Source organism: Brassica napus, chromosome C8 (genome assembly GCF_020379485.1).
Source record: "Brassica napus cultivar Da-Ae chromosome C8, Da-Ae, whole genome shotgun sequence".
Classification (NCBI taxonomy): domain Eukaryota; kingdom Viridiplantae; phylum Streptophyta; class Magnoliopsida; order Brassicales; family Brassicaceae; genus Brassica; species Brassica napus.
In genome coordinates this window covers 6,927,327-6,999,415 of record NC_063451.1, presented here as the reverse complement: position 1 = coordinate 6,999,415, position 72,089 = coordinate 6,927,327, and the positions used below count along the sequence as shown (strand labels likewise).

At 36.4% G+C, this 72,089-nt stretch overlaps 2 protein-coding genes and 1 long non-coding RNA gene across 3 annotated transcripts; 1 reads left to right on the top strand and 2 right to left on the bottom strand.

The window, feature by feature from the left end:
* Nucleotides 1-1,413: 1,413 nt before the first annotated feature.
* LOC125591813 lies at nt 1,414-2,028 on the bottom strand. The gene has a single exon (XM_048766676.1). The coding sequence runs from the start codon at nt 2,026-2,028 to the stop codon at nt 1,414-1,416; it is 615 nt and encodes a 204-aa protein (XP_048622633.1).
* A 15,449-nt stretch (nt 2,029-17,477) lies between these two features.
* On the top strand, nt 17,478-20,886 carry LOC125591779. The gene is made up of 2 exons (XR_007327887.1): nt 17,478-18,575; nt 18,897-20,886. It is a non-coding gene; the product is annotated as an uncharacterized LOC125591779 (long non-coding RNA).
* Nucleotides 20,887-39,930: 19,044 nt separating this feature from the next.
* Nucleotides 39,931-42,461, bottom strand: LOC106405852 (cysteine proteinase RD21A). The gene is made up of 5 exons (XM_013846404.3): nt 41,800-42,461; nt 41,163-41,398; nt 40,939-41,079; nt 40,372-40,821; nt 39,931-40,284 (listed from the first exon to the last, which is right to left on the bottom strand). Exons 1-5 carry the CDS (start codon nt 42,263-42,265, stop codon nt 40,198-40,200), a joined length of 1,380 nt encoding a protein of 459 aa, XP_013701858.1. The 5' UTR covers nt 42,266-42,461; the 3' UTR covers nt 39,931-40,197.
* Nucleotides 42,462-72,089: the final 29,628 nt, after the last annotated feature.

Genomic DNA, 72,089 nt, shown 5'->3' with positions numbered 1-72,089 from the left:
GCACCTTTCGTTTGTTTCCGAGTATTCTAATTTTTTGGAACTTATTGGTATATCTTGTATAGACTCTGTAGCAACTTGATTGTGTCTCTCTTGGACATCATTTTCGTTGGTGCTTTACAAGCTGGTTTATATATGACTTAGTCATTTTTTCGGGTCAGCAAATGTGTCTAGCATTTGATTAGCTAGCTTTGTAAATGTATAATCTTTGGACGTCTATTTCACATTCTTTAGTCCGAGGATCTTGCCAAGACAATGATGGTCGATGCCATTCTGTTTCTTTTACCAGGTTATTATTTTCTCCCCCAAATGTTGGATAGTCGGATTCATTAAACTTGCAATCCGTGTTCTTGGCCACTGAATAGATCACCCATATTTGGCTCAAGGTACTTCATTATCATGGGAGATTCATATCCAACATATATCCCCATCCTCCTTTTGAGGTCTCATCATAGTTTTCTGTGGTGGAGCAATTGGCACATCTAAATGTCTTTAATGATGGAATATGTCTGGCTCTTGACCCGTTATCTAATCGAGATGGGAAATATCTATGATCACTAAATGGCCTGATGCTTTTAACTTAGATGCATGTAAAATTTGTATGTCCCCAAGCTTTAGATTTGGAGTTTTGACCTTATAAGTAATGGCCTATGTGGTTTATAAAAGGATTCGGCCAAGCCGTTTATAGTATGGACATGTGCCACGGATTTGTCCACACTGCCCCCTCATGGACATACTATAATTATGGCCTAATGAGTTTCTCTTGTGAGATTCTATGGGATAACTCTTTCTTTCTTTCAATGTGTGCCCATTTTGCATCATGTTTGAACCAAGATGGCTAATCCGGTTATGCTATAGAGTGAACATTTTCCTCTATCATACTGATCTTTGCATAGTATAGACCAGTAGAGAATGCATGTATAGTCTCGGCCATTTTTTCTATGATCTTGAGTGAATTCTAAAAGGAAATCTTTATTTCCTTTGCCCATTGTTTCAATATGGAAACCATTCTTATGTGTTTTAAACTCAATGGGCTTCTATGGGTGAGTATAAATCATTAGATCTCTTTAGTCTGGCCGTAGCCTTTCATGGGAATGGCTATACCCGTAACTATATTTATTATCTCTTTGGGCGATGTAAAGGAATTCTTTGTTCCCTATGCCCATGGTTTCAATTTTGAAACCATTTATCCATTATTTAAGAATGAAGAAATTTTAGGTGATTTATTATGATAGATTTTATTATACTTATTTCAGATTTTCAGAGATAGGATTTTTAAAATAAAAACTTTCATTCATATAATAAATTCAAATAAGTCGTAAAGACAAAGAAATCATAAAATCAAAACAAGACATTGAAATCAATTTATTCTTTTAGACAATTAGAAGTCTCATATTCCATAAGATCGTGTGGGCTTCAGAATTCTTCCCTTTCAAAATTCTCTTGGTACACATCAACTAGATGCTTGGGAGTCCTACAATTCTTAGCCAAATGATTACTTATTTCACACCTATGACACACTGATCTGGTCGAGTGTTGTGGTTTAGAAACACCACAGATTCTGCCTCGACCACGGCCTGAATGAAATTGATATCCACAGCCTCTTCCATAGCTATTCCCGCGGCCATGTAAGTTGTATTGGCCGCGGCCACGTCCTCTCCATCCACCACGGAAATGGCCGTGTGGTTTATCATGATGGGCATGGTTAGATTCATTCATAGCTTCTTCGGCTGCATTTTCTTCAGGTAATGGTGTGGATCCTGGAGGTCTCATCTCACTGTTTCTCATCAGTAACTCATTGTTTTTCTCAGCACGTAACAAACAAGGAATCAGATCTTCATAACTCTTGAAGCCTTTTTCACGGTACTGGTGTCCTAACACCATATTATTTGTGTGGAAGGTGGACAATGTCTTTTCCAACATATCCTCATCCGTGATCTCCTTACCACACAGCTTCAATGTAGAAACAATTTTGAACATTTCTGAGTTATATTCATCCACGGACTTGAAGTCCTGGATCCTAAGACTCATCCAATCATATCTAGCCTTTGGCAATAACACCAACCTTTGGTGATCATATCTTTGTTTTAACTTGTTCTAAAGGTCTAGAGGATTCTCAATAGTTATGTACTGATCTTTGATACTCTCTATAAGATGATGGCGAATAATTAATATTTCCTTGTATCGATCTTTCTTACTTGCATTATTGTCCTTGGCAATACATTCACCGAGGCCCTTGGATTTCAATATAAACTTAGTATCAAGCACCCATTGCAAGTAATTATCTCCTGCGAGATTTAGGGCAACAAAATCCAAGTTGTTGATTTTCGACATCTGGAAACAATTATTAATACTTTTAGAAAACTTTTTATAGCTTTATAATAATAGTTTATGTCACATGGACCAGAAAAAAAAAATTTCTAAGAAGTATCATATGCAAACAAAATGATCAGGTTATAATGCATTATTGGTCTCACGACCAAACGAGATGATTTACTTATCCTAGTAATATTGATGTAAGCCACACGGATACATGATGATTATAAGCAATAAAATCAATCCTAACAATTTTCTAAGTGATCATCATGGATGCAAGACAAGTCACACAGCTAATGGTATGAACAATCCTAATCGGTTTCTATATGATCATAATGCAACTAGTTTTAAACACCTTAGCAATCAGGTTTCTAAGTGATTATGAAAGCATGAAATCTCAAACAATTAATTTAATTCAAACAATCAAATTTCAGTATGAGATCCTAGTAATCGGTTTCTAGGTGATTCATATTAAGAAACAATTCAATCACAAACAATCAGATTCGGGTTTAATTATTTAAGCAATCATGATCAGGTTCGGATTTTAAAACAATAAGCAATTAATCAATTCTAGCAACAATCCTAAACAGATCAGTTTCAATCTCAATAAACAATCAATCAAATTCGGATTATATCAAGCAAGCAATCAATCAATAGTTTTCGAATTAGGGTTTTAGGATTTTCGAAAATTTGATCTTAGATCAAAGGAATTTTGATTTGAGATTCAAAACCATTAAGGCTTTGATTTTAATTGATCAATGGATCAATCTCGTTTTAGGTTTGGGGATCGAACTTATAGAGCTTCGATTTACTCATTAGGGATTGATCTATTATCCTATGGCTTTAGTTTATAGAGATTAGATTTTAGGTTTCATTCTTTACAATCAACCAAATTCGATTTTCATGTTCTTAGAATTCGAAAAACCTTAGGTTAGTAGATTGTTGAAACCGGACCACCAAGAGAATGAACCTCGAGCTGGGCAGGAACGCGAGCTGGACACGATCTGGCCTGGACGCGAACGGATTGAGGTTGGAGATGCGAGCAGCTGATCATCGAACGGAAGCTGTTGCAGTCGGGATCGCGAGCGGCTCTGATGCGAACGGGAAGCTTTGCTGTCTGGAACGCGAGCTGTCCTGGATCAAGATGGAGCTGAGTTCGTCTAGGATCAGGAACGCCTTGGGGCTGGAGCTGATCAGGTGGATACGAGCTGGAACAGATGCGGGGACGGATTAAGGTTCGTCGGGTTCGGATTAGGGTTCCAAAGCAAATCGGTGCGCACTGTATCTGTGTGTGAGGGCGCGTCGGTGGTCAGATCGACAAGCGGTTTGTACTGACTGATTTGTCTCGGCAAGGGCTTCGATTTGATATCTTTATCGTTTTCTGGGTCCTCACGGTTTGGGAGAACGGTCTCTTTGAAGTTCCGAGGCAGATTCCTCTTCGTTTAGGGTTTTAGGGTTTTAGTGATTTGGTTTTAGGCTCAGGGTGTTAGAGGTTGTCGTGCTGATAACGTGTTGTGAAACTTAGGATTTAGAACTGTAAGTTTTTGTGTATTATTAATCAAAAGTGTGTTCCTTTATATAAGGATTACAAGATATAGAAATATTGAAATTATCCAAAACCTAAACCAACTACGATTAGGAACTACTAATATATAATATGAAACGAGTACAAATACAAGGAAAAAAGAAGTATGGTTTCCTTTTCTCCAAGCTACATGGCCGCCTCTCTCCCTCTCTCTCCAAGTCGTGGCCGCCTTTCTCTCTCTAGGGTTGGGCCGTCTCTCTCTCTAAGTGTGTGAGCCGGTTTTGGACCGGGCCGGTTATGGACATCAATTGATTTATAACAACGGACTAATTTACATTTGTTAATAAAACAGACAAATTATTTTGGATTCCTGTTTAATACTTGAACTAATTTTTGTTGCCTATTAAATACATAATTTTTTGAAATTTATAGATTTTACGCATTGCTTTAGACGATGTGAACTCTATTTAACGGAAATAATGACGACGTTAGTGTTTAACTAAACACGTGGTTAAAATGGAAAAAGAAAATTCATTAAAAATACACGAACTAATTTTCATTTGCTCTTAAAATAAACTAACTATTTTGGATCCAATACACGAACTAATTTTCGTATCCTATTAAATACACAAACTTTTAAAATTTGCAGATTTTACAAATTGATTTAAAGGACTCAACTATGTTTAACAGAAGTGAAGATGACATTAGTGTCTAATTAAACACATATTTAAAATATGAAAATCACGCTCACCCTTAGCCAAAAAATATAAAATATGAAAGGCACGCTCACTCTTAACCAAAAAATCTCAAATCAAATGAGCTCTAATTCATTTTCATTTTAATCTCTAATTCAAATTAGTTTCAATGTGAGTTAGGAACCCTAATCTGTTCTAACTTCTCTTATTCTCCAAGTGTTCTTTTTCTTCTTCTTCGTTTTGATTTCCATTTATATCACTTTGAATTAGAGTCGGTTTCCATGTCGTGAAAAAATGAAAAACGATGTAATTTCCAAACAAGTTTATGATTTTAAAATAGTTTAGTGTTATGTGTTTCTTATACTTACTCTTTACTTTGATTGCAGTGATACTCAGTCAATCGAGGTTAATTTATACTATGGAAGCATAACGGAGAAGAAAGCTAACAATAAAATTTTAAAAGTTTGTGTATTTAATGGGATATGAAAATCAATTCGTGTATTAAACAGGGATCCAAAATAGTTTGTGTATTTTATGAGCAAATAAAAGTTAGTTCGTGTATTTAAAGAAATTTTCCTTTCACGGTTTAACCACCTGGTTAGCTAAACACTAACGTCGTCATCACTTTTGTTAAACAGAACTGACGTCATTTAAATCGATGTGTAAATTTACGAATGTCAAAAGTTTGTGTATTTAATAGGCAACAAAAATTATTTTGTGTATTAAACGGGGATCCAAAATAGTTTGTGTATTTTATTAGCAAATGGAAATCAGTCCGTGTATTTTTAAGAAATTTTCCCTTAGTAAAATGGATTTGTTTCCTTTTCATGTCCTTAACCCGAATTCTGATACGATAAACCTTTTAAAACCAGTCCCAACCTATCAATCAATAACAGAAAAAAGTGTGGGTTTTTTTTTAGCAAAAAGTGTGGTTTAAGGTAATACTAGATTTTCAGAGCAGGATTATTTATTTTTTTATTTATAATTTATGTTTTTTAAATAAAATTTTATGATTTGAGGATATTTTATAAATTTTGGTTCGTGTCCAGATTATATTTTTTGATTTCCGATTTGGTCCCCGTTCGGTTGTGGGTTTAGGTCTTTGCTTCAAAAGATTATAGTAAAAATTCAGTTATTTATGAATTTGGATTTAATTTGGGTTTTGTTATTTTAGTTTTTGATTTGGTTCAAATAAAAATGTTAGGAACCCGGTAAAATTTTGAGTTTAATTCGAATGTGTGGGTTTAAATATAGATATACATTTTTTATGTTAATTCTGATTTAGGTAAATATATTTTTGATTACATTTTCTGGTTTTATTTTTTTGTTATTGAATGATTTAAAATTTTAAATATGTTTAAAACATCGGTAATCTCAAGGTTATATACCAAATCCCAAAATATCTGCTAACTTTCGCACATCTATGTGATAAAAAATAAACTATATACTATATTTAACAATTTTGAATTTAATATACCAATCTATATTATTAAAAGAGAAGTACCCATTTGAAAATGTTCTTACTTCATTAATTAAACTCGCTATTTTTTTCTTTGTGTTTTTCAGTTGCATTTACGAAATATCCTAAAATGAATAAAACTGCCTAATTTATTACTTGTCTTTTCAGTTACATTAATGAAATATGCTTAAATGAATTTAAACTTCATATTTTATTTTTTGTCTTTTTCAGTTACCTTAATGAAATATCCTTAAATAAATTTGGACATAATGTCATTTAATCAACAAAAAAAACTCATGAGTTATCCTTACGTGCATAATTTTAATAATGAAGATTTTAAAAAACGTGCATCATTAAAATGTTACCTAAAACATACAGCACTAATATATAACATGCATCAATAAAACTAGAATTTGACTCACACAATTGTACGGATATTATTTTCAGTTGATTAAATTAAAAAAATATTTATTTATTCGAAAAATATTTAAGAATGGCTATGTTTTTAAAAATTATATGGTATTATTTGCTCATAACTCATTTTCAATTTGCTAAATTGTTAGAAATAAAATTTTAGCATAATATAACTAAGTTGTCATTTGCTAAATTTATAGTTTTTATTTATATTTTTTATTATTTAATTATAATATTTTCATTTTATATTTGAAAGAGAAATTAATTTTCTTTCAAACAATATTTTTGTAAATGTAAATTTTAAAAAATAATCAATTTAAATTGTTATTATCATTGAATATAATTATTTTTGACATAATTTGAGTTTTCGTTTACATCAAAACTTATCATATTTTAGGATAATTTTAATTTAAAATGTAATTTCATATTTTTCAAACAAATTCTAAAAAATTTTTTTAAATATTTTGTTATAATTTTTTAAAAAATATTGAGTTGCATTTCAAATAAAAAGGTAAAGATATTAAAAATATTCTAATTAGAATATGTAAAATTTAATATAGTCTTAAGGAAATGGTCAAAATAAAAAAACAATATACATAAAAAAAATCATGATTTTTGTTAACTTGGCGAATCATTATTTATATGATATCGCAAACGAAAGAAAATTTATGTTTTTACAATTATCTAATTAACTATGTATACTTATTTTTTTATATGATATCACACATTCGTAAAAAAATAGATAGTTTAAGATGCAAAAAGAAAAAAAATTTACTTAATGAATATAATATGAATGAATTTTACAAATACATCATTTAATAAAATAAATAATTAAAAACTGAAAATTCATATCCGCGCTGGCGCGCGGGTCAGGATCTAGTATCATTTTAAAATAGTAAATATTTTTAATCCAAATTGGAATTAGGTAGGTTTTTTATTAATATGTCTCTATATTTTGGTGGTTGTAAACAAAAAATCCCCTATGTATTAATTGAGGAACATTAACCACAATTTTGTAATAATTTAAAAATACTCTTTGTTTATGTGTCAATCAATTAGGTAGTTAATTAATCCTACGTGTCAGGCTCACTTTAAAATTGAAAAATATGTTGGTCCAATTCGATTTTTATATCTCACTAGAAACATTTAATACCAACTATATGATATCATATGATATTAATTAAAGCAATGTGGCTATTTATTATATATTATTTCCTTAAATAATACCTACGAAATTACCTAATGTGATTATGATATATATAGTAATTAATGATTTTTAAAAAATGAAGATTTGCTAATTATCTGTATGATTTCTATCATTTTTGTTTAACTCTTTACTATTAAAATAAATTAAACAATTACATTAATCATATCTTAAAATTTTAGATTTTTTTTGTATATGTTGTATTTTAGATTTTTTGTATATGTTGTATTTTAATTTTTTTTCTATAATAAGATACAATGATAATAAAATCATATAAATAAATAATTTTATTATGTTAATATATATATATACTTCATATCGTTTAAATTTAATTATATATCATATACGATAGATACGATTGATTGTTTTGATTTATTTATTCTAAAATGGTTGCGAATAAACAAGAGTGGTCATTTGATTTATATGTGTAAGCCAATTTATTACATAATAGTAACTGATTTCTTAGTTATTTAATATATAATTATTATTTTATTATTTTATATTATGCAGAAAAATATAAAATAAGTATTTATTCTGCACAAGGCGCAGATCTTAACCTAAGTATGTATCTCTTTAATAATTTTGAATCTTAAACATTTTCTAAATTTCAAGCCAAAATAAAAGAAAGAAATGAGAATAAACTCAAAAATCAATATTTATATCGAGCAATAACCAAAATGACACAAAAAAAGAGAAAAATATCTAAGATAGATAGAATTGGCACGTGAACATAAATTTCTCATAACCATGATTAACTTTTAAATTGCTAAATCATGATATAAAACCGAGCTGACATAGTTTCATTGTAACCAAATAGTATGCATGAGATTCTTCTACCTAAACGTTAGGTTTTTATGCGATAAATAATTTTTTGACCTAAAATATTTTTAAAAATGAGATCAGTTCATTAGTAAACAAATTATGTAATTAACAAAAAGGTTTTTAAGAAATTGTTTAAGGGCCAAATATACTAATTTGATCAATAATATAAATTTTTTTCTTACGATATTTCTTAAATAATTTTCATATAAATTTACCATGCGCAAGGCACATGTCTTATTTTAGTCTAAACTATTAAAACTAAAGTATTGAACATAAATGCAATTGCAATAGTATAAAATGTAACTTCTTCTTAATGCTGATATGGCATTCTTTAGAAAGACTTTACAAAAACTTTAGCCTAAAATTTATTTCCCTAGAACATTTCATTAACGTTACATTAAAACAGTATTATTGCATTTGTCGGACCAAACACATTCAGTCATGTGTACATACAAATCACGTGGAGCAAATATTAATTTTAACAAGAATAAGGTTCAAGCAAATAAAGATTAAAACCACTATCGAACGTACATACGTATATCACATCTTTTTTTTTTGTAAAAATATATCACATCTTTTTGATATATATATATTTTTTTAAATGTATTATATTGATTTTAAAATAATTTGTTAACTCAAAAAATACGTTTGTATTTATAAATCCAAAATAAGTATGTATTAAACAAAAAAATTATATTTGATAATATATTATATTAATTACTAAACCCATGGAGATGATAGTAGATATGTCATATGTAATCAAAATTGTTAAATATACTAGACATATAAACTGTGGCCACGATTATATACATATTGTATTTATCAAAACTAAATACTGAAACACTCTTACACAGATTTATAATATATCATATATCATAATTATAATTGTATAAGATATTAGTTTTTATATATTAGATACAACTATATGCTTGAAATAAATATATTCATATAATGGGGTTATCGATTGTCACATAATGTATTATATATATTTTTTGTACATATATCTTATATATTAAAACAGAAGTCACGACATTGATTCATGTGTGATTTTTTTTTAAATGGACCTAATGGACATATTCTTAAAAAGTCATGTTACATTTAATATCTAATCTTATCATTTAAATTTTGGACCTACCAAAATTTTTTATTGGGCTATCAATAATTGGATTTAAACAATAGATGATCCATTGGATTTATAGATAGTATAAATTAAATAGATATAATTTAATGTTGTAATACTATATCTATATTTGTTAAATATTTAAATATTTGTCGATGTTAACTTTTAAAATTATAAAAAAAAAATTTTAAATAACAAAAATCATATTATCTAACAATGATTAATTTTTACTGCCTTAAACCAATGAAAACAAATTTTAAACTATATAGTTTATTTTAAAAATTAAACAAAAACTAAATGTTTAGTTATTTACTCGATAATATAAATCTATGAAGCGAAAAGTTTAATCATTTAAAAACTTTATAAATTTATGAAATGATACAATATCTTTGAATATGACAATAAAACAATATTTTACTAATCTTTATATATATAGTTACGATTTTAATAATAAAATAATAATCTGAAAATATATATATAGAAGAAGATACAAATACATGTGAAAGTTTCAAACAATCTATTCAATGAAAAAAATATACATTAAACTTATTATATTTAAAAAATTGATAGACATATATATATTATAATATATATCAATTTAGAATTGAAAACAAAATATTTATATAAAAATAAATGAAAACAAAAATATGCGCGGTTGCGCGGATCGAGATCTAGTCTTTATTATTATAAATGATGACTAATGTAGCTGTGGTTATTTTTTTTTATTTGAGAACTGATTTTTCACGTATCCTCTATATTGACTATAACATTGAAAAATGCTTAGGTACTAATTATAAAGAATAATAGTTAGCTAGGATTCAAAACTAATAATTATATATTACATATAACAAAATACTCCCTACGTTATTTAATATATGATGTTTTAGACAAATGTACAACTATTAAAATAGGTACTTTTTATTTTAAATATATTATTAAATATTAATTAAAAACTATCCAACCAATTATAAAACAAAAAAACAAAATACTATTGGCTACACAGTTTTCAATAAAGTCAAAAGTTACATAGGAAAATAAAAACATTTTACATATTGAAACATCGAAAACTCTCTAAAACATAAGACATTAGAAACGAATAGAGTATGAAATAAGTAATGAATATATTACTTTATGGACAAACAATATATAATAAAACTTTATTGTGTGTTTCATCAATATTGTAAAAAGATACTGCAGTATTCATTATTAGGTTCTCTACAGTATATATGTTTTCTATAATACAAAATCATTAAAAATAATACCAAATGTGGCGTTTTAATTTACCAAATTTGGCGTTCTGAATGGGAATTGTGATCTGAAATTTACCAAATGTGGTTCTTATTGATTTGCCACAGAAACTTAATCCCGTTTCAGCAAAATGCTAAAATTTTCTACATTAGAAAATTATATCATTACAAACACTTAATTCTAAGTCCATTGTTATTGCATGTCTTCCATTTAGGTGTGTCCAATCTAGATATTGGTTTGATTTTGGATTAGTTTTTTTTTCGTTTATATAAAATAGCTACCATATTAAAACGATATCTAATTTAGTTTGGTTTAGTTTATATACCGTTGGTTTTTGGTTTATTCTGTTTTATACCAAAAACCATAGATATATTTATATTTTATAACATGTGTGAATCTACTTTACATAATTAGATATCAGCTTTAATATAACATGAAGATATTTCAATTTTCAAATAGACCATATTTATTCATGATATTATTAAATAACTAATTTTGAGCACACATTTGTCACCAAAAAATAAAAATTATGTTTTGTTTAATTTGATAAAAATGAAAATTAAATTTTTACTTAAAATAAAATATCAAGTTACCAAATCAACATTTAAAGTATGAGATCATATCAATAAAATAAATTATGTGTATATGATTAATTGTATTATATAGTTTACATATAATTATACTATTATATTTTAATTTATCGGTTTATTTGGTTTGATCGGTTTATATACCAAACCATATCCATATACCGCGGTTTCTTAAAATAAAATTCATTCGGTATATTTGGTATTACCAAATCTAAACCACTTTTTCTATTTCAGTTCGGTTTTGTTTTAATTGGTTGGTTTTACTGGATTGATCACTCCTACTTCTATTTGTCCAAACAATTATTTACAGCAATTGATATTTCAATTTTATAATGTAACAATAAATTCTCCGCTTGATTCTATGATATTAAATAAAATATTTTATAAAACCTTTACGGAAGTCCAAATCCACAATTCATCACTAAGGCTTGGAATTACAAGAAAAGCTTTAAAGAGGAAGAAGTTATGGATTTTACAAACTGGAGGTTTCCCAGACCATCCAGTTGCGAGTATCAGTTCTTAGAAATGGATTTGAGCTCAACCCCGAAGCGGCCCGAGCCAAACTCAATTATGGACTTCAAGAGGGATGGTTTTTGGATCCAACAAGCCAAGAATATGGAGGAAAGGCCCAGTGAAGTTGAAAATATAACCATTTTTCCAAAACCGGTTATAAGGAGAAAGTTATGGAAAGATTGGGAAATCGATTCGGCCAACAATCTCCAAACCAAGAATACTCAACCAAGGCAGCTTCCACACGATCAAAGACATCAAGAGGACACATCCAACGATTCAGAAGAGCCTTACATCATTTTACCATACACCAACAAGCATTGAAACAAGAGAATCTTCATTTCGGGTAATTTGCCTTTCTCGGATTCAATCTTGCTTGGAGGATTTAAGGACCAACGGCTCTTTCCCTTCCAACCAGAAGATACCAATATCAATGTGAGTTTATTCAACAATCAGACACTCCTATTTCGTGGATACAAAACCAAGATATCAAGGTACAAGATAAAATCTTCCAGATGGCTACAAATCAGCCTAATGGCTAGTTTATTGAGGACAAAGACTATTACCATTATTTTTGTGTATTTTATTCCCTTTGTGGAGTATTAGAACGTTGTAATTGAGTCAAGGTCGAGCCTATATAAGCTCAAGACCATTCATCATTGTAATTACCCTTGATTATTGAAAGTAATAGAAAACAGTTTTTCTTGTAACAAAGTTGTGTATTTTTTGTTGTTATTTCTCTAGTTCTTTGTGTGTGATTCACTAAGTCCTAAAGAAGCCATGTCCAGAGAGTCTTGTGAGATTCAAGGCAACCTGTTCGTCCATTGATTGAGCGAGTCAATCTGTATCCATCGATCCATCTCATCCACCGGCCAAAGCTTGAGTGTGTTATACAACCAGCAAGCTTAGCTCCATTACATCCATCAATCTGGCCATTTCTTCTCAACTTATCACCTTCATTATTCTATGTTTATTATTAGTTTCATTCATACTCATCTCATTTGCATTTTTTTCAGGTTCATTTGGTTCAAACAGCCTTAAATCGGCTTCCATCGGCTCTTGTCGATTACTTGACTATTGAACAATCAGCAGCCTGGTTCCTTCTTCAACCAATTCATGGGTTATCCCCCCTGTGCCTACAACATTTTGGTATCAGAGATGAAGTTCCTGAATCAGGTGATATCTATCCTTGCATCATATTTCATTTGCTTGCATTTTATAAATACACAAAAAAACTCCATAAAAACTGTTTTTGCATTTTTTTTTGTGTTCTTGTTGCATTCATAAAATCAGAAAATATAAAAAGGGAAGACAAGTTTATTTTCGTGTAGATCATCTAGGATTCAAATTTTATTCATTAGCTTGTTTGCATTCATTCCCCCCAGCTCCACTTGCCATTTTTAGATTTGTGCATTCATTTCAAAAAAAAAAAATATATATATATATATATATAAATATGCATTTAGGTTGTTCCCTTTTATTTTGCATTGCATACCAAATCAATAAAAAAATCATACTAGTTATAGTACATTCCATATTCTTTCATTTCGAAATTGCATTTAGAAAACCCAAAAAAAATAAAACATATCCGTTTGCATTTACTTGCATAGCTCCACTTTCCTTTTTCGGTTTATGTGCATCAAGCATAAAATCTGTTTTAAATTCTTATTTTGATTCTTTTAAATTGAAAACCAAAATAAATATTTATTTCCTTTGTTTTATTTTATAGATTTCGTGATTTCATTATTAAAAAATTAGTTAATTTTCCACATGTGTTTCTTATTTTTCAAAAAAAATATAAATAACCAAGTTTCCAATTTTGCGTATTCTTCTTTCTTTATTTTGTTAAGGCACGCATTGATTCTCCTTGTTTCTCTTTGTGCAAGGTACCAATAAAAAAAGAAGAGACGCCATGGGAGATTACTCAGAAGATGAAAACTCCTATGATCTAACCCAAGGCTCAGATCTTGATGAAACCGACCAAGCATGGTCCAATGAAGAGGATGGCTGTGATGGGTCATGTTCTGATGATTACTACTCTATTTCAGAGTATGGAGACGACCCTGGTGAAGCATATCCTGAGCCAGAACCACATGACTACTCACATGAAGATACCAGCCTCCAAGGAGAGTATGAGGGAGAAACTGAATCAAATATCAGTCTCAATGCAGGAGATGAATGCCATGGAGAAGAGATAGAACTTGACGATCCTGAAGCTGACCAGAAATACTCATGGCAAGAGGAAGCTGATTCTGAAATCAGTTTAGAAGAAGCGAATGAGCATGGAGAAGATTTCTCTAAAACTGAAGATGTATATGAAGATGTTGATGGAGGAGAAACATGTTCTCAATCTTGTGAAACAGAAAATGAAAAAGAGTCTTATGCTGAAGAGAGAGCATGGTGTGACTACTCTGATCAAGAAGATGATCACCAAGGCGAAATTGGTTCCCAAATAAGTGTAGAAGACTATGGAGACAGACCAGATCCTCAACAAGACATTGCTGAAGAAGAAGAGCCCTTAAATGAAGCCGGAAGATATGATGGTCAGCATGGATACATCCACTTTGCAGGCCATCATAAAGGATCAGAAGCGTACTTGTGCTGGGAGAAAGATATCGGACATTGGTTTGATTCTAATCAAGTCCATGACGAGGAGAAGACAGCCATTGCTGAAGACATCCTCACTGAAGATGCCTTTAGGCAGTGGGAGTAAGATGCTTATTGGCGACTTGACCATGATGAACCAGAAGCTACCTGGGAAGAAATGAAGGAGCTTTTCTATGAAGAATATGTAAAAGGAGCTGGAAATGAGCTCTGGAATCAGATACGGGTCTACACTAATCCTCAACCAAGGCGGCTAATATTGGCAACAAAGCCAAATCGGGAGACTAAACTCAAGAAGGATCACGGCCCAAAGTCAAAACAGGAATGTCAGCTCATTTTCAAGGGAAAAACCGAGGCTACACCACCAGACAGGGTGAAGGACGTTCAAGTAGATCCAACTCTACAAACCAAAGCTCAAGAGCTGAGCACTGAGCCATTGCCTAAGTCCCACAAGAAAAAGAAGCCAAGTTTCAGTGAGAACCAGGAGAACGTGGGTGCAAGGTTAAAACAAGAAGGAATCATCCTTGAACCAGAACCACAAGGAGAACTTAGAAAGGAACCTTTGGAGCAAGAGAAGATGATCTTAAAGATAGATAACATGCCACAATCAAAGGCGCATTCCTTGCCTAAAAACTTATCCGAAGAAGATGGAGTAACGACCAGCAACATCTTACTTCAGGAAGAACCACCAGACCAGTCATCAATAAAGCAGGCCGTGCAAAGGAACAAGCCAATCAACTGCCAATTTTTAGGTAAGTTCAACTATTCCTAGCTTAATAATTAACGATTTGGATATTGCGCAAACTGAATTATTATGTCTTGATATGTCTGGAGAGAAACTAGGATTTTTAGATAAATATGGGTATCATATTTCTTGCATTAGATCAAAATTACAGGATAAACAAGAAATTTCTCCATCTACTGAAACTGGAATGCATCGAACCGTTATATGCTGATTATTCCATGACTGCCATAACACACTGTGGGAACCGAAATTCGCACTGTTGATCTCCGTTTAAATAAGAAAAGTTAGAAAAACCCTAATTTCCTAGAGGTCCCGGATATCTGCTAAACCACACGCCAAGCAATCAGAACACGAAATAAAGACTGAGAAAAATAAGAAATCGAAAAGAGAGAAAAATAGATCTTATTCCGAATCCGCGTTTGAGCGTTACAACAAGGTAGAGCCAGGGCTATGAGAGCTGTCGACGAGATTCTTAGTTCTAAAACCCTAAGACTGCAAGACCTAATTGAGTCGCAGCTCGAATAACAAAAACGGAAAGTTGCCTAAATTTGCTCTAAGTGCTAAGTTTGCTCTGAAAAAGTTCTCCTTTTGTGCCTCTCGCCTATGACTCCATATATACTCCTCCAAGTTTGGTTTTAGCTTTTCCCTTCCTGCCCTTAAGCCGTCTTAAGTGAAAAATGGAGATATTCCATTTTTTCCGATCTTCATGTTTATCCGCGGAAACTTAACATTTTTTCAGACGAGAATGCACGGATTTGGGTCATACCCATTGATCGATGTCTGAGACAGTTCGGTCGCTACATAGCGACCTGGTCCGCGCTGGATCGGTCGCTACATAGCGACCTGGTCCGCGCTGGATCGGTCGCTACGTAGCGACTGAACGAAAGGTTTGGTCGGTCGCTACGTAGCGACTGACTCGTTCGCGGGTCGGTCGCTACGTAGCGACCGACCGAGTGGCTTGGTTGGTCGCTACGTAGCGACCGGCTCGTTCGCGGACCGGTCGCTACGTGGCGACCTTGTTTGGATCCTTTTCTGACGTTTTATGAACGTTTTTTGGACTATGGGTGTTTAGTTTCGATGAATCAACCGAGATTAGTGCAAGATTTCACCGCAAAGTTCTTCGTAAAGATTTCTTTGCGAAGATTACTTTTCGTAAAAGCGTTCATGCTGGCTTTTACGGATATTTGGATGTTAACTTCGTCCTGTCCATTTTTGACCCCAACAGTTAGCCCCCCAACCCGTTAGAATCGTGGATTACGATGAGATTCTAGCGCGCAGTTTGGCGAATTAGGCAAGATAGACGTATTGGACGAAGTTTATACCCAAGAATCCACAGACAAATAGTAACTTTTAATGCCTATAAGAAGGAAGGTAACTTTCCTCATAATTTTCACTCACTTATTTTCATAAGAAGTTTCTTGAGAAAAAAATTTCCTTCCCTCTTCTTCTCTTTTTTTTTTGAAGTTTAAAAGATGTCTAGCAGAGAAAAGGCTTCCAAAAGAGGTACCTCCCACGATTCTTCGTCCGAAGGTGTTCACGATGATGACATTCTTGTCCCGAAGGCCGAGTTCGTGCCTCACTCGATAGATCCTACCGATGGCGAGGCGTACTGGATAGCGAGATATGGTTTGATTACTCCCCCTAGCGAAAAGTCATTTCCTGTCATGAACCAGCGTTCGGTTGAAAAAGGCGCGCCGAGCAGAAGCACTGGTGAATTCCTTAAGATCGTTCGGGCGTTCTGCCGGATTTCAGACGCGGTAGAGTTTCGAATTCTTTGTCGAGGGGAAAGTGCGGATAATCCCCCGGAGGGTTACTTTACCTGCTACGAGTCATTCTTGGTGCGCTGTCGTCTGTGGTTTCCGATCCCTGAAATCATAGTCCGTGTGTTGGACCATTTTGAGGTATCGATAAGCCAGCTGAATCCCACCAGTTTTCAGCATCTCATTGACATCGTGATCCTGAGCTATGAGCATGGGCTCTCCCTTACCAGTGACAACTTTGAAGCGATCTTTAGGCTGCAACTTGTTTCGAAACCGCACCTCTACCGATTGGTCCCTCGGAAATATATGACGGTGATTAAGGGTCTTATTTCACTACAAAAAATATGGGTATTGGTAGCAGTTCGTGGTAGCACGAATTCACGAACTGCTACAAAAAATACCAAAATCGGATCACAACTCAATCGTAGCCTTAAATTCGCGCCATGAAAATTTTTATTAAGTTAAAACAAAAAAAAATCAGTTTTGTAGCTGAAATGTTATTTTGGAGGGAAAAACACTTAACGAAATTTCACATTCCCACCAAAAATTTATGTTTTCGTAGAAATTGTTATTTTTTTGCCCAAGTCATTTTCATTTTACAAAGAAAAAAAAAACAAATTCATTTTCTCTATCATCGTCTTCATTGTTTATTTGAATCAATCTATCCATTCCGATTGAAGAAACACATATGGATTGGTCTTGTTCAAAGTCGAACTCAGGAACCCTAATCTGTCAAGCCGCTGGACTCTTCTTCTTCGTCATACCCAAACTCCTCCATACACGGCGAATTGGCTCCTTCACCTTCCTCCGCTGCTTTTCACCACCATCACATTTGCCGCTTCTTCTTCATATTCCCTTTGTTTTATCAATCTCAATTGCACAGAAGTCAAAACTCTAGAGGTCATCGACCTATATCCTTGGACAAGGTATGGCTCAGCGTGAAGACGTTTATGACCTAGATAGCCACTAGATTCCAGGTTTTCTTCTACTCCAAAGCTCTAGTTTCAATTGGGTCTATAAAAATCTCCCTTTTTTGTTGTTTAGTCACACTTGTTCAGTTTTCACGAGTTTCTTTTGTTCGATTTCGCTGACAAAACCCCCTTGCTTTTGTTCAATCGATTTCGGCATTACTGTTTATGTTCATTTCTATTAAAAATCTCTCGTTTCTGTTGTTTCCTCTTGACAAAACTCCACCTTGATTTTGTTCACTTACTTTTGTATTTGTTTACGGTATGACCAGAACTGGATTGTTTATGTTGGATTAGCAGAAAAAGGTTTGTCTTTTTGGTGTGTGATTCTGATTGTTTCTCTTTTATTGATTTATGCAACTAGGAACTGAGTTCTTATATGAATTTTCTGTGAAAAGTTTTACTATTTTAATGATGCCTCAAGGAGTTGTACCAGTTCAGGGATGGACCCCTACACCGTAAGTTGTGTCATAAGGGTCGGCTCGGCTCAGTTTCTCCTTCAGGTACCGGAACTGATCACAACAACTACAGAAACTTGCAGCAAAACGAGTCAGGCTAATCTGTCCTCTTGGCGGGATCTATGCATTGTTCTTCCTTGAAGGTTTGAAAGTAGGTTGAAGTTTGTTTGTTATGAATATATAAGTTTAAAGTTTGAGTCTTGGTTGCTTATTAATCCCTCTAAGTAGTCTCCAAACTCATAACTCGTGTACATATTCTAGTTTATGTGACATTATCAGCTGAGAGTTGAGACTTAGCTGTAAAAATGCTATTACATAACTCGTGTACATATTCTATTTTGTCTCAGATTATGATGAATTAGACATTGCTCTGTTTCTCTCTGTGAGGTTCTGAGAACTATTGTTTAGTGAAACAGTCTTATTCAAAGACGCCTTGTTACAGGTATCGTTTACCCTTTTTGCAGGTCATCACACGAGAAGATGAGAACGGAAACGTCAAACTTGAGTGTCCCGACATTAGTAAACAACAGTTTGCAGCTGGGAGATTTCACATTGACTCACGGATGACAGCTACTAAAGATGCTGATCGCATTGCTAGGCTTGATGTTATTCGTATTATCTATCAATGAGCCTACTGCTACTTCTGTGGTTTATGCTTTTGAAAGGAAAAGCAATTAAATAATTCTTGTCTTTGATCTTGGTGGTGGTACCTTTGATGTCTCTGGTACTCAATTGCAATGTATCTCAAATGGTGACAAAAACAAAAAGAAAAAATATCTAATTTGGGGTATATGATTAAAGAGCTAATTTGCTGAATATACCAAAAAGGGTGAGATACCATAGAATAGGGGGAAAATAGTAATGATTGGGGGAAAAAAAAATTGGAGGGATATAGTGTATGGAGTGCAAATAGGGGATCTTCTCTATGTATAAATGATAATTAAACTTTTAGATTAAATTTAATATTTGAAATTAAATAACGAACAATAGAGTTTTAAGATTTTTAGTTAGCTTTGGGTATGATTAATTTGGGGTTTAAACCCTTACCCTAAACATAAACATTAAAATTTCAATATTTTCATAATATAATTTCAATCTTAAATTTAAATTTAAAATTTAATAATTTTAAAAATAGAATCCCAAATTTAAATTCTAAACCTCAAACATTAAATCTTAAATCTATACCCTAAATATAATACCCTAAATCCCAAACTTAAATCTTACATACAAAGTCGTAAATCTATTTTTTAATTTATAATATAAACTTTAAACTTATATTCCAAATATATTCTAAAACTCAAATCATACACTTAATTATAAATCTTAACCCTAAACCCTAAACCACATACTTCATATTAACCTACATCATAAATCCTAATTTAAAATTTTCAAAAATTTAAATTGTACTCTAATTTCTAACATATACACTATAACTGTGAACTCTAAATACAAAATCTAAATTTTAAATTTAATCAAACACATACACTATAAATGCCAAACACCAAACCCTACATCAAACCCTATTCTTCAAATTTATACTCAAACTCTTAATCATTTTATAATAATTCTTAATTCTTTTTAAAGAAAATCATAATTATATATCATAATTGATATTTCTGCAATTACTACTTGTAATTACTGAAATTAAACATCACTTAATCTTCAAACATTAGTCTTTGTAAACATATAAAATGATATGTCAAACTTAATAAGATTAAATAAAATAAAATAAAAAAGAAAGAATTGTGTGGTATAATCTCTATCTCACCTCCTTTTACGTTATTCTTCTTTTTTTAATAGCAATCCTAGTGATTCTTTTCTATTGGCTAATACAAGAAAGTGGGGATAACTTCTATTTTAACTTTAACCGTTGATGAATTTAATCTAAGGGACATAAATATTTGCTTCTTTTTTTAATGATTTTCTCTCCTTCTCGATCTCTGCTTTTTTTTTTGATCAACAATCTCTGCTCCTCTCCTCTTCTACCGTCGTAAACCTGAAAAAAAATGAAAGCTCCATCTTTTCTTCTTCTCTGGAATAAACCCTAAGAAAACCCAGAAAAATTCTCCATCTTTTACGAAGGACTCCACTTCTCACCTCGTTGGCAGCTCAAACGAAATCTCTCCTTTATTTCCGAATTTGTGTAAGTTGTTTCCGTTTGGACTCTCCTTAGATTTGTTGATAAGATTCATTTTCTATTTGTCTACATACTGATTTGGAATGTGGAGGAGACATGAGATTTTACGGTGGAGACAGAAGATTTGGCAGAGGAGAAGGAGGCGCCACCACCTCCATCTGTTGATTCTATCCTTAGATCTGTTGATGAAATTCATTTTGTATGTGTTTACATACTGCTTTGTTTATTTAGAATGTGGAGGACATGAGATTTTATGGAGGAGACAGAATATTTGGCAGAGGAAAAGGAGGCGCGACAAGCAGATTGAACGGTGGCTCCAACACACTACAAGAAAACACACCGAATTCCGACGGAGGTTCCGACGGACACCAAGGTCGTCGGACATTTGTGACGGAATACTGACAAATTTCTGACCAAATCCAAAAAAATTAAGTCGTCGGAATTCCGTCGGCCATTTCCGACGGAATTCCGACGAAATATGGTTCGTCGGAACTTTCCGACGACTTTTCGACGACATTCCGATAAAAAATGTAACTGTTGTAGTCGTCGGAAGTTCATCGGTATATTCCGACGAATTTCCGACGACATTCTGATTAACAGCAAAGTCGTCGGAAGTTCGTCGGAAAATACCGATGAAATTCCGACGAATCATGTGACCGTTGCCGACAAATATATATGACCGTTGTATAGCCGTTTGAGATTGGACAATACCGACGGAATTCCGACGGACTGCTTTACATCCGTCGGAATTCCGTCGGAAAGTCGTCGGAGGTCCGTAAGCAATTTCCTATAAATACAACCCCTCCTCATTCAACTCATTCACACTTCATTCTCTATTCATTCTCTTTAGTCATAACAATTCCGTGAAAATCATGTCTTCAGAAGTTTATTATCGTTCGTGGATGGATAAACCTCATTTGGATCCGAACACCAATTTGCTTACGGAAGAATACGTTCAAGGGATTGGAGAATTCATGAGGCTTGTTCAACAGCAACCGGATGCAAAAAGTGGTATGTTAAGATGTCCCTGCTCTTCTTGCAATAATAATAAGGTTATAAAAGAATTTGATGTTTGGACTCATTTGTATATGAAAGGGTTTTCACGTAATTATAAAGTTTGGTACCTTCATGGGGAAACTGGTTATGAATATGGTAGTACTAGCGAACCTCAGCCTGTTAGTGAACCTCAGCCTGATATTAGGTTAGAAGAATCTAGAACGGATATAGATTATGGTGTAGGCACTGACCAGATGGTATATGATCATTATAGAGGGGAAGAACCAAACCCCGAATCTAGGAGATTTTTTGACATGTTGGATGCAGGAAAACAACCTTTGTATCAAAATTGTAGAGATGGTCATTCAGTCTTATCATCTGCAACTAGATTAATGGGTATTAAGACAGACTATAATTTGGCTGAAGAATGTATGGATGCGATTACTGATTTTGTCAAAGGTATTCTACCTGAGGATAACCTTGCACCGGGTTCATACTACGAGGTTCAGAAACTTGTTGCAGGTCTTCAACTACCGTATGAAGTGATAGATGTATGTATTGACAACTGCATGATCTACTGGAGAGCGGATGAGACACGGAATGTATGCAAATTTTGTGGGAAACCTCGTTATCAGGAGACGAGGGGAAGAGTTCCGATCCCATTCAAAAGAATGTGGTATTTGCCTTTGACGGAAAGATTGAAGAGGTTGTATCAGTGTGAGCGCACAGCAAAAGCAATGAGATGGCATGCAGAGCATTCCACAAATGGTGAGATTAGACATCCTTCAGATGCAAAGGCTTGGAAACATTTCCAGTCAACATATCCAGAATTCGCGGAAGAGAGAAGAAATGTTTATCTTGGATTATCTACTGATGGTTTCAGCCCATTTGGAAAGCATGGAATGCAGTATTCTCTATGGCCAGTTATTGTGACACCGTACAACTTACGGCCGAGCTTGTGCATGCGACGAGAGTTTTTGTTTCTCTCAATTCTCGTCCCCGGGCCAGATCATTCTAAAAGATCACTAGATGTGTTTCTTCAACCACTAATATACGAGTTGCAACAACTATGGGCGCATGGTTTTGAGAAATACGATGTTTCGCACAAAGAAAACTTTCAGATGCGGGCAGTACTTATGTGGACAATAAGTGACTTTCCAGCATATGGTATGTTATCTGGATGGACAACACATGGGAAGCTATCATGTCCATATTGTCAAGATGACACAGATGCTTTCCAACTAAAGAACGGAAGGAAAACGTGTTGGTTTGACTGTCACAGACGATTTCTACCACCTGATCATCCATACCGCAGGAGTAAGACTTCGTTTACGAAGAACAAGCAGGTGTTTGATGGTCCACCTGAGGAAGTTAGTGGGAAAGATTTGTTGAAGCAGTTTAGGTATTTTGATGCAGAAAGGACGCCAGATGTAGGTGGACATGAAAACATTCGAGTCAATGCGGTTGGAGAGCTACATAACTGGCACAAAAAGAGTATTTTCTGGGATCTGCCATATTGGGAGAGTCATCTATTGCGGCATAATTTAGATGTCATGCATATTGAGAAGAACTTCTTCGATAATCTGATGAACACAGTCCTTAACATCCAAGGTAAAACGAAGGATAATTTGAAGTCAAGGTTGGATTTAGTCGATATTTGTGTACGGCCCCTTTTCCCATTTATCGGCTGGATGGTGCTAGAAAAGAAGAGTTCTTTGATTGGATTACAGATAAAGTGAAATTTCCTGACGGATATGCATCAAATTTGGGGAACTGCGTTGATAGAAGCGAAGGAAAGTTTACTGCCTTGAAGAGTCATGATTGTCATGTAATTATGCAGCGCCTCCTTCCGTTTGCTTTTTCAGCATTATTGCCACGTAATGTTCATGAAGCAATTGCAGGTATATTATATTTTTAAAATTTAATTTATTTTTATATTTAACAATTATGCTTATAAAAACTTAATACTTACGAAAATTATGTCTTTTATCTATGTAGGGATTAGTGTTTTCTTCCGCGACTTATGCAGCAGAGTAGTGACTGAAGAGGGTGACGTACAGAGACGATCCATGGGTTACTGTAACGCAAATCAACCCAAGAGGACGAGTGGATGGAACTTCTGATGATGATGAACCATTGTAACCAGAGTCTACCAGCAACGCCCAGGCAGTTGAAGATTTGGAAAATGTTCAACTCGTTGAGAATTTGACTGTGTTTGGACATGATGCTGTCGTACATTCAGAGCCGGAAGCCGGGGTTGGGGAGTTTGATGAAGATTCAGAAGATTATGATTAGTTTTTTTTTTTTTTTTTTTTTAATGGTCCGTCGGAAATCCGTCGCAATATACTGACGACGTAGCGACGACAATGGGTTTCATTGAAAATTGGAAAGGTCGTCGGTATTTCGTCGGAAAATACCGACGACATTCCGACGAACTGGACAAGTTCGTCGGAATGTCGTCGGTATTTTCCGACGAAATACCGACGACATATGTTTCTATAAAGTTTCAATCATAAAAATCTATAAATTTAGATGCCAAAACTATGAAAATAACACATAATAAGTGTTTAGTATAGTATTAGATCGCAACCGTTCTAATATAACAACTCATTAAAATATTTATGTATGCATATCATTGTTTTCATAACATCTCATCTTAACATTATATACTTATACAATCATATTTATATAAGCTTACACTACAAAAAATGTTATTGTGTAAAATCGTGTTATAAAACATTTTTATTGTTAAATCTTTATGCAAATACTATATATATTATCAAAGATTTGGATTTTGCATTTAGAAACTTGAAATCAACACCCTAAACACTAAGTCGTCGGAATTCCGTCGGAATATACCGACGGAATGTGTCCGTCGGAATATACTGACGGACACATTCCGTCGGAATTTAAATTTGCCCGGGAGAACCAAACCGCTTGAAAATTTTCGCGATGGCATTTGGTATATTTTAATTATACCGACGGAATACCGACGAACCCGTGTCCGTCGGAATCGTCTGATATAATAACCCTCCTCCTTCTTTCTTCGTTATCTCCGCATCTCTCTCTCTCTAAATTCCTCTCTCCACCGGCGATTCACCGGCGATTCCTCCCCCAAAACCGGCGATTCATCCCTCTACACCGGCGATTCCTCCCCCAAACCCTAAATCATGTAAGAATCATCCCAAACCTTCTTTAATCTCAATTGTTTAGGGTTTTGGATGTTAGATCTCGGATTTTAGGTTGTTTGATTGATAGTTTAGGATATATAAGTTTGGATTGTTGTTTTATTTTTTTTTGGAACATTTTTTGATTTTTAAAAACGTTTTTTGATTTTTAAAAACGTTTTTTGATTTTTTAAAACGTTTTTTTTTATTTTTAAAAACGTTTTTCAAGTTTCCAGTAATGAAAAATATATAATAAAACGTTTTTAAATTTTTTTAAAAATATTTAGCAACATTTTTCTATATTTATAATTTTTTTATAATTTTGTATACATATATATATATGTAAATCATGTATAATAAAAATTTTAAATTTTTTATAATTTTTTATAAGTTTCCACTAATAAACTATGTATAATAAAAAGTTTTTTTAAAAAAATATAAATATTTAATAACATTTTTCTTCATTTATAAATTTTTAACAACATTTTTCTATATTTATAAATTTTTTATAATTTTGTATACATATATATATATGTAAATCATGTATAATAAAAAATTAAAATTTTTTATAATTTTTTATAAGTTTCCACTAATAAACTATGTATAATAAAATGTTTTTTTTTTTTAAATATAAATATTTAACAACATTTTTCTTCATTTATAAATTTTTAACAACATTTTTTATATTTATAAATTTTTAATAATTTTGTATACATATATATATATAAGGTTTAATAGTTTTTTTTTAAAACGTTTATAAAACCTTTTGTAAATATATAAATGAAAACATTAAAAATAGAAATGATTTGAGAATATGTTTGATGTATTAATTTTTTTTTTTAGGGCCGAGGATGAAGCCCACCCCGCAGCCCGTCTTCGACGTAGTTCGGTGAGCAGTTCCCGTGCATCGGGATCGTCTCATGACTCGGTTCCCGCATATATTCCCGCTCCAGCTCCCTCTGCCCCTCACGCTGCCCCTCACGCTGCTGCTCAACAGGATCCGGGGGTCATGCCGGTTCAACAACCAGGTCGAGAGCATCTCCCGTTTCTACAACCCAACCCACGACGAGGCCATAGCACTTGGTTAGTATTTTTTTTATTTGTACCGTTATATTTTTTCCTTTAATTAACTTGCTAACTTGTATTTTTTTTTAACAGGTTCACCAAGTCGAAAAATGGCATTAGCCGGAGCATCAACCAGATGATGTACTCCATGCTCCGTTTTGGATATCCAAAGTGGAGTGTGATCCCTAACGACGAACGAGAGTTGTGGTTTCGTCAGTTTGCGGTATAGTAACTCTTCATTTTTTTAAAGTTTTTACATTTTTTTAAATATATTTACTTATTAAATTGTGTTTGTTTTGTAGCAAGAGTTCAACTGGCACTCCGATCTTACGGAAACAGTCCGTAAGAAATTCAACGAGAAGGCCATGGACTCTTACACAAAGCAGATAAACGCGTGGAAGATAGTTTGGCAGAATAACAAGAAGCCACGGTTCATCAACGAGACGGTGTGGGAGCAGTTGATAGGTCATTGGGAGAAGGAAGAAACTGCAGAGACGTCTTCTAGGAACTCCAGGAACCGGAAGAGCGATCGTGGCGGGAAAGGTATGTATGTGCACAACCTCGGCGCTTGCTCTATGTCTACTAAGGAGGATGAACTTGTAAGTTTTTTATTACTATTTATCTTTATATTTTTTAAATAAATATTTTATATATTTCTTGGCTAATAATGGCGGTTTTTTTAGATCGAAGCAAATGACGGTAATCCCGTTGATCGTCTCCAACTCATTAAGGTGGCTCACACTAACAAGACGACGGGTCAAATTCAGGACCCCGTGATCAAAGGTGTAGTTTATTTGGTGGAAGCTGAAATAGTTGCCCAATCTCAGCCTCTCTCTGATGACGGCGAATCCACGGGAGCTTCAACCAACCTGTCTCTATTGCAAATAAATGAGATGGTTGAAAAGGTAATTTTTTTTATTAATATATTTTTTTTATAATGTCGATTACTTACTTGTCCCTATTTACTTACTTTAAATATTTTTGTAGGCGATTTCTAAAAGGAAAGGAGGCCGTTTAGTTGGGTTGGCCCGTCGTGCTTCTTCGTATCCGGCATCTTCTTCGCAAGCTCCGTATGCCGATCCCATGATTCTCGAGGAGCTACATGACAAAGATGAACGGATTGGGGCATTGGAGGAGCAGAACACCACTATCCTTTCGGAGAATGCCACTATCCGTTCGGAGAATGCCACTATCCTTGCTGAGTTGGCATCCCAGAAGAAGTTCAACACCAAGATTATGCAGAAGCTAGATCGTTTGATGTCTTCGAGTTCATCTTAGTTTATTTCGGCTTTTTAAAACTTTCGGAATGTTTTTTTTTCTATTTCGGTTTGTATGAATTTTAAACTTTATGAATGTTTTTTTCCTATTTTGGTTTTTATGAATTTAAATTTTATAATATTATTAGTTTTAAATTTCTGATTTTTTAAATTTATTAATATCGAAAAATATATAAAATTGCAAAATTAATTTTTTTAAAAAAATGGGTATATACCGACGGACAGTGGTCGTCGGAATATACCGACGGACATATATCCGTCGGAATTTACCGACGAACCCCATTTCCGTCAGAATATACCGACGAACGACGTTCGTCGGTATATTCCGACGACCGTTGTCCGTCGGTAAATTCCGACGCCTAAAGTTCGTCGGAATACACCGAGGAACACTCTACGTCGGAATTGTCCGAGAAACGTTCTCCGTCGGTACGTAGTTTTTCCGATGAACTCTGGTCTCGTGTATCCACATCGTAATATCGTCGGAAGTTCGTCAGAATGACGTTTCTCGGACGGGTTCGTCGGAAATTCGTCGGAATCGGTCTATTCCGACGAATTTCCGACGATTTCCGCCATCAGAATCCCCCTGTTTTCTTGTAGTGACACCATATTGAATCCTTTCTTCAGCCATAGCATCCAGAGCCGGTTGAGGCGTCGGTGTAGAAGAAGTGGTATGTGACTGAATGATGGTGACGTTAAAGCGCTGTGGCGACGGAGACTAAGGCGCAGCTGATATGTGGGGCTTAGGTTTAGGTTTTGTTAGTTAGGTTTTGGTTAATTAGGTTTGGTTTAATGTGTTTTAATTAGTTTTAGTTTAATGTGTTCTGGTGTATTTAATTTTTTTATTCTGGCTTAGTGTTACATTTTTTTGTAATTTAATTTTAATTAATAAATAAAATTTTATTTTTAATTAAGAATTAATTTTTGCATTTAATTTTAAATTATTTTTTTAAAGTAATCAAATTTAATTAATTAATCAGTATTAATTAATTAAATTTAAGTATTTTATTTTAAATTATAGCATTATATTTATGTCATTATAAAATATTTTACAACACTAAAAAAAAGCCATAGAAAACTACATAATATCACAAATCAAATGCTATAAATGACTATCGTATAACTCATGATTAACGCTATAACATCTCTATTTAAGATAGCACACGAAAAAACGCTATGATAGGAAGGGGGTCTATTATAGCTGCGGCTGTCACGGCGTTCTTCGAAACGCTACGAAAACGATATAGTAGCACATTTTCGACGCTACTAGTGCCGATATTTCTTGTAGTGTTTCCAACTCTAACTTGTGGACGAAGTTCTTCTTCTTTGTCCGTAAAAACGCTGCATCCATTGAAGAGAATTGCATCCCATTGTTCCGGAGCAAGCCGAATGACAGTCCCTTCATCAACCCGCTTTTCCCATTCCCCGAAGACGTGATCGAAATGGGGGATCTTCTTAGGAATGGTCCGTTTTTCTGGACCTTCTTTACGCCGAGGAGAGTCCGCAAGGCGTTGAGACTTGTGCATCCCGATCTTGGAGTGGGCGTAGAAGCGGATAGTGATTCTGAGTCCGATGATCCTGCTCCTTGCGACGTTCCCGCGAAGGAGATGAACGTGAGATCCTCTAAGTGTAAAGGCATTGATCTTGGTGATATAGAGTTTTCCGTAGATGACTCTATTCTTCCAGGATGGGACCCGGACCTTGGTTATGGTGACGGTAGTGGTTCGAGCGAGGTACCTATTACGGATTTTGACGAGTTCTTTGCTGGTTTACCCTCGAGTTTCGATCCTCTTTCGTCTGCGGACGAATTGGGAAGGTCCAAGGTAGTCGCGGAAGGATCTCGCATAATCAACAGGGTTAGTTTCTATCTTCTTTAGGAACTTTGTGGGTAGAATCATGCGCTTTTTTTTTAAACACGTTAGTCATTTTTGCAGGGTCTGAACATGCTTGGCTCAGCCCTTGAAGCGAGCCACAGGGAGGCCATGGTTTATCGCTTCAAGGTAGAGAAAGCGGAAAAGGACCTTGCACGTATGCAAAACGAAATTTTAGAGCGAGATTCGAAGCTTGCCAAGGATCATGACAAGGCCGTCCGTCGAGCGGAAAGCAGAAGTAGGAGAGAGATTGTCGAGGTGATGAGAAACCGTGCTTCTCAGATCAAGACCGAGTATGGAAACCTTAAGGAGGCTTATTCCTTGGTGGGCGATTTTCGCGAGTGTCGTGGTTCAGTTGGTACCCTCTAGAAGACGCAGATGGACGACTTTTTTTTCAAGGATGAGATGGAAACCATGGAAGGTGGCATGAATGATCATGCCCATGCTGAAGCGCTTATCTCCCCGATCGACGGGAGGATTCAGGGATTCTGGGATCCCATCCCGGTTTCTCCCGATACGGAGGAGGTCACGACCGAGGTTGCTGGTGATGATGAGGAAGTGGATTGTCCCGAGGATGCATTCGGAGCTTCCATGTCCGGGGATTTTAACTTTAATCTGTGAGAATCGAAGTTCGTATTTGACGGGAAGAGGTTTCCCCTCTCTTGTGTTTATGGCCAAATGTGGCCTTTATTATCTGCCGAGTGTGGCCTTTATGTTGAGACTTTGTGTGGGCCTGTTTGGCCGCTTTGTTTTTATCGGGACTGGCCGTTGGTGGCTTTGAATCCCTACCATTCTGCGGTTTTGTATATGATGAATATTTATCGAACTACATTGTTCTGAATATGTCTGAAATAAATATGCGTTGTCGTCTCATATTTAGTTCTAACGAGACGTTCAATCTGTTGGTTTGCTCGAGATGTGAATTTTCGTAAAAATTATTTATTTATTTTTACGAAGTTTCATGAACGTTAAGATATGGACGGAGAGACATGTTTTAAGATCTCGTATCATTTTTTTAGATATCATGTCTTGAGATGGTAGAGACCAGTGTGCTGGGTTTAGGGCAAGACCTAGGTTTACTTTCGGTTTTAAGGTTTATGCGGTGACTAGCCGGCTATCGATTTTCCTGTTGCGATTTCAACCTGATTCGTACCGATTTAAAATCCGCGATAGGTTCTCGGCTTATACGACTTGTATGGTATGAATCGAGCATCTCTCCAGAGACAATTTTTAAGCCAACTGGAAGTGCTTGACCAAAATTTCAGATTTTTTTTTATATAGCGCGCTTTTATCTTTGTGTCGGATGTTCGAGAATCATTTCTTTTTTTTTAGAACGATGATCAGGGTGCGTTCGTTTAAGACGGCTGATGTGTTCGTCGGGGCCAATCGACAAGCAGGATGTAAATATTCGTTGAAAATTTATGGTCGCGTTTGGACAGTTGTTCGTATAGTCTTGATTCTAACTTTCGCGACGTCTCGCTATTATTTCGAAGACTATACATATGTTTTAAGTTCTGAAAGGTTTGCGAATGTTTAGCGAATTGGACCATATACGGCCGTTGACAAGAATTTAATGTTTGTAGAGATTTTTTTTGAGCATGTCCTGAGACTTTTTGCGTGGCTGAAGCGTAAGAGCTCATAAAATGCGTATTGTAGTAAAAGTTTTAAAAAGCTGGAGTACAATAATGCATGTTTTAAAACGTGGGAGTATACGACCATACGTACCCACTCCCCCTCCCCCCCCCCTTTTCAGAGAGGGGGATAGCTGAACTCGTCTTTTGACGAGCTGCCTACGTACCCCTTTCAAGGATCAAGCCATCTCGTAGTTCTAATTTATGCCGCGAGTGTTTTTACTCGGCGGTTGGTTCTGTGTTGACCGCCTTAATCGTGGTGACTGTGGCAGGGTCGATGTCTTTGTCCGGGTTTTTCTTTTCCGGTTGAGTGACAGCGTTGACTCCGGAATCAGGCTGAGTTTCGATGTCCGAGGCGTTTGCTTCAGCAGACGATGTCGAGTCGTCTTTCTTTGAAGTGTTTTTGGCTGAAGGTTGAGGTAACTTCGGGCATTTGCGATTTACCATCGTGGTAGTTGTAATTTGTCTTAACTTATGCTCTACGAGAAAGCAAACTCGCGACTGTTTCTGACAACCCCAGATGACTGCGACACCGCTCCGGGTCGAGAATTTGATGCCCAGGTGATATGTAGACGGAACTGCTTTCATGACGTTCAGCCATGGGGTTCCCATGATCACATTATAGGTGGCGGGATGATCGACCACCGCGAAGTCGACGATCTTTGTGACTTCCATGGCCATGACTGGTAGCCGGATTGATCCGAGAGTCATTGATGTTTCGCCTGAAAACCCCGTCAATGGTTCGATGTTCATCCTTTTGAGAGTGTCACGGAAGATAACATTAACCGTGCTCCCTGTGTCAATGAGGGCTCTTGCGACCTCCAGATCTCGTATGATGAGATCTATGACGAGCGGATCGCAGTGAGGTTGATCGATTCCACCGGCTTCGTCCTCTGTGAAAGTTATCGAGTTGCTTTGACCATCTCGGGGAGGAGACCATGTAGGCCAATTTTTTTTTCTTGTGTTTCAGGTACATCTATATGAGTACCAGAAGCAATAAGGGGATAGGGCTATTACTAGTAGAGCCACTGGATTTGAAACGCGTGATCCATAAGTCAAAGGAGAATTAAAGCTGACTTTATCTATCTTGGTGCAGGTTATAAAGTTTCGAGGTCTTTAAGAGGGTCTCCCACAAGTGTTTGGAAGTCTCACAGTAGCTGTAAGCTTCAAGTAGAGGGACATCAAGAGATCCTTGCAGCACGGAGAGCACCATCAAGTCTTCTTGCACCCACTTCTTTGCTTCAGCTTTGGTGAGAGTCTTTTCCTCTTCACTTTCTTCAGTTTCTTTGGCCACTGGCTCCGGACCATCATCAGTGATGTGGCTCCACAGCCCTAGCCTTCCAATAGCAGTCTTCACCAATCGAGACCACAAGAGGTAGTTTGAACCACCTTTCAACGCAACCGGGCCAGTAACTAGCTTGCTGAGGTTGTTTCCCTCCATCTTCTCTTGCTTGAACCAAAAATGACCAGAAAGCTTCAAACTTGCAACTCAGCTAAAGAACACACAGTACCAGACTTCAAGAACACACGAACTCACGAACGATCCAAGACGCCCTTCACAAGGCAACAGACTACATCATAATCGAATAAGAAACAAAAGTTTTGTTGCAAAAACATAAGCCGACAAAGACGTCCTCGAAAGATGCAGACCAAAAGACTAAAACGAAAAACTCTTGTAACGACAAGTACGTCCATCACGAGGGGGAAGAACTCCAAGGGGCGCACAACTACGCAATCAATTCGGAACAGGGCAGAACCTCGGGCAATACATGGACTCGCAATCCAGGATACAACGAAAACACCTTCTGCGAGTTCCACCAGACTCGAGGACACTCGACGACTAACTGCAAAGTCTTGGGAGCGAGACTGGCCGCAAAGTTACTAGCTGGAGAGCTCTCCAAAGTAACCAGCGTTAAAGATCTCATCCTTGAGACCGATCGTCCTCCATAGACTGAAAAAAATCCACCCGCAGAAAATTCTCCTCACAGAAATCAAGCAGGGGATAAACACGGAAGGAGATCGGACGACAAAGGAAACGATAACAATCATCGCAGAGTAAACATGATCATCGGAGGATCACAGTACTGCAACGACACGGTCTCGGCCATCAAAGCCTACCAGCAAAAGGCCGAGGTCTTGAGCTGAAGAGAGCCATTAACTCCATGAAGCAAGATGGAGGAGAGCTCACCAAACACATGAGAAAGTTTGGATCATTATGGTCTGAACTTGAAAGTCTAAGACCTAACACCACGGATCAAGCAGCTCTTATGGAAAGAAGAGAACAAGATCAAGTGTTTGGGTTGTTGATGACATTGGATCCTTGCTACAAGGATGTCATCAAACACATCTTGAGATCGCCTAACCTACCATCCATGGAGGAAGTATGCGCGCAACTTCAGAAGGAGGAGAGATCTCTTGGCCTGTTTGGAGGCAAGGGTGAGCTCACTATGGCTCATCAAGCTGAAGGAATGCAAGCAAACAAGGCTGCATACAGAGGCTCAGGAAGGAAGTATGAAAAGTATGAGGGAAGCTGTGAGCATTGCAAGAGGACCGGTCACAAGAAGAGTGAGTGTTGGATCTTACATCCTCACCTCAGGCCACGCGGGTTCAACAGGGATAGGGAAGCAAAGGCTCATCTTTCTGCTGAAGCAAATGGTGCTGGTTCATCCGGAGCTAGCTCAGGCGCTAAGGTGGGTGAAAGTGAAGGTAGAGCCTTGGCGTCTCATCAACTGATTGGAAAGGGTATAGATCAGGAGGTGTTCAAGAAAGATGACCTTGAAGCCTTCTTCAAAGATCTTAAGGAGTCTGGTAACACTCTCGGAAACACCCTTGGATACTCATATGCTGCTCATACACTGCCTAGTACTACTGATAAGTTACTAGACATTTTTAAAAGCTCTTACACAGCTGCTAGTAATCCTAGTACTACTGATAATTTACTAGACATTTTTAAAAGCTCTTACACTGCTACTAGTGAGACGAGTATAACTAGTAAGATGTTAGGATTACTAGGAAACCTGATAAAACAAAACGAACCATTGAGGACTGAGATTACTAGAAACATGCATAAACCTTTGATCATTGATTCTGGTGCATCTCATCATATGATTAGTGATAATAACCTGATTAAAGACATAGAACCGGCTCATGGACATGTTACGATTGCTAATGAAGATAGAATTCCTATTAGAGGAATTGGTAAACTGAAACTGTTTAATAAGGACTCTAAAGCATTTTTCATGCATGAGTTTACTTCTAATCTTTTATCTGTCAAAAGATGCACCACTGATCTTCAATGCAATGTTATCTTTAATCCTGATGATGTTAAGTTTCAGCATATTAAGAGCAGTAAGTTGATTGGGCAAGGAGCAACCAAAGGAGACCTTTATATGCTTGAAGATCTTAGTCTCCTCTCTAGTTCTTGTTTCTCATTTAGTTATGTTTCTTCCTTAAGTAAAGATGCATTGTGGCATGCTAGACTTGGACATCCACATGTTAGGGCTTTAAGCATTATGTTACCAGGTGTCATGTTTAAAATAATGATTGTGAAGCATGTATTTTGGGCAAACATTGTAGGACTGTGTTTCAAAGATCATCCACTATTTATGAGAATTGCTTTGATTTGATTCTCTGATGTTTGGACTGCACCTTGTTTATCTAGGGATGATTATAAGTATTATGTTACATTCATTGATGAAAAATCCAAATACACCTGGTTAACACTCATTAAAACAAAAGATAGGGTTCTTGATGCATTTAAAAAATTTCAAAGCTATGTTACTAACTATTATCATGCCAAAATTAAGATTTTCAGTTCAGATAATGGTGGGGAATACATAGGCCACGCATTCAAAGATCACCTAGCTCAACATGAGATTCTACATCAGACTAGCTGTCCTTACACTCCACAACATAATGGAGTTGCTGAAAGGAAGAACAGACACCTCATGGAAGTGGCCCGTTCAATGATGTTCCACAAGAGTGTCCCTAAGAGATTTTGGAGTGATGCTGTGATGACTGCTTGCTATCTGATCAACAGGATACCAACCAGAATCCTAGAGGATCAGTCTCCATTTGAGGTACTCAACAAGAGTCGACCAGTTCTGAATCACTTAAGGACATTTGGGTGTGTGTGCTATGTACTGGTGCCAGGTGAGATGAGAAACAAACTTGAAGCAAAGAGCACCAAGGCTATGCGTATTGGCTATTCCGCATCTCAAAAGGGATACAAATGCTTTGATCCCACTGCTAGAAGAGTCTTGGTGTCTAGGGATATGAAATTCATGGAAGATAAAAGGTATTATGAAGAGAACAATTGGGAGGAGCTTGAAGGACTTTCTCAACCATCAGATAGAGCTGCTAGTTTAAGAAACATACTAGAAGAACTCAGTATTGGCATGTCCCAGGATCAGAGCAGGCGTGAAGAGCCTACTCAAGTGGCCGCTGAAGAACCATCCCACTTTGAACATGAGGGGGGAAGTGCATCTGTAGCTGAAGGGTTAAAAGATCAAGGCTCAGAAGAAGCTGGAGGTCTAGAAGATCAAGGCTCAGATTCTCCTGTCCAAAGTGGAGATGAATCAGTAAGAGAAGTTCAGAATGAAGGTCAGGAAGCTGGAGAAGAAGTTCAGAATGAAGGTCAGGAAGCTGGAGAAGAAATCCAGATACAAGAAGAAGCTGTTGAGGAACAAGTAGAATTTCCTTTGAGAAGAAGCACACGGGTAAAGAGGGATGTTTCCAACTGGGCAAACACGATAAACTGGGTAAACACGAGAGTGTACTACAATGCCCAGGCTGTGGAGCATCCTTCCCAAGTTGTGTGATCCTTTGCTGAGTTTCCGGAAGAGCACTACTCCTTTATGGTAAGCTTATATGAAAGCTATGTGCCAAGAAGCTATGAAGAAGCAATGCTGATTCAAGAGTGGAGGGATTCAGTCAATGAAGAGGCTGATGCCATGATTAGAAATGATACATGGTATGAGAGTGAGTTGCCTAAGGGGAAGAGAGCTGTGTCATGCAAGTGGATCTTCACCATCAAGTATTTACCTAATGGGAAGATTGATAGGCGTAAGACAAGGCTGGTAGCAAGAGGTTTCACACAAACCTATGGAGAGGATTACATTGATACTTTTGCACCTGTTGCAAAGCTCCATACCATTAGGATTGTACTATCAGTTGCAACCAACCTTGGGTGGGATCTTTGGCAAATGGATGTGAAGAATCCTTTCCTCCAAGGAAAGCTAGAAGATGAAGTCTATATGCGACCACCTCCGGGTCTTGAAGGAATGGTGAAGCCAGGAAATGTTCTTAGACTGAAGAAAGCCATCTATAGATTGAAACAATCATCTAGAGCATGGTACAATAAGCTAAGCACAACATTGAATGGTAGAGGCTTTAGGAAGTCCGAGCTTGATCACACTCTCTTTACCCTCAATACTCCCTCAGGCATCATTGTTTTGCTTGTGTATGTGGATGACATCATCATAACAGGCAGTGATAAGGAAGGAATCCGAGCCACCAAGGAGTTTCTGAAATCAGTATTTGATATAAAGGATTTGGGAGAGATGAAGTACTTTCTTGGGATTGAGCTGTGCAGATCCAAGGAAGGGTTATTCATCTCTCAAATGAAGTATGCATTGGATCTCTTGAAGGATGCTGGTGCGTATGGAGGAAGAACAGCCAAGATGCCCATGGAGGATGGGTACAAGGTTCCACGTGAGGGGGAGATTGAAGACAGCAAGTTGTTCTATGATCCAAAGCTGTATAGGAAGCTTGTGGAGAAGCTGATATACTTGACTATCACCAGGCCAGACATATGTTTTGCTGTTAACCAAATAAGCCAGCATATGCAAGCTCCACGAGAGCATCACTGGCGCATGGTGGAGAGAGTTCTCATGTACCTGAATGGAACTCAGGGGCTTGGTATATGGATGGGAGTCAATAAGAGCACTGAAGTTGTGGGTTATTGTGATGCTGATTGGGCTGGAGATAGAGCAGATAGAAGGTCTACAACAGGCTATTGCACTTTCATTGGTGGAAACATGATTACTTGGAAGAGTAAGAAGCAGAAGGTTGTATCATGCTCTAGTGTTGAAGCTGAGTATAGAGCTATGCTCAAGCTTACCAACGAGTTGGAATGGATCAAAGGGATTCTTAGGCACTTGGAGATTGAGCAAGCAACACCAATGACTATGCATTGGGACAATCAGGCGGCTATTCACATTGCTACAAACTCAGTGTTTCATGAGAGGACAAAGCACATTGAAGTAGACTGCCACAAGGTGAGGCAAATGATAGTCTTGGGAGTGATCTTGCCATGTTATACAAGAAGTGAAGATCGATTGGCAGATATGTTCACCAAGGCAGCAAGACAAAAGACTATGGAGTCCATTCACATCAGATTGGGACTCATAGATCTCGGGAAGAGAAGGAGCTGATCCCCTAAGTCATGAGGTCTTTACTCTTTTTCCCTCATCAAGGTTTTGTCCCAATGGGTTTTCCTTGGTGAGGTTTTTAATGAGGAATATCTCATGGCTATCCAAGCTTGGACTTTCACAAAGCTAAGCTTGAGGGGGAGTGTTGAGATGAGATCAATATATGGGAAGAGAAATACATGAGGAGTTGAGTATGATGAAGAGGTCGTACATGGCGTAGTAATACTAGTTACCCGAGTAACTTGCAAAGGTTAAACCAAAGTTACCCTAGTTATACTAGTATACCAGTTATACTAGTTACCCGAGTAACTTTGGATGAAGAAGAGAAGCCCTATTCCCTTAGCTAAGGCATCAGACCATTGCAAGGGAAGAGGAGGCGCGTGTGACAGGCTGGAGAAGAGCTGGATAAAGCAAAAGGAGCTTTATGCACAAGGAAGAAGCTCATTGGATGGTTTGAATTAAAGCAAACTTTATCTCTTGTAATAGTGTCTCTTTATGAAACCCTCCTCCTAGTGTTGTCTCCTCATATATATTGTAAACTCTGATCAGATTAATAATTAAGTAGTTTGGGATTATCTCTCTAGACTCTTTCTCTTGTTCATAATGATTCTTAAATACTCTTAAACAAGTTTACTACCTAATCTCTCTACAAATCTCCCATTAACCTTCTCTAATCTACCTCTAATCTCTTAATACCTACTATATTCTCTAAAATTATATGTTATACAACCAGCAAGCTTAGCTCCATTACATCCATCAATCCGACCATTTCTTCTCACCTTATCACCTTCATTATTCTCTGTTTATTATTAGTTTCATTCATACTCATCTCATTTGCATTTGTTTCAGGTTCATTTGGTTCAAACAGCCTTAAATCGGCTTCTATCGGCTCTTGTCGATTACTTGACCATTAGCAGCCTGGTTCCTTCTTCAACCAATTCGTGGGTAACCCCCCCCCCCCACACGTCCAGAGAGTCTTGTGAGATTCAAGGCAACCTATTTGTCCATTGATTGAGCGAGTCAATCCGTATCCATCGATCCATCTCATCCACCGGCCACAGCTTGAGTGTGTTATACAACCAGTAAGCTTAGCTCCATTGCATCCATCAATTCGACCATTTCTTCTCACCTTATCACCTTCATTATTCTCTGTTTATTATTAGTTTCATTCATACTCATTTTATTTGCATTTGTTTCAGGTTCATTTGGTTCAAACAACCTTAAATCGGCTTCTATCGGCTCTTGTCGATTACTTGACCATCAGCAGCATGGTTCCTTCTTCAACCAATTCGTGGGTAACCCCCCCCCCCCCCCTCGTCCAGAGAGTCTTGTGAGATTCAAGGCAACCTATTCGTCCATTGATTGAGCAAGTCAATCCGTATACATCGATCCATCTCATCCACCGGCCAAAGGTTGAGTGTGTTATACAACCAGCAAGCTTAGCTCCATTGCATCCATCAATCCGACCATTTCTTGTCACCTTATCACCTTCATTATTCTCTGTTTATTATTAGTTTCATTCATACTCATCTCATTTTCATTTGTTTCAGGTTCATTTGGTTCAAACAGCCTTAAATCGGCTTCTATCGATTACTTGACCATCAGCAGCCTGGTTCCTTCTTCAACCACTCCCCCCCCCCCTCCCCATGTGCCTCCAACAACTGGTGATATAAGGATATCATTCTGATCTAACGCCGGTTTGAAGTCTTTTCGAATTAGTATTCTCACCTATGTTAACACCAAAGAACATATATTTGTTACTGATCCAAACAGGTTAACGAAGATGCGAAGTTACCTACCTGTTGAGCTTGCATGTAGTATGCATCGTAGTAACCCACAAAGAATGCATATGTTCCCATTAAAATTCTCTTTCTCACTCCAGAATCAACACCTTCTTCAAGCATCTCGCAAATGAGACCAACTTTCACTTTCTTTAATGGTTTAGAGTCAAAAGAATCCATAGAAAGAAACTGTGATTGGAACTCTTGCACATCCTAAACAAATCAAAAGCAAAGACCTTTCTTATGCCTCATAACAAAAAAAAAAAACCAAGAGAGCGTACTTGTTTGCTTCTCTTCGAGTCAAACCAATCATTACCAAAAAATAACTTTGATTAATCCGACAGAAAGGCATCAACCTAAAACACCTCTTAAAGCAATCGTTAATCACCAATTTTGATATTTAGGTTGACGCCTACACATCTCAAACCAATACCCAAAATCTTAATTGAACAACTCGTAAACCCAATTCTTAGTATCACAAACGCACAAAATCACAGTGCATACTCATCCCTAGTTCAATCGTTAACAATATTTTGATCAATCCATATGAAAAAATCTCAATTTAACAATAAATCATGGGAAGAACGGCGAAAATGAAAACACTATTTTAATATATTAGATTACTGAGCTTATAAACATTAAGCTTTCGAACAGAGTAAAGATGGAATAACTTTAAAAGATTTTGTTTCACCGGAAAGTAACCACCCTGAAACAATTGGTGTTTGTTTAGTTGAAACAAAATCAATTAAAGTGAACAACATGAGTTTCTCAAATCAACATTCTAGATTTACCAGTATGGGTGGAAACTACATTTGTCGAACACTAGACAATTTGTAGGATACTAATACCAGGACGGAATACACTAGACAAATTGTAGGATACTAATACCAGGACGGAATGCAAGTCGGTAGAGACCAGAGCTGACAATCCCGGGTCAGTTAACATAGCACACTTTGGCTTTTTGATAGAATTTTCTTGCATCCCTTCTCTCCTTGATACTGAAAAAATAATCAGTCGTCAAGCAATGCTAAAAGTGTTACGAAAATCTTAAATGTGTCTCAAAAAGGATGATCATGTGCAGATAGGTTCTCGTATGTGGTCTCATCTAAGTATATTAGAAGTAAACTGAAGGGGAAACTTCTAAAAGCAAAAGGAAACGTGGAACTTCATTTCATAGAATATAAGGGATACTTCCATAATAACATTGCATCAACGAAACCCAACGTAGAGCTTAAATGCAGCTTATGGTTCTTTATATATACACGAAACCCAGCAGCTGCATTTTTATGTATCTAGTTATGGCATAAACAACAACATTAAAAGCATCTGACAAATCTCTTCAGAGATTTTCTGCTCCGATGAGTCAGGAGTCGTCTATGAAGAAGCAAATGTGCGGTGTCTCCATCTTCTCTCTACACAATGTTCTTCCTGCCATGTGACCAGAATGGCGTTGCAGGTTTGCGCTTTAAGGCCTTGACACTAAACGGACTGTTCTTGCTCTGCAAATTACACATTCCTAAAAGACTTAGTTTCAAGCATTACCATTAATATTTTTTTTTTTGCAAAGTGGGAGAAGCAGAACTTACCATTAAACAAGTTCCTTGATCAAGGTCACAAACGGGGTAGTCGTGAGGGCAGCAACTATAGTTGTCATCACAACAAGTGGCTGCTTCTAGTGGGCAACATCCCCAAGAAAGGCAGTACTTGCCAAACTCAAAGAGACAACAACAAGTGTTGCTCTGGGGACATGTGTAGTAACTGTCACATTGGGTTGGAGGCTTGATCGGAGATGGAGGTGAAGGTCCTGGGTTTGGTGGGTTTTGGCCATTTTTGATCGGATATGAAGGCTCCACAGCGATTCCACATTTTCCGGCTGAAGCTGCAATGTTACGCTCCATCCTTATGTACCCGCTCTCTCCCCAGCTTGACCCCCATGAGTTTTTCACAATCCAGTAGTCTTTACCGTTCTCTGTTCCGTATCCGACCGCCAAAACTCCGTGGTCCAGATCTGTTCCGCAAATTCCATCGAATATACCCTTCATAAGGAAAATAACATAATAAAAGCATTAGATTACAGAGATGGAAAAGCAAACAAACAACCTAGGCAATGCTAAAACTCCTAAGAACTATGTAAACATGTTTAAAATACGTACTGAATCATAGAGCTGGAACGCACGACCACCACCCTCAATGGCGACGCTAATTGGTTGGTTAGAAAGTGCTTTCTTCAAGGATTCTTCGCTATTGGCAGGCACATCCTCATATGAATCAATCGTGACAACTTTAGCGTTTTTCTGCAACAAAAAAAACCCCCAAAGGTGATATAGGAATCGTCCACAAGTTGTTAAGAATTATAATGCCTGGTCAAAACACGAACTCTGGTCTGGTCACAACGTCCATCAACACCCTTGTATGGATAGTCTTCCTCTGTATCAATTCCACCGTTGTTCATAATGAACTCAAAGGCATAGTCCATGAGGCCTCCGTTACAACCTTCATTGTATGAAGTGTCACAATCAACCAATTCTTGCTCTGACAAAGATATTAAGTCTCCGGTCACGATTTTGTTTATGCCCTCCACTGCCCCGATGGCTGAAAACGCCCAACAACTCCCTTCATTATTAAAAAATGATGAAATTAGTTTTTTTTAAAGAAATTAGTTAATTAATAAATCATTATTAACATTAGCGTACTATAAACCATTAACATCAAACAGAAAATATACCTACATATCAATGTTCATTATGACAATGAACACAATCGCACCAACTAACTCAATATTTTGTAGTTGACAGTTACAGGATTTCATAAATACGTGGGGACTGGACTACGACATCTCCCCACCCACCATTCCTGGAAGGGACAAACATGTCTTTCTCTACAAGTTCCAATAGTTTTTGAACGAACCAGACAAGACAGATAACTAACAAATTCCGATACAGTAAAAAAAGATTTATGTTTTCCCACTGATATTAGTTATTTTATTCACGTAAAAGGAATTTCAGAAAACTTACCGCAGCTTCCCTGATCTTTAACCTCAGCCACCGCACCTTCCTTCCTCCAGTCAACGCTCTCCGGGAGCGCGTCACCTACACGCGCCTCGTAGCGAAGGCTGGTCCTTGTGGATTTCCTCTTGAGCCTAGAGCCGACGTACATGGATCTATACTCATCGTTAGTGAGATCCGCGAACTTCGTAAGACCCAATCTGTAACTAAGATTCTTCCCGTTGTGGTCGTCGATGAAACGGAGATTGTCTTTAAAGATCTCGAACCGTCGGTCTTTCTCTGTAAGAGAATTCTGAACCTTCCCGTGTTTCACTAGCCACTCCTCGTAGAGTTTATAAACCTCGGCGTCGCTCCGGCTGCCCGCGGAGATGGTGTGGTGATTTTTATCGTAGGAAATGATCGACATATCTATCGCCGATGAGACGGCGATCATCGTTTGGAGAAGGATCACCAGAGCTGTATTAAGGAGCTTCATTTCTTGTTCACTGCTTTTTTTCTTTTGGAGAAGAAGAAAATACGATGGACATTGGACAAGAGATGGTCGTGGGGTGTATATATAAAGCCAAATGAGATAGCTTGATAATGTTTTTTTCTTTTAAATAAAATGTCTGTCTATTCTATTTTTTGTGTGATGCTGGTTGCTCTTCTTAATTTATAAAATGCTCAATTTTTGATATAACGTTCAATCTAGATAGGAAAATTCATTTAATCTGATCTGAAAGCAAAATAATCAAAAGTGATATATATATCAAACAAGTTGAACCTAATCTACAGCGAGAAAAACAAATGCGGGATTAGGATACTTCTTTTTGGAAGATAAATGGTCTATTTGATATATAAAAAATTAACTCAAAATGAAAAGAATGAAAAAAAAAATCGTATTTTTGTATTAAAATTTTAACTTATTTTAGAGTTGGTAGAGAAATTTTGAAAAGTTGTAGAATAAGAGTAAACATTTTACTCGAGGCTAGATAGCTCAACCAATTTTCTACTTGGGCTAGAGTGTGAGTATCAATAACAAATGAATAAATTGAGATATCTATTTAACATGTTTTAGGTATGGTGTTTTTTTTTTCTCGGCCTAGGGATGGTGTTCAATCTACATTTTGCTTCGATTCTGGTATGATAAAATGTCAAACTATGAATCTTTCCGCAGATGGATGATCATCAGTTTGCGTGGATACTATGGTATATCTGTAAAGAACGGAATAGTAAAGTTTTTAGTAATTTGGATATGGATCCTCGAGATACGTTCAAATTGGCAGAAACAGAGTCAACACTCTGGGCTGAGGCACAAGTACTAAAGGAAAACAGGAGAGTATTACCGGTCGAGCCTACAACCCTTCCATCGATCCCAGGAAGATAGTGCTTCACAGATGGCTCTTGGAAGGAGAATGATACTTTCTCAGGACAAAGTTGGCTCAGTACTTTAGAAGGTTTTGATGGGCTATTGGGGGCGAGGAATGTCCGGGCTTGTTTCACTCGTCTGCATGCGGAGATAGAAGCTCTTTTATGGGCAATGGAATGTATGAAAAATTGACGTTAATTTCAGGTTACGTTTGCAACGGATTGTTCTCAATTGGTGAAGATGGTTTCAGAACCAGAAGAATGACCAGCATTTGCAAATTATTTGGAAGATATCAAGACCCTGAGAGAAAGTTTCATTAGCTCAGAGATCATCTATATACCAAGGACGCAAAACTTAAAGGCGGATAGTCTAGCACGCAGTGTTAGGAAACAACCGTCTTTCGTCGTTCACATAGATCAGGATCTTCCGATGTGGTTCACAGAGTCAGTATGAATCTGTAATTGATGACAAAAAAAAATGCCAAAATAATTTTTTTTTTTGCCGCCAAAATAATCAAAAGTGATATATATCCAACAAGTTGAACCCAATCTAAGCAGAGAAAAATAAATATTGGATAGAAAACTTATTTTTAGTAGAAAAATGATGTATTTGATATAAGGTTTCTTTGATATATATAATTAACTCAAAATCAAATTACCTCAAAATCAAATTAAAATAATGAGAAAATATTATATTTCGTCTACTAGTATTCAAAAAAATATGAACTTAAGTTTACCACTATTTCAGACTTGGTAGAGATCATTTGAAAAGTTGTATAATAAGCGTAAACATTTTAATCGAGGGTAATAGCTTAACCTTTTCTTTTGGGTAATAGCTTAACATGTTTTCCATTTGGCCTACAGTGTGTGGGTATAATAATTCGTTTTAACATGGTCTAGGTGAGGGTGGAAATTCTGATGCCCTTTCAAGTTACATACGGCCTATTCGGATTTCAGATTTTTTTAGTTAAAGATCTATTTCCTATTTTAATACTTGTAAATTCTGGTTTGGATTTGTTTCGGGTTCATGTACATGTTTAAATCATATAAATAAATTTAAAATCCCAAAATACTATATACTCCTCAAAATATAAAAAGATAAAATAATATATAACATATAAATTTGAATATTGTATGACTAAATACTTAAAATTAACATGAAATTACTTTAGTTTTGAATATTTTGGTGGATAAACTGCATATATTTAGTGAATTCCTAGTGTTCTGAGTAATTTTTGATTATTTAAGATATTAATTTTGGCTATTTTAGATATTTTCAAGTATTTATGAAAATTATGAATATTTTAGATAATTTTGGATACCAGATCTAAAATAATTAATAGATTTAAATGTATAATTGTGATTTGCTTATTTTTGTTCCCAAAATATTGTGGTTCAGGTTCGGATTCAGTTTCAATCTATGTTTGCATGGAATCATAACGGATACACAGAAGCGGAATTGTATGGAAGCGTAGAAGTGAGATTTTTTAGAAAATTAAGAAGCGGTAGGTTTGCGTCAGCAATGTCAATGTACTACGGATAAAATTAATCAACATTTGGTACTCCATCTTCAGAGTATTTTCATTGTTTTATATTCAATTTATTGTTTGGAACTCACCGATAATGAACCAGATTGTTGAACCAATTCTTCTATGGGCATCGTAGCCGGCAGTGCCCATGCTGAACCTTGAGAAAGTTCAGCCAGTGAAGAACTTGGGATGCAAGGCCCCAGAGAGGTATCGATGCTACCACAGAAAACAGTCTCACCGTAATGTATTTCCGGACCTTTAACAATTGGTTAGTTTTCAAAAAATAAATGTAACCATTTTTTGAAAATAACAAAAATATTAGAAATTTGAACTAAGTAAAAATAACTAAACACTAGTTTAAAACCATTTTAAAAATAAGAAACATTTCTTAAAATTCAAAACATTTTAATTTTAATTTTAAAACGTTTTAAAATACTAACAGCCTGCGAGTTAAAATAGGCTCCAATCTAGCTTTGGTTTTAAGTTCAAGTAGATTGGTTACGGTCCAATAACATATCTTTTGTGTCTAGTTTTTGCTTGTATAATTGATCACTGCTTTGTTATCTCGGAGCAGCTAAAAGTCTTCGAGTTGTTGACAAATTCTATTTTTCCTTTTCGCCCGATGTTGGGTTTGCAATGCCTACTGGAAATTGTCATTTTGCTTATGGTTTTCTTTCATGTTACACTTCAACTGGTTTGGTTGTTTGTTCCTCGAGGACACAAGACAAAAAAAAAATTGATCACTGCATAAATTTAAGTTTGGTTAAACAGTAAACAATTGTTTAGTGAAAATGTCTTGGTAAAAAATATAAAATTCTTATACAAAAATAGTTTTGGTCTAGAATAAAAATGGTCTCTTCAATTTTGTGATAAACTTTATTTTAAATACCATAACTGATATAATATTTATCTTCATTAAACCAAAAATATTTTGGCGTTTCAAAGAGATATAACGGTATTTCTTATTTCCTTGACTAAAACATTAAAAAAAAAATCTTCATTATTTTTTATTACTTTATTTCTTCAGAGAATATATCATAAAATATTTGATAAGTTATGTTATTCATTTCTCAAAGACAAAAGTATTTTTCAATTGTATTTTGCACTTTTAGAATGTCATGCAATTGTTATTATGGAAAATTTACATAAATCATATAAAAATGTCTCAATTTCACAACCCTGCTTTTCTAAATTATTTTATCTATTTTATTAGTTTTTTGAACAAATATATTAAAAGCATATTTTTTTGTCAACAACTACAGATTCATATTGACTTTGTGAACCACACCGGTAGATCTTGATCCATATGAACGACGAAAGACGTTTGCTTCCTGGCATTACGTGCTAGGCTATCCGCCTTTTTATTTTGCGTCATTGGTACATAGATAATCTCTGATCGGAAGAAACTTTCTTTCAGGCTTTTAACATCTTCCAAATAACTTGCAAAAGCTGGTCATTCTTCTGGTTCCGAAACCATCTTCACCAATTGGGAACAATCCGTTGCAAACGTAACCTTAAATTGTCGTAAGTTTCTCATATATTCCATAGTCCATAATAACGCTTCCATCTCTGCATGAAGAGGAGAGAGAGTAGTCTATACATTCATTGCCCCCATCAAACCCTCAAATCCTTCTAAAGTACTGAACTAGCCCTGGCAGGAAAAAATATCATCCTCTTTCCAGTATCCATCTGTGAAACACCATCTTCTGGGAATTGACGGAAGAGTCGTAACCTCTAACTGTGGTACCGTCTTCTGCTCGTTCAAATTGTGTATCTCAGCCCAGAGTGTAGATTTCGTTTCTGCTAATTTAAGGGTGTCCCTAGGATCCATATCCAGGTTACTAAAAACTTTATTATTTCTTCATTTCCAAATGTACTATAGTATCCATGAAAACTGATGATCCTCCATCTGTGGAAAAAACTTTATTTGATCCTCAAATATAAATTTTTTGCTCTCCAAAAAGGAACTTTAAATTTTCAAATTTAGAGTTTTAAAATGTGAAACTTCGTATTTGGAGTTTAATTTGAAGTTTCATCTTTTTATTTGCATATTGGTCCTTATAATTAATTATACATCATATTTATGATTCATAAGTATTTTCTCATTCATCTTTTTAATCTTTAAAACTTTTGTATATCTTAAATATTTCAAATTTATTTTTATAAATTTAAATTTTACACATAAAATTTAAAAATAAAAATAAAATAAGATTTAAAATATATTAAAAGTAGAATTAGACGACAAGAATATTACAAAAAAACTCAACAGTTTGTTTTAAACAGATACGTGAAGACATAATTATTACACAAATTTAAATATTACAACAACACTTATAGTCTAGTAAATTTGCTCCGGAACTTCTAAAATATTGTCCAAACAAAATTTGTGTAACCGAAAATGGAACATTAAGAAAATAATTTTATGTAATAATGTTGTATTGTGCTTTTAGTTTAATTTTTAATTATGTATTTTTATTTATAATTTTATATTTTAGTGTAATAGTTTATTAATTAATATTACTATAATATTTTATATACGTGCTAGTTATTTATAAAAGTTTTATAGATTTATATTAATTATGATAAATATAAGGACCATCGTGTAAATTAGAAATAATTTTGAAGTTAAATTTGAAGTTTTGCTTTTGAAGAATAACACACTAAAACTTTATATATAGAGTTTACAAAACTCTATAATAGGGAGTCTTTTTGGAGATGATATAAACTAGTTTATTTGTGTAAATGTTTTATAATTACTTATTCTTGTCCTACTGTTGAATTTGTATTTTTACAAGACTACTCTGGATGATAAATTATATAAAAATGTCTCAAATTATTTTGGTTCGTCTGGACATTTATATCTGGATTTTATTTGGGAAAATTAGAAGATTAGGCAATTTTAAGTTTGAATTAGAAATTTGGGCAAGCCCATGTTTTAATTAGGTTGTTGGGCTACCTAGTAGGAGAGAGAAGAAAAAGTGGATAGTTTTAATCTTTTTGCCCAACAATCTTGAGCTGAAATTCGTGGGACCAGGCTGTCTTTTGCCCATAAAAACTTGCCTCAGGAATACCGACACACGCGCACCGGATGTGCGTGTAAGAGACGAATTGAATATTATATTATTTTAATTTCAGAAGGAAACATGGTATTGGGCTTCGTTTTTGGGCTATTTGACCTCAAAACTTGAAGGCCTTATATGTGATGATTTCTCGCGGGAAACAACGGCTCCAAGGTGGACGAATGGCCATTAATGACCGGTGACTTTGGAAAACATGTGTTTTACTTTAATTTATTAATTAAAAACAGGGCAACTATTAATTATTTAATACAAAAACGTACGAACCCTATCTCTTTGCCTGTCTCCTTGTTGAGGAGTAAAAAAGGCTACCGAACAAGGGAACTTGAGGCAGCGAATTTTACACACAAAGGCATGAGCTGCATCCGATATGGTGAGGGAGGAAAGGGTATGGCGGATGGTGGGTGTTCTGTATCTAGCATCGAAGGTAAATCATATATAAGCCGTACACCATTGCATTTATGACATTATAGTTATTTCTGAAATCATTTATTACAGATTTGAGGGTGTTCGGAATTCAGGTGTTTTTTTGTGCGAAACTATATTTATTGCTTCTGATTAGCACATTGAATTTTTAAATAAATTTATGTTTTTTTTCGTAGGTGTTCACGATTCATACATCGTTGTAATCTCTGGACGGTGGATTATGTACGACACTGGTGACTGGGATTTTAAACTTGATAGCGACCGTATGGGGAGGGCTGTCTATGCGACGTTGATAACTTCTGTTGAAGACTTGAAGCGGGCCATTATTGAGTCATACAGTCTAGTTGGAATGTCTGTTGCCGTTGAGATGTCATATTGGCTTGGTGAACACGGATCTTGTGCTGTTGGTGAAAGAGAAGCTCCTGTTCAAATTTCCAAAGATAAGGATTTTGACTTGTTTACTTCGGCACGTAAGGTGGACAAGTACATCAACGTATTTGTCACATTCAAAGAGGAAATAGATGGGAAAATCCATTTTCTGAGGCCAATGGGGAATCTTTTGAAGTCCAAAGAATTTGCCAGCAGCAACGAAATGCAAGTTGGGAGTACGTCTGCTGATGTGCACACCCGGAATGAAGTTAATGACGGTGAGACTGATTTGACCGAAGATGAAATAATTCTGATGGGAGTTGCGGAAATTGAAGCAGTTTATGCCTCAAATGGTTTTGGGATGCGTGAAGTGGATGGAACTGCATGTGAAGTTCAGAATAAAGTGGAGACGACTGAAGATGCTGCGTTAGGGGAAGGCGAAGATGCCGATGATGAGGATTATGATTACAATTTATGGCATGATTTTGTTGGACGAAATTGCGAATGGGACGATGATAAGGATGAGGATGGAGGGGTAGGTGGTGGTGGTCGAACGAACGTTGCATATGGAGGTGTACGTGGTGAGGTGGTGACTAAAACGAGGAGTGGACAAACTAATCCTTCTTCAAACAAAGGCAGTGGTTCATCTACAAACAAACAGCGTACCGCAAACCCACCATCAACTTTTGAAGATTACGTAGATGAGGGTAGAGATTACATAGGCTCATCTAGGATTTCGATGGAGAATATTGAAGAAGCAAGTAACAATTTAGGTGTCAAGTCAAGTGATCAAGTGGCCGACACTGAGAATCATTCAGATCCAAATCAAGAAGAGGACCCAAGTTTGGACAACAGCTCCCAAATGTTGGTTCTCCAGACTCCTCCAAAGCCGTTCAACATGCATACTTGGGAAGTTGACGACAGTGATGATTTCGTTGGGCAGGTCCCTCAATGTGTTTCGTCTAGACCGACACATGATACATCTGATGGAGAAGACGAGGATGACGACTTTGTCGAACCGGTACCTCAGTGTGTTTCGGGTGGTCAGACACATGAAACCCTGGTTGGAGAAGACGAGGATGACGACTTTATCGAACCGGTACCTCAGTCTCGAAGCCGTGAGGAAGACGCAAGAAGACGTCGTGAAAAGGATAAGGCTGATGACGAATCACTCATGAAATCCGTTAGAGCCGTTGAGCTATATGGATTTGAGGATGTAGAAGCTTCGTCTAACAACGAAGCAGTTAACGATTATACCGTCGATGATATTGACTTCACTCTAGCAGATGCTGATATGTACACTGGGAAGCTATTCAGTAGCAAGCAAGAATTCAAGATCAGTTTGCACATTTATGCCTTAAAGCAGGTGTTCAGGTTCAAGTTCCACAAACATGCGTTTAACTACGTCGCAGCGAAATGCATTGATAAAAACTGCAAATTTTATGTTATGGCTAAGCAATTGGGGGAATCTTCGACATATCAGGTGAGGAAGGCGCAACTGAAGCATGTCTGCACATCTGATGCTAAAGCGCAATATAAGAAACATGCGACGTCGAAAGTAATAGCTGCACTAATGAGATCGAAGTATGAAAGGCTCCAAGCTGGACCGCGCGCATCTGAATTACCCGAGATGCTCCGGAGTGAGTTCTTGTTTACGGCCACATATTGGAAATGTTGGAAAGCAAAAGAGTTAGCAGCTGTGGCTGCACAAGGAACAGAAGAGAGCTCTTACAAGCTCCTGCCGAAATATTTTTTTGTTGTAAAGTATGCAAATCCTGGGTCCATTACTAATATCAAAACTGAAAAAGATGATAAGGGTCAGGCAAGGTTTAAGTACGCGTTCATGGCGCTGAAAGCTTGCATTGACGGGTGGAAGCATCTACGGAAGGTTATTGTGGTGGATGGTACTCATATGTTTGGGAAGTACAAAGGGTGTTTACTAACTGCAAGTGGGCAAGATGCCAATTTTCAGGTATCCCTATAGCGTTTGCTGTTGTAGACAATGAAACAAACGAGTCTTGGAGTTGGTTTTTTGAGAAGCTGACAGAGATTGTAGAAGATGGCTCCGATTTATCTATTGTGTCTGATAGAGCAAATCAAATATGTGTTGCTAAAGATAAGTGGTATCCTCTTTCACACCATGGGTGCTGCCTCGTACACCTACAGAGAAACGTCGACGCAAAATTCAAGAAAAGGAATCAGAAGCAAATGGTTGGCAGGGCAGCCGAGGTATTCAAGGTATCCCACTTTAAGAGACTTTACGCGGAGATCAAACTTACAGATAAGCGCTGTTGGGATTATCTTGAGAAGATCGATCCTAGACATTGGACAAGGTCACACTTTGAGGGCGAGCGGTACAATCTAATGAGCTCGAATATAGCTGAGTCTCTCAACAAAGCACTAGTTCCTGCGCGCGATTCCCCGATAATGGCGCTATTTAAGTTCATCAGACGCATGATTAGTCGTTGGTTTGTGAGTAGACAGCGAAAGATATCAAAAATGAGTGGTGAGATCCCCCCGGCTGTTGACGAGTTGATGGAGAACAATCTAGAAGACGCAAGAGCGTACACTGTGATGCCTCTGTCTGCTTTTGAATTTGAGGTAACTCTAAAAACAACCGGCTTCGGGAGTTCTGTTAATTTGGAAACCAGGTCTTGCACATGTCTTGAATTCCAGAAAGTTGGAATACCATGTCGACATGCCATTGCTGCGGGTATGTTTCGGGACTTGCAGCACTCAGAGTTCGTTGCAGACGCCTATCTAAAAAAGACATGGAATGAAACAACAAAGGGTGTTACACTCCCGGTTCCAGATCCGCAAGATCTTTCCATACCTTCGGAGGTTAGTGACCTTATCATGTTACCACCAAAGACGAAGAGACCATCAGGACGTCCACCGACCAAGCGTAAACGTTCTGCAGGAGAAATACCGGTACGATCTAATCTCATCTGACTGTAGTCATGGATATTTTCTGAATAAAGGCTGTTATGTTTTTTTCAGGAGGGGCCGAAGAAGAAGAAACTAAACACATGTAGTCGATGTCATATCTCAGGTCACAACAAAAAGTCTTGTAAAGAACCGCTACAATGATGGGTTATAGATGGAGGAGATTTTATGTATTGTTGACAAGGGAGTTATTGTTTAGGTGTTTCCTAATAACACATCTATAATGCTATTTTGCGAACTGATGAGATATGGATTACGCAGTGCTTCTTCTTGAATTTATTAGATATGTATGGTTTTATTGTCATTCCTAAATATGGTGTTCATGTTTATGATTTGATGTAACTTGTTTATAACTTGAGGTGTACGATATCTGTGTAGCCAATCTAGCCGTTAGAAAGACATTTAAATACAATGTAGCCGTTGTATTGTGGTCCAATAATAATATAGCCGTTACAATCTCAATCTATTTAAGTATGACTGCTTGTGTCGTCTATATTTCAGATTTTTAGCGATTCTCTCTTTACTCTATTTTTATACTAAAGATGGGACTTGATTATAGCTATAGCCAGCCTTCCGAATCAGAGGACTATGGTGGGAATGACTCCAGCCACACAGAAGACCGTGAGGTTGAAGATCTTATTCGTCGGGACCAAGCTGAGCTAAATTACAATTATGCTGCGACGGTTCAGTACCCTCTGCAACCCGAGGTCGAATTTGGATTCCCGCAGACATGCTACTGTGGTGGTCGGCCTAAGCTAGCAACATCTCGCACTGTAAATGATCCAGGTAGAAGATACTACACGTGTGATTATGTTAATGATGGAGACTGTCATGTTCATAAATGGTGGGATGAGGCGGTTATGGAGGAGATGAGAGCCAGGGATACGCACACACTTCAATTGTCTGAAAAGGTAGATTATCTTACCTTTTGGAATGACTATGACCCACAACTTAACAAGTTTAAGGATCTCCAGAATGAGACTGAGCAGAAGCTGGTTAGGCTAGAGAAGATAGTGTCTGAGTTAGCTGAAAACAGAACAAGGTTAACCAATGGCTTCAAATACTTTGTTGGTGGAATGGTTATTATATTAGTTTTACTTGGGTTTGTGATCATATTCAAGTAACTCTTTATTTTGTAATGCAATTATGTAATTTTCGTACTCTTCTATCAAATTTATACTCTTTATGTTAAGGTTAAGGGATTCTAAGGTTAATTTGTACTCTGTTATGTAATTTTATATTAAGGTTAATTTGTACTCTTCTATCAAATTTTAACTGTTTATCTCATAATGGGTCTATCCATATCCAATTAAGAAGCAAACCCATTTGAATTAATGTAGTTTCATAATGTGTACAAAAGTCATCATTATACACCCTCGGTTAGGGTGTACGAAGTCATCATTATACCCCTCGGTTACGTAAGCTTCATTACATAGTTTGAAATTAGGGCAACTTTCTGACACGGAAAAGACATCTTCTTTATACATATTTGTACTAATGAATGTATGAACTTAAGGTATTCTCATCTCTCTCTTCATTGGTGTACGAACACGCGTACACTTATGGTTTTAACACGCTAATAAATTTAAGTGAACTCTGTCTACGACAAGAAAGTTTCCTACTTCATTTCATATGGTCTAATCAGTCGGAGATTTAATTCTACCGAGGAGTCGCAATGATTTAATTCGCATGGTTTAAACCGAGGAGTAGTAATGGAACGCCGCGTCTGTTACTAAAAAATTAATTAATTATTTTCGTAATATATATACTACTCTGTTGTCATTTAATATCTTTTTCATCTTTCTAAACACATTCTCTGCAAACCTCTTTCTCTGCAAAACTCTTTCATTCCAAAAATGGTGTCTGATATCAGGCAGGGCAAAATGACCGTCGCAAAATACAAACGATTCTTTTACAGTTTGCCTATAGTCGGCGAACGCACCGAGCAACAGTTGATCCTGTTGGCCAAGGCCGGTTTGAAGGAAGAGATCCGCGACGGTCTGGAAACTGAGGAGTTCGCCACACTCGAGGCCCTGTTCGAGGAGGCGGAGGAAGTCGAGGAGGGGTTAAAGGAAAAACCTCCATCCAGCCCTCGCAAACGCCGCCGCACAAGCCCCGATCACCGCAGTAGCAAACGTGCTCGCAAGGCGGAGAGAAAAGGTGACCCGGAGGATGAGGGTTATGGATACCCCGGCGAAGAAGAGACGGGGTTAAAGGACGATGAAGAAGGTGACTACTGGGAGTGGATGCAGATGGACACGGACGTGGATGACGACGCTTCCGACTAGACCAACGACACATTGGGTTCTGGGCAGTTCAGGATGGACAACTACCCAGACAGCTCCGGCACCGACTCCAGCACCTCCGACTCCGACTAGGAACCTCCTCCTCTTTTAATATTATTAAATATTTTGAATTTTATTGTTTTTTGTAATTATGTTGATCTCTTTTTTTTTTGAACTCTTTATTATATTATATAATAAAATTTATGATTTCTGTTTATTATTGCTGTCTTTTTTTTTTTTGGGCAAAAATTATTGCTGTCTTTTTATGCATGTTTAATATTAGTAAAATTAGGAATTGCTAATTATACGAATACTAACGGTATACGAATACTAACGGTATTCGAATACTGACGGTATTCGAATACTGACGGTATACGAATACTGACGGTATACGAATACTGACGGTATACGAATACTGACGGTATTCGAATACTGACGGTATTCGAATACTGACGGTATTCGAATACTGACGGTATTCGAATACTCACGGTATACGAATACTCACGGTATTCGAATACTCACGGTATACGAATACTCACGGTATTCGAATACTCACGGTATTCGAATACTGACGGTATTCGAATACTGACGGTATACGAATACTCACGGTATACGAATACTGACGGTATTCGAATACTGACGGTATTCGAATACTTAAGTTCTACGTATACTGACGGTATTCGAATAGTTAAGGTCTACGAATAATTCCATTAATTACTCACTTTTATTACTTAACATTCATAACTAGGGATGTCAAATAGACTGAAACCTATTAAGTCCAAATTAGATGGGCTAAAACCATTTGGACATGGACGTCCAATTTGGAATGGTTTATGGTTCTATTTGGAAGGGTCTGTTTTGGAATGGTCTTTTTTTGTGTTTGGACAATTTGGACTAGGTACAATTTGGACTTAAGATTAATGTCCAATAAACTGCTTTGTCCAAAGGACATACCCATTGGACATGGACAGCCCAATTGACATCTCTATTCATAATTCCATTAATATTTATCTTTACTCACTTTTCATTGATTAAACGGTATACGAATACTGAAGGTATACGAATACTGAAGGTATACGAGAGAAAACATATAACATTGACGAATACTTTAGGTCTACGAGAGAAAACAGATAACATTGACGAATACTTAAGGTATACGAATACTTAAGGTCTACGAATACTTAAGCTATACGATAGAAAACAGATAACATCGAGGATAACATAAATAAAGTCCTAGAGGATGTGAGAAATGTTGCAGCATATCCAAAATAGCCTGCAGTTTTTACAAGAACCTTCAAAATCGACTGTGTAATCATGGCCATAAAGGCAGCTTGGTGACTTGATTACCTCATCATCCGGAAATTTGAAAGATGCACCATATCTGTTCATGTATGGCGCTCCAAATGATATCAATCGCCACTCTAGATCAGCTCCCAGTCCAACTATCGCATCCGAGCGAAGGTCATAGTGATTAGCTTCGAACTGCTGAAACAGTTTACTGGCTTCCTTGTCATTGCCAATACACACGTTGAAAATGCCGACTGCTAAAGTTGATAAATCATGATTTGGGACATTTGGTTGCAATATTCTAATACATTTCTCAGGACCTACGATCAGTGCTGCATAGAGCCCTTCATAGTAGATAGCGTTTGTGTTGCCAGCTGTTACGCACTTGATGAAAAACTCTCGAAACTGACCACCAGTGCAGATTTGACATGTTGCAAAGGTGACCATTGGCTGAACATTACACTTCCTTAAGACGGAGGGTTCGTGGACAAGTGCATAACCGCGTTTCCCAGCCCGCAAAATACCACCAAGATAGTAGAATGAATCCGCTCCCACCATCTCTATTATTTTACACAAAATTTCTTCTGGAAGATTGGGGATGTTTAGAGATGCCATACTATTGAGTTCTGTTGGAGATGTTTATCAGAAGCATTGAATATGTATATATAGAATAAAGAAATAAACAAAGGAGTCTTATGAGTTACTGGGAAAGTTATTGTCCTCTCCCACATTTTGTACCTAACACACTCAGAGAAATAGTTATTGCAATCAATTTTTAAATTTTACACTAATACTTATTAAATGAAACAGTAAAAACACCAACTACTTCTGAAATTGTTTTCCTTTGAAACAAATAACTAACACACTATGGTGAGATCTTGCATGGATATTATACTCTAATAACCCTAAACCCTAAATCCTAAACCCTAAACCCTAAACACTAAACCCTAAACCCTAAACCCTAAACCCTAAATATATAAGAAATACGATATAAAACCTTCAAAGATAAACTGATCTGTTTGAATTATAGTGTCTGGATGAATGAAAAGATACAATAACCGTTAACAATTCGGTTTAACAAACGAAATGAAGCAGGCAGTATACACGTCTTCAACCATCGTTTTGAACTTTTGCGTTTCCAATAAATTCTTCATAGGTATCCATCGCGTATTTCTGACGGAATATGTCCACCTTTTTGTCATCGATCTGCACCATATCCTCATAGGAGTATCCCGCTGCATGCATTTCCAGAAATTTGACCGCGCATGGTCCACAGTCGCCAGACCTTTCGTTGAAGTAAATATTGTCTGGACGCACCCATGAAAATGCTTGGTCTTCTTCAGGATGACTACTATCGGAAGGAGGCGAAAACGCAGCTAAGACATGAGGCAATGCGCGTAGAAGATAAGCCATGTGCTTGTTCACCTCATTATCGGACTCATTAAGGGGAATGTTGCAGTCCAAAATCTCCACTTGTCTGCATGTCAAGTTGATCACAAGACCAACCCAATGATCTTTTCCCCACATCATTGGGGCGTACACCCTGTCCACATCAACCAACAACACCTTCTTGTCATTCCGACGCGGCGTTTTTCCGGTGAAACTGAAACTGACAAGCCCTCCCCAGTTGAATCCCAATTTATCTGAGGCCTTCTCGAACTCTGCGAACTTTGATATGATGCCCGCAATACTGAAGTAGTCTACAAATCTGCACCTCCGACTCAGATAATTGCGTCCATGTCGCCTTACTAGCATACTAATTAGCACAGAAATGTTCTGAAAAATATGTACAAACCATTAGAAAAATATGTACAAACCACTTGAATAAAACGGATTAAGTTCTGATGAATGGAATACCTCGGTACTGACCCAATTTGTTGGTTGCGCCAACGACAGGAAGAACTTATTTGAGACATGGATCCCAAAAACAATTTCGAATTCCCTGAAATTTGAGAACAAACCAAAAGTCAATATTAAACATTTGACAGTCCAAGAAATTTATACAGTATATCCAAACAACTTACTGTGCCGGTTTCTCGCGGAGAATTGACTGAAACTCTTGAAACTGCGCTTTCTCCAAGTCTGCTAAGGGCGTATATTTGGGTTTATTGCAGCTTTGGAAAAGCTTCTTCAACCTCTTGTCTGGGGTGTACACTCCTCCAATCTTGGTTGAACGTCTCGGAATACGCTTCGTCTGGAGGTCATCTTTTTTGGTTGAGCTTATTGGAATACATTTCCCTTCTAGCTCTGCTTTTTTTAATGACCTAGTCAGATATCGACTCAGCTTCGAATTCCCAACGTCTGGTGTGCGACATTCAGTCATCGGATCATCCTCTGGCGGTGTCTTGTAATCTTCAGAATTTGTCGGTGACGCTTTACCACCTTGTTCCTCCGGCGGAAGGACGTAAGATTCAGGATGAGACCAAACGGTAAGCATCCTACAAGTGTTCTCCTGTGGATCTTTATAGACATTGTCACTCCGTGTCCCCTTTTCAACCTCTTCTGCTAACAAATTTAGCCCTGATATTGGAGACTCATCTCCCCCCTCGCCCTGACAACGTTCAGATATAGCTCATTCAAATACTTCGATTCAGATGTAGTTTAACATTAAAATACCTAATCAACATAATCTGTACACCTGGCAAAATTATCTGAACACTTGACTAACTAATATGAATACCTCTGATCTCTCACCTGAAAACTATCAAACAGATCAGTATACCTGACTACTTAAGCTGAACACCTCTTAAATTAACCTGAATACCAGACCAAACAAATGAGTATTCCTGTAAACCTCATAAATTAACATGAATACTTGAACTATTAACCAGAATACCAGACCAAACAAATCAGTATTCCTGTACACCTCAAAAATTAACCTGAATACCTTAACTAAATAACCTGAATACCTGACCAAACAAATCAGCATTCCTGTACACCTCACTAACTTAAACGAACAACTGATAAACTACGCTGAATACCTGGCCAAACCAAGCTGAACAGCAAAACATAATATATCTAGAGCCTATAAATTCATTGTTATAATCTATTTACCTCCAACTGTTCCGGGAGAGTCGGTTTTGCTGGCTTTGATACAATTTCTGGTCCAATCGGCGTTGAAACATCGACTTCTGGAATCTACCTACACGTTGAATTTTCCTCAAAAAAGTTAGACCGGGATTCAGGCATTGTTTATCATTAAAAATTGTAGGAGCAGTTTGATTACCTTTTCCCAGAAGCGAGCATTTGGCGTACGGCCATCACAATGATTATCATGCATTCTCATCGTCTCATCGTCGCTAAACCCATCGCCGTTGTTCTTCTTGTGTTTCTTACTATCAGACCAAAATATTTCAGCTTCATCATTACCATCACCACTGAACGGACGTCGCTTCTTTGGACCTTCCATGCCGGTAGGGTCAGCGTGACTGTTGTCTCTGTTTGTTTTACCGGCTGCTGTGTTTTGCGGAACCGTGAACGAGCCTCCCCTATCATGATGCAACCAGTCAAAAATCTCGTTCCGCAATTTACCCAACTGCGTTTTCAGTTCAACTCGTATCCACTCTTTCAGCTCTTGCTCCTTATCTGATAAGTTTCCTGGTTCAGCCTGTTTACATATCCCACGACGAGGTCGAATAGGACGCTGAGGCGCCTGAGTCGAACTTCCAGGTTCATCACATGCTTTCCCAAACCGATTAGACGGCTTTTGACACTTCTTTTTGACACCAACACCTTCAGCCTTTTCGGCTGGCTTCAGAGGTGGAAGGGATGAATCACCTCCTCTAAAGTCTGTTGCTTTGAACTCGTGCCCTTCCCGCATTCGACGAACTAAGTTATCTATTTGGGGATCGATTACTTCTTTCTTCCACTTTGGATCCCCACCTTCATCTGGGATTGAATACGTAACAATAACCTCAAACAAAGAACACAAACATTCATAAGTACACAAAGTTTGAGCGTCTTAACTTCTGTTTTGCAAATAAGATAGACAACAGCATTGTACCTCAGTTTGGGTTTCCACCAGAAGTATGTCTTCAAAATTCAGAAGTGCATTTGTTGAGTCGCATCCTTCTGGTTCTTGCAAGAAAGAAGTGGTTTTATTAGGTTCGGGAATTTTCTCAAGCAATGAGGGGATAGCTTTAAAAGCAAAAAGTTGCAGCGCCAGAGGGAACCCATAACACGCTGTTGACTGCTGTTTCAAACGAAGGCGCATGACCGAAAGGGATTTATCCATTTTAGAAGGATCAGAAGGTTGAGGTGGTCTCAATCTAGACAGAGTGCTGACGAATGCCTCTCTCCCCCATGGATATTGAAGAAATGATCTGGTGTCTTCCAGCATCTCGACGTAAGCAGGCGTCACACGAAGAAGTTTGTGACCACAAACCAGGAGCCCATCTACAAGCGCAATGAGAGCTAGTGGCAACCGCTTCCACTCAGGAAGACTAGGCTGTTCAAGCATACGAAGAACATCTGGTACAGTCACGTCTTCATCTTCAGTTTCAAACAACTCTTTCCACATACGTCCAGGTGTGGCATCGATAGATTCTGACCCGTTTCCAACTTTTTCCCTTTCAGGCTCGCATTTCAGCCCCGTGATGTCTCCGAACTCACGCAGAGAAAAGCGTAGTGGCTTGTCTGCAAACAAGAACCAGAGCTCATATAGGCGCATCGTAACCAGCTGACGGCTGAGGAGAGAATGTACAAGTTTCGCAGAGTTTGAGCAGCGCGATACAGGTAAGTGGAACAGAGCTCCAAACTGACTTCCTAGCAGACAATTCATTTCAGGGGAGCCTCTTAGCAACTTCACTAACGATCCAATAATACTCGCCTTTGAATAGATGTTCAGTCGAGGTTTGCCAGGATAGCAATTACGTGCGAACAGTCTTTCCGGGAAAGTAGGCGTGGTGACAATAAATTCCGGCTCGGTGGATGCAGCTTCTTCTTGGTCGGTGGATGCAGGTTCCTCTAGTTCGGACTCCGTGCTAGATACTGAAATACAATGACCAAATCCAGACATTTACCCAACGCTTTATTTTAAAAAAAAATTTCCAAAGAATTTCACAGCGAAGCTTAGCGAAAGGAGATACCTGCATAACGAGACGCAGTTTTGCCTAGTCGGGGAATTTTCTTGGGATTTGCTTCTCTATCACTGGCGCATTGACTACGAGTCACCCTCCTCGAGGGCGTTACGCTGGAGGGGGATACCATGTCGATCTGGGTACAGTCGAGAGTGGTTCTTATGTGGGATTCTTCTTATCTTTGGTTTTCAATTGCAGCTGTTTAGAGGTGGTTCTGGTATATTTTGATATAAGAGATGTTTTGGTTTTTCTAATTTCCTTCTTTTTTATTTTTAAATAAAAAATCAAGAGGTGGCACGGTCGTAATACCAAGAACCACGCGCGTCTTCTGTCGACATTTCACAAGTCTGGAAAAGGCGATTCGCCCAATCTTCTAATTTAAACTCGAGGTCGCCCAACTCCCTAAAATAAATAAAAATGAAAAACTAGTGAAATCCTGAAGCAGTTATTGGTTAAACAAAATATGGGAAGGCAGAATTGAGACGGCAAGTAGAACAAGTCTGATTGGGCAAACCCAAACGTGTCATGTCCACACAACTAAGAGCGCCCGAGTGTTCACGCATTACAAACAGCGCGTGGATAACATTTGTATGCACGCTGAGAGATTCTTCAGTAATACTAATACGTAATGGATCTAAAGTCTTACAAGTTATATACTAGAAATGGATCGACAATCTATTTCTCTGCGATAGTTATCATATAGTATCACATATATCCCAAAGTATAATCTCGTTCTATTTCTCCCGGAATATAAAGTTTTAGTCTTATTTCTCCGCAGAATTGGTTAAGTCAAACCCAATTCAAAATCTTTAATTCCCAACAGTAAACCGAACAAACCAAAATTTAGTCAGACATAAAACCCAACCAAACAGAAAACCCAACCAGAAATAAAATAAACCTAACCCGACATTACACTTATTAATAAACCAGACATATTTAAATTCCCAAATTAATCTAACTGAATTATTAAGAACCCTAAAAACGTTTCTCTGTGTTAACAGCTTCAAGGAATCAATTTGGTTTCTCCATAACAAAATAAATCATTTATATAACAAACTTGATTCTAAATGATTTGATTTCTTCTTCCTCCCGGTTCCCACGTAGGAGTTTGAGCAATGGATCTTCTCGTTAAGAAAAAGAAGACTAAGGATATAGATGTTCTCTTATAGAATGTTTAACAAGAAGATTGGTCAATCTTAATTTGACAATGAAATCAACTTTAAGAAAATGAATTTGAAACTGTAAAACCATTTTCCGAATGGGACATGTGTAACAAAGCATCAGATTCGTCAATCCGGTACGTAATCAAAATTTAAGAAAGGGTATTGAATGATTTTTTCTGCTGCTGTCATCTTAGCTTTGCAAGATCTCAGACTCAAGCTTCGTCCTCTAGCTTTCGTCACTACCTTCCCTTCCTTCTCCAATTCTTCGATCTCTGCATCAATATCGCAGGGTTAGCCTTCACGGTCAGTGATTCACATCAATATCGCAGGGTTCGATTCTTTTTGTTGCAAAGAACAGAGGAGAAGATGATGATTGGAGAGGCATAGATGATTGTGGTTGCTGGGTCCGCTAGTGACCAATATTTTTGGGTTAGTTTCGGTTCAAATGAGAGTTAATTATGTGTTATTGGTTAATTGATCTTCTTTAGTTCTTTTGGTTTATAGTTAAATTTATTTAGTTTTGGTTTAATTTATATACAGTAAACCAGAGTAATCCAATTTTATGGGTTTAGAGGTTTCTAACTTTGATTTTAGGGAGAAATAAGTATTTAATCTTTTTTCTATGGCAAATAAGGCTGAAACTTTATATTCGGAAATAAAGTTTCCCCACGAGAAAACTTTGATTTTAGGGAGAAATAAGTATTTAATCTTTTTTCTATGGAAAATAAGACTGAAACTTTATATTCGGGGATAAAGTTTCCCACGATAGTTCTCGTGGAGAAATAGCTCGTCGACCCACTAAAAATTATATTGACGTCTCTATTGTTACGATTCCTTCCGTATGTAAAATATTCAAAATAGTTATAAATTTTATTGGCTAGTTCAACTCTATAATATATTTAGTTTACTCAAATTTATTTTTATTGTCTAGTTCAACTCTATAGTTTATTTAGTTTACTCAACATTATTTTAATTGATTGCTTTGAAGATTAGCTTGTGATTTTAGAACACTATCTTTGTCAAGTATATTCGCAACGCATGGTATGTAGATCTGTAGATTTGAAGAAGACAAAGTAAAATTTGTCCCAAACAAAACGGTACGTAGCCCAGTTCAAAAACAGAAAAGGTATAGATTTGTTCAAAATTTAAATTTAAAAAAAAAGGATCAAAGAAGCTTAATCTTTAAGGGACAAAACGGCACGTACGTGTAACATCAGCCTCCAAGGACGTGGTAGCGTTCTTAGCCGTTCACAAGGTAGCTCAAAATATCTGTAGACTAGTTGAACGATATTTTAAGGCCATGATTATCGGGATCCGTTACTTGGGTCCTTATGGATTTTGGGCCGAAAAATAAATCGAAAATGAGTTTAATTTTCCGGGACAGGTCTTAACTAAGGTCGATCTTATGTCGTCCTTCCTTGCCACCTGTCGAGTGGAGATGAAGCGGAGACGTCGGTTTCGGGGAAACCCGACTTTCGTTTCCCAAATCGAACTCACCGTCTTCCCATTCTCTCTCGACGGCGACGCATGTGGCGATTTCATCGCTCATCTCTCCCGAATCTCTCCCGAATATCTCCTCTCATCTCTCCTCTCATCTCTCCCGAATCTCTCCTGAATCTCTCCTCTCATCTCTACCGAATCTCTCCCGAATCTCTCCCGAATCTCTCCCGAATCTCTCCTCTCATCTCTCCTGGATCCCTCACGAATCCCGCACGAGTCAAACCCGAGTCTGTCTCCAACCTCATTCTCCGCCGCTTTCAATCAAAAAGGTATGTGTTCCTCTGTCGTTGTCTATCTAGTTCCTCCGGATGTTGGGTTCGATGATTCTTTGTTGTGATGATTTGTTCGGTAGATTAGATTCATTTTCTCGATGTAGTTGCTCTGAGTCGGGTTTCGTAGATTCGCTTTTGTGATGATATGTTCGGTTGATTAAGTTCAGTTTCTCGATTGTTTCCTCGCATGTTAGTTTCGTGTGAATCTTTGTTGTGATGAAATGTTAGGTAGATTAAATTCTGTTTCTTTATTGAATGATGATGATGATCGTTGATGGTTTCTTTGATATTGTTTCCTTGTTAGGAAACTTGATATGTTTAAGATTTGTATTGAAGTAGAGGTGAAAGCTTTGTAGTAGTTGTTTTTGGTTTTTTTGAAGGAAAGTTGATAGCTTTTAAATGTGTATTGAAGTAACAAAACTTATTGGTTACTCTTCTAGCTTTTGATCACACTGTAAACGTTTTGAAAGAGACCTGAGAGCTTCTAAAAAATTAATTGAAGTTAAAAAACAATTTAATATTGATAAGGATTTGAATGTAACTGTTTTGGAACGAGATTGCCATGTTTGTATTTCGGTTTTGAAGTTAGTTTAACGAAATTGTGTTGTCTGCTTGGATTGTAGTTCCATTTGTAGCTTATAGGTTTTGTAGTTGTAGTTTATTACTAGAGGTGATAGCTTTCGTACTAAAATTTAATGATCCATTAAACTAGAGCTGATATCTTTGTAGTTGTAGTTTAGTAATAACTTCTGATTAGACATAGATAGATAATGGTTAGTTGGTTTTGGAGTTATTAAGTACTATAAGACCATTATGGAGGGCAAGATGGAAGAACTGGCGAGGAAGGAGAAACTGTCGAAGCTGGCGATATTGGACTATATTGCGGCTGTTAGTGACTACGAGTCAGAACTAAACCAGGTAAAAGATCTCCATCATGAGACTGAACTGAAGTTGGTTGTGCTTGAGAAGACTCTCGCTGAGTTATCAAAGAAAATTTCTCCGTTTGGTAATCGGTTTGAAGTCGTACTAGGTGGTCTGGTTCTTGTAGTAATGGTAATGGCTGTGTTTGTAATGTTTAAGTAGGTTTGAACTAAGAGGAGAGTGAACTAAGTAGCTTGGTGTTTTGGATAAGTGGTGTTTCGTACGACGTATAAATTGATCATGTATTTTGGATAATGTATTTGTTGCAATGAACAAGCAGACTTATAAATTGATCATGTGATGTTTTATAAGTACTATGTTTTGTTATTTCTAATTGATCATGTGATGTTTTTCAATCTTATGTCAACACATTTGTTTCGTTTTTCATCACCAACCAAACAAAGAACATGTGTTTCGTTTTTCATCACCACCCAAAGAAAGAATATCTATACCTAACAATCACACACTAAGTTTAATAACCCGTGGCTCTCCATCACATGTCATTGTTTCTTTCATCACCAACTCACGGACTTGCACAACAAAATATGTATAAATATGAGCTTGCTCTTGTGATGACAAATACATAAACAATCACATCCCACTTCTCTCTTATTTCCTAAACAATCACATCCCACTTCTCGATATATTGAAAATGGCATTTTCATCCCATTATCATTACCACAGAGATGATGATGATGATGATGATGATTTTGATAATCCCATTGAAGATTTTTTAAACAACTCTGATCCTATACCAGAACCAAAAGAGCGGAAAAACGTATTTTTATAGAGAGAAACCGAGAAGAAGGCCACATCCAGCTTTGGAATGATTATTTTAGCGAGAATCCAACATACTCTACCAATTTTTTCCGGCGACGGTTTCGGATGAACAAAGAATTGTTCCTCCGTATTGTGCATCATCTCTCCACAGAAATACCGTATTTCCGACCATCAGAAGATGCAACCGGACGGTCAAGTCTTTCACCTCTACAAAAATGTACTGCAGCAATTCGACAATTGGCATACGGTGGTGCGGCTGATACAGTAGACGAATATATCCGTCTTGCTGAAACAACGGCTCGAAAATGTTTGCACAATTTTACCGCCGGAATAATCACCTTGTTTGGCGGTGAATACCTACGACGTCCCACACCGGAGGATCTGGAAAGACTACTACATATTGGAGAAGAACGTGGATTTCCGGGGATGATTGGAAGCATCGAATGTATGCATTGGGAGTGGAAGAATTGTCCTACCGCTTGGAAAGGAATGTATTCACGAGGCACCGGAAAACCAACTATTGTCTTGGAAGCGGTAGCTTCGTATGACCTCTGGATATGGCACGCGTTTTTTGGAGGTCCAGGTACTATGAACGATCTTAATATTCTTGATCGATCACCTGTTTTTGATGACATTATTAACGGCATCGCGCCACAAGTAAACTATAATGTCAACGAAACGGAGTACCATCTGCCATATTATCTAACAGATGGTATTTATCCGAAATGGGCGACTTTTATTCAATCTATCCGACTACCACAAACTGAAAAACAGTCATTGTTTGCTAAGTCCCAAGAATCAGTTCGAAAAGATGTTGAGCGTGCCTTCGGAGTCCTGCAAGCAAGATTTGCCGTTGTCAAAAATTCATCTAAGTTATGGGATAAAGAGAAAATATGAAATATTATGAGAGCATGTATCATACTCCATAATATGATTGTCGAAGATGAACGTTCATCATTCACTCAGTATAACAAATTTGAGTTTCAAGAAAGAGAAGAAGTGGATACATTTTCCGTCAACATGCCTTCGAATCTCGGCAGTACAATGGATCGTCGAACGAGCCTTCGGAATAGACAAGCCCATGAACAATTAAAAAATGATCTGATTGAAAATATTTGGGCTAAATTTGGACATTTTCCAAATAACATATAATTTATAAGTTTCTATGATTTGAAAAAGTTGTGTGTTTGCTTTTATTTCTAAAGTTTGTATTTCTTTTTTTTAATGTAATGTAATAAAAATTTTGTAATTTTCTATTAAATGAATGAATTTGTTTTTCTTATTAGTTATTCAATTTAAAATAGTAATATGTTTAATCTTATATATGTTACTAGTTATTTTAAAACAAAAATTAACCTAAGGACCAACAAAAAGTCCCACCAATAATCACCATTTTCATTAAAAGTCCTTAACAATGTCCTAATCTATAAATAACAATAAAAAACTCTAAGGACCACCAATTAAGTCCTATTGATAATCATGTTCTAACCTAACGAGTAATAGTATAATAATTAAATGAATACTCCATTTTACAAGAAAAAAATATTAATTCAGAGCATGATTAACCCTGGTTTTTTATTTGGGGTTTTTAACTCATGATTTGATATTCTTTTACATTTTTCGGTTAAGAAATGTCTCTTATATCTCTTATTTAAGAAACGATTCTTAGGTTTTCTTAGTTAAAAGTTAAGAACCGTCTCTTAGCCGAAGCTAAGAACCTCAGTTAAAATACCAGGGTTAATCGTGGCCTTATTTGAGTTTTTTTTTTTGGGTTTTGGTCTAGAAGTTTAAATTTATAAATTGTAGTGTAAGGATTATTCCATAATTAGCTCATTGCACATTTAGGGATTTTGTCTTTTATTTTCAAAACCATATTGACCATTATACCCCTACTCCTGGACGGTTTCTATCTTCGATATTTATTCTCAAGAATATATCGGAGTTCTTTTCTCTCTCCTTTCTCAAAAACCCCCAACCTCTCCGACGAAACTTTTGACGTTAGATATTTGTTCTGGTGGCCTTCTTCTCTGTGCGTGGCCACCAGAGACTTCCTCCTCTCACTCTCCTCTTTGATTTTTGCTCTGCTTTTCCATCTTTCGGTCCTTTGTCGATATGCGTGATATTGTGGGGGAGGCTCCGCCGAGGGTTGTCTTCATCCGCTCTGGGGGGAAGTAGATCTGAGGTCGGGGGTTCTTCTCTGGAGTGGTAGTGGTCGTGGATCGGAGTCAGCTCGTTGGCGTTCTCATCGTGAATCTCAATTTTGTCTTTGAAGGTCTTGCGGTGTGAACATATGCGGAGGCGAGTGATGGTAATGGGTGGGCTCTCTCCGCCTGGTCTGGTCGTGTGGTTATCCGAAGAGTTACTCTTTCATGTGGAGTGGAGTGATTAGCTCTCCCTTGCCGGCGACTTGGTCTCTCGTCGACGAGGGTCTGTCTATTGCTCATGGTTGGTGACGGTTCATTCCCGTCGGAGCGTGCACGGAGTATGGAGCGACTGTGTGGATGTTTCATTTCTGTGGTTTGCGTTTGCAAGCAAGTTAAGAGTTTTTGGGATCTGTCTTCTATGGCCGCTCCTCCTCTTTTTTGGTTTTGCCCTACCTTTGTTATGTCATCCTCATTACAAGGGAGTGTTGCTTTAACCGTCAGTGATAGAGCTTTCAGTTACCGCATTGTTTGTCTGTTCTGTGTCTCTCCAGCGTGGACTCAGCGTCGATGCGCTGTTAGACCGAATCATGTTCTGTGCTTCGGAGCAAGGATTCGGTTCAAGGCTCCAATTTTGTTAACTGGGGTTTGTATCGATGTGGAGACTTGCTTGAGTTAACGCCATCCTAGTGTGTGGTGGATTGTTTGATCTTCCCCGTAGGTGTTGTCTCTTCTTTTAAAAGATTATATCACCTGTGGTTCTTTTATGTTAAAATAATTTTTTATGTTGATCGGTATCTCAAACGTTCTCTACTCTGTTCTTTTACAGGCCAGGCTTGAAGTAAAGGGAAAAAAGCAACGTTCATTTTAGAAACAGAGGCTGCAAAGAAGTGTTTGGTTGTTTTTAATCTTAAATAATTTTAGGAGTGTTCTATTGTTTTTACCACCATCGCTCGTCACCACCGTTGCCGTCCGACACCACCGCCACCACGACCACAACGGCTACCGAATATTTTATCCGCTATAGTTGTTGACAATAATTTGTAAATAGAATTTGTAACTCTATAGTTGTTGACAATAATTTTTAAAATACGGTTTACAAACTAAATTGCTTGAGTTTTCATTTTTAATAACCAGCTAACTAAATTTATAGTTGGCTCTGATTTTAAAATACGGTTAACAAACCAAATTGCTCGGATTTTCATTATTAACCGGCTAACTAAATTTATATTTGGCTCTGATTTAAAAATTACGGTTAACGAATCTTTTGTCCTCTAATAACATAATTAACTTGCATTTTCAAATCAAAGATAACATACCCTATAGCCAGCTACCGTGTATCTTCCCCTAAAAACCAGTGGGGGTACCAAATTGCTCGGGATTTCATTATTGATAACATGATAAATAACTTTACATTTGGCTATGATTTAAAATCTTTAATATGCTAATAACATAAGTAACTTGTAATTTCAAACACCTTGATAAAATACTCTACGGCCCAGCCACCGTACCATATATACATGATGTACACAACCCTTAATGTGGTACCAAACTGTCCGGTTAAACTACAATTCCAATTAGTTTGGGCCGAGATACAAAATAGGTTGCTAGGTTTATCTGAACTCTACCACACAAATCTTAATTTATTATGTTTCCAAACGCGTGTACAATTTGAGGCCCCTCTTAACCCATAACTCTAGATTTGGCAGAGTCGCTCATCGCCATCTTTCTGAAGCCATGGAGACGACTCAGAGTCCGGCCTCTGACGCGACATCAAATCCCATGTATAAAAGAAGAACAAGGTCCTCTATGCCAGTGTGGGAAGACATCTCCGGCTACTTTTTCACACAAGTTGTCTTCGGTTACTTTCTTAGATAGACAAAAACAAATGATTATATTTTCTTTCATACGTAATTTCCCAACCCCCCCCCCCTCCCCTCCCCCAACAACTGCAGATAAGGACTAAATTGTAATTGTAACAATCAATAGTAAACTTTAAGTCTCATACTTTAACTATGTTGTGCATTTACCTAATTTCACACAAGTTTTAGTATTTTGGACTAATTTACTCCAAAATAAATTGGTTCATATAAATATATATTATGATTTTTATTAAACTAACTAACAAATTGATTAGTAGTGTACAAAAAACTATTCACTATTTTTCTTTAAATAAAAACTACGAAATTACCTAATATGATTAACATATATATGACAATTAATGAATATAAATAATACATATTCGATAATATTTTTTATATCCTCTCTCTCTCTTTTTGTTTAATTTTATATTATTAAAATAAATTAAAATCACATTAAGCATATAATAAAAATATTTAGATTTTTTCAATATGTTATATTTTAAATTTTTTAAAATGACTATAAATTACTAAAAATGATAAAAAATCTCACACTGAAACTTTTGTGATCAATGGTTTAACTTTTTTTTGTTCAAATAAGATACAAATGATCATAAATCGTATGAATATGAACTCTCATTAATAGATATCCATATTATATATATATATATACATATATATATTAATATAATTAAAATTAAAAATATATACTATATAAAATATATAAATATATAAATATGTTAATTTAAAATTTTGCATTGAAAAATTATTGAGATCTTAAAATTTTAATTTTAAAATTTGTATTGATAAATCTCACATTAAAATTTTTGTGATTAACCATTTAAATTTGTTTTTATAGCAAATATAAAAATGTTGATAAAATCATTAAGTGTCAATAATAAATACTTATATTAAAATATACTATACATATATATATATATTTATTTCAATATCACTAAAGTTTATACGATATAAATAAATAAAATAATTGTTTTTATTTATTTACAAAAAAACATGATTGTAAACAAACAAAGGGTATTATTTTGATTTATGTGCTTACTCTAATTTATATACTTTTATATGAACAAATTATTTTTTAAATATGTGGTTTCTAATATGTTATTTGATCCTGACAATCCCTGAAATACACTTATCCAAATCAAAGTGATTTTAAATATCAGAAGCACTATATATATTATTTCATTCAGATTAAATATTTTAATCTTAATTTTTATTTCTAAAAAGCTTTTAATGAAATATCATGACAAGATTCCAGTCACCTCCTTTTGAGTTTGTTCGAATAATGATAGATTTGATCATTCGTATAATATTTGTTTCTTCCTAATACCTTACTAGCCATTATATTTGTAAGAATGAGATATTTGAACTATTTATTATAAATTTATAGTTTTATCATTATATAAATCAAACAGTTCTTAGTTTATACATAGTTTACATATACTAGTATGGTAAAGTATTATATATATTTTTATCGGTATACCTTTAAGTAATTAAACCTCAAAAGCGTAGATTAATAAACTAAGTAATTTTTTGTTGTTGTAGAATTAGATGATTTTTTAAACCTAACTAGTGAATATATACTAGACAGACATTTATAATTCGAGTTTGCACTTATATTATATAACAGCTTGATATATTAGATTTGAACATTAACCTGTAAATAAAGTTTGCCGGTTGTTTTCTTCAAAAGTTTTATTCTTAGATATGTATCTGGAGAAGAACTAAGTTTTACAGATGTCCATCTTTTTAAATTGACACTTATGCAATTCACCGAATTCACGGAAGAAGTTAAAAAAGAAACAAATCTCATATCAGTGAAACAGAAACGAGAACGAAAGCACAATTTTATAGAAGTAGAAAATGAAATCACTTACGGAGGGTCAATAGTAAACAAATCGAGGGCAGAAAACCTAATCCTCTTTCGTTATTTTATAATCAATGTTGCCTATCTGATTTTTGTGATTTGTATTGGCCGCAAAACTTAATTTCCTTTTGTGTATATGAAGTCTTAAAAATATTTAAAATGAGATGTAATACGTTAACTCTTCAACAACGATAATACATTTAAGATACTAACATTTGTATTCGTTATTTTACAATCGTTAAAGATTGTAGTGTTTCAAAATGTTAAAACCATTTAATAAACAAATATTAGTATAAAAAATTCACCCCGCGCATGAGTGCAGATTATCATCTAGCTCTAATTTATAACCTAATGGTATTAATTGGTTTAGGGAGGAAAAAGGCCGTGATCGAGATGGGTTTATTGAACAAAGATATAAAATTAATGTGGGTATAATGATCTGATTTTTAATCTGTTTCTCAGTATATAACCTGGTTTGACTAATCATGAATGGAGAATGCAGTTCATAACTTCTTAGGTTCATAGGTTCTTTTAATCTCGGCTTTGGTTCTTTTTATTGAATGCAATGTTTTGAAATCCAGATTGGACATTGACTCAGTATTGCAACTGGGTGGGTCAATGCTCGTACCGGTCCAACCGGTTCAACCGAATTACATATTTAAGTTAATTTTAAATTAAGTAACATTATATATAGGCATAACTATAAAATTACTTTTATAATCTTTATGTCATTGTTAGAATCTAAAAATGATATGAAAATAAAATAAAATTTTTAAATAATATAAAAATATAAAGAAAGCTAATTTATTTTAGATAGATATTAAAAACATGAATTTTTTTGAATTTTTTAAAAATTTGCAATTTTTTGTAACTTGAATTTCAGAAAAAGGCCTTTAACATCGAACCGGATCACCACTTTTAATAAGTTTGACCGGTTTTGATTGGGTTTACCAGTTTAACTCAAATCCGGTTTTTAGCATAACTCAAAACCAGTTAGAAGAGCGAGACACGGTCCGACCTTCAGACCGGCCGGTATGGTACAGTTTTGATTGGGTTTACCAGTTTAACTTAATTTATTATGTTTCCAAACGCGTGTACAATTTGAGGCCCCTCTTAACCCATCACTCTAGATTTGGCAGAGTCGCTCATCGCCATCTTTCTGAAGCCATGGAGATGACTCAGAATCCGACCTCTGACGCGACATCAAATCCCATGTAAACAAGAAGAACAAGGTCCTCTATGCCAGTGTGGGAAGACGTCTCCGGCTACTTTTTTCCACACAAGTTGTCTCCGGTTACTTTCTTAGATAGAAAAAAACAAATGATTATATTCTCTCTCTTACGTACTTTCCCAACCCCCCCCCCCCCCCCCCCCCAACAACTGCAGATAAGGACTGAATTGTAATTGTAACAATCAATAGTAAACTTTAAGCCT

What these genes read in the sequence shown, in the direction of transcription:
- LOC125591813 (XM_048766676.1), bottom strand. Translation starts at nt 2,028, where the DNA reads ATGAGTCTTAGGATCCAGGACTTCAAGTCCGTGGATGAATATAACTCA.
- LOC106405852 (XM_013846404.3), bottom strand. Translation starts at nt 42,265, where the DNA reads ATGAAGCTCCTTAATACAGCTCTGGTGATCCTTCTCCAAACGATGATC. An exon ending in TAAAGATCAGGGAAGCTGCG is followed by an intron (nt 41,399 to 41,799) that starts GTAAGTTTTCTG and finishes TTAATAATGAAG; the next exon opens with GGAGTTGTTGGGCGTTTTCA. An exon ending in GACGTTGTGACCAGACCAGA is followed by an intron (nt 41,080 to 41,162) that starts GTTCGTGTTTTG and finishes TTTTTGTTGCAG; the next exon opens with AAAAACGCTAAAGTTGTCAC.